Source organism: Rutidosis leptorrhynchoides, chromosome 4, assembly GCF_046630445.1.
Source record: "Rutidosis leptorrhynchoides isolate AG116_Rl617_1_P2 chromosome 4, CSIRO_AGI_Rlap_v1, whole genome shotgun sequence".
Classification (NCBI taxonomy): domain Eukaryota; kingdom Viridiplantae; phylum Streptophyta; class Magnoliopsida; order Asterales; family Asteraceae; genus Rutidosis; species Rutidosis leptorrhynchoides.
In genome coordinates, this window is record NC_092336.1 from 456,572,694 (window position 1) to 456,644,782 (window position 72,089).

Sequence of the window (72,089 nt, forward strand, 5' to 3'; positions counted from 1 at the left end):
TTCCTAGTAAAATATAAGCTATTTTATATACACCTCGCATAACATCAAGTATTTTTGGCACCGCTGCCGGGGAAATATCTAAACGCCGGAAGCGCAACGCTAATATAAAAAAAAAAAAGATTTTTAGCTTACTTCTATTAAAAATTCGTCTTTGTAAAAATACGTTTTAAATATTCGAAAATATAAAAAGAAAAACAAAAATATAAGCATTTTTAAGATTTTGTTAAATATTTAAGTTTTATAAGTTTCTTTATTTTTATTTTAGTTTATAAAAATATAAGTTTTATTAACTATCTTTTATTTATAGAAAAAAAATTAAAAACAGAAAATAAAAAAAATAAAAAATAAAGAAAAAACGCGTCGAATTTAAAGCTGTCATCTGAATTTTTAAACCCCGCGACTCGCGGGGTATTCTGCATTAATTGCCGCGACTCGCGGAGACCATCTGACACGCCGACAGAAGCCCTAATTCAGCATTAATTACGGTAATTATTAATTAATTATTATTAAACCCTAATTATTATTATTATTATAATTACTTTTACTTTTTATTTTATTTATATATATTTAGTATTAATTAGTTTAATTAAAATATTAAATTAATAGTTTAATAAAATAAATAATATAAAAATAATATTTTTATAAAAATTGTACTTTTTACAACTTTTTGTATATTTTTATATTTTGTCCCTTTTTAATCGTTGTAGCATAACTTTTGTATTTTTAGCTCATATTTAATTTTAAACTTAGTTTTTGCTATAGTCATTTTTACTCCTAGATTTTTAGGCTTTGCCGTAGAATTCCTTAAGTACTTTTTCTTAGACTAAGATTTAGGTACTTTAGAATTTTGCGACGCCTTTTTAAGTTTTAGTTTCTTTTTAAGTTATTTCCATTTGGGATTTAGTTTTTCCTGTAAGCTTTAATATTTTTAGACGGCCTTTTACTATGTATCAATTATCATTCCAATTAGTAATATCAATTTGAGATTATAATTTTAAGTTAGTTGTAGTAATAAGGTTAGGTTAGTCAAGTATTTTTAAGTTTTTATAAGTTTCTTTTATTTTTCCGTCACCTTTTATTTTTCAACCATTTTTTTTCTTTTTCGACCTTTTTCGACGAACTCTTTTTCTTTCTTATTTCTCGCTATTCTAGTTTTAGGACATAGATTTTTATTCTACTTCTTATCTAAATTTCTTAAAATTACGAAAATTTATTTTAAGTGGTTAAATTGATAGACATCAAAATTTTCTGGTTCGTAGTAATAGTTGGATTTGTACGTGGACCGGGTTATTGGAGCCAAACAGTCCTCAATTATATTGAGACCAAACGAATCCTGCCCCTCTGCTGCATCTTTTGGCTATTCGAAACGTGGGCAAAATCAGAAAAGTCTATTAATTGGATAACTTATTATAATTTTTCTTTCCTTTTTAAAACTAATAGGATATTTAGTGAATGCACCGAGCAAGACGTTCATCACCTTTTGTACGTTCACCACCTGTAACTAGATCAAGACATTTAGCAAATATAACCGCCGTTGATTTTTCTTTAGAATCGTCATCCAGTCGACCAAGTACTTCAGTTCAAATTTCCGATAATCCATTTTTTGAACCCGACCTCACAATTGAGAATCCGGAGAATATTCAGGAACGGTTCGTAGATCCTGAACCATTAAACTTTCCTCCGGAACCACCAATCATTCAAACAGAGATTGTTGAGGAACGAACCATTAAATCAGAATCATCTAGTGATACCGATTCAACAAATTCAATTATGGAGAATCTGGAACCTCTAAGTATGGAAGACCGAATGAGAGCTAAACGCACTGGCCAAGGTCACGCAATTACTCATCCAGACATTAATGCGCCAGATTATGAAATCAAAGGACAAATTCTACACATGGTGACTAATCAATGCCAATTTAGTGGTGCGCCGAAGGAAGATCCAAATGAACATTTACGTACCTTTAATAGGATCTGCACACTATTTAAAATCCGAGAAGTGGAGGATGAACAGATATATCTCATGTTATTTCCCTGGACTTTAAAGGGAGAAGCCAAAGATTGGTTGGAATCGTTACCTGAAGGGGCGATCGATACATGGGATGTTTTAATTGACAAATTTCTTAAACAATTCTTTCCTGCATCTAAAGCCGTAAGACTTCAAGCAGAAATTGTTACGTTCACACAGAAACCAAATGAAACTCTATATGAGGCGTGGACAAGATATGGAAAGTTATTAAGAGGATGTCCGCAACATGGTTTAGACACCTGTCAAATAGTACAAATATTCTACCAAGGATGCGACATCACTACAAGGAAAGACATAGATATAGCAGCTGGTGGTTCTATTATGAAGAAAACCGAAACTGATGCTTACAAAATTATTGATAACACTGCTTCCCACTCACATGAGTGGCACCAAGAAAAAGATATAGTTAGATCATCTAAAGCAGCTAGAGCCGATTCTAGCCATGACTTAGATTCCATTTCCGCAAAGATCGATGCTGTGGAGAGACGAATGGAAAAGATGACTAAAGATATTCACTCAATACGAATTAGTTGTGAGCAGTGTGGAGGACCACATTTGACAAAAGATTGTCTCAGTATTGAATTAACAATGGAACAAAGAGAGAATATTTCATACATAAACCAAAGGCCTGGAAATAATTATCAGAATAATTATCAACCGCCAAGACCGATTTACAATCAAAACCAGAATTATAACCGAAATATTCCATACAACAACCAACAAGGTCCTAGCAATCAACAAGTATCCAATAATACTTATAATCAGCAAAGACCAAATTTTCAAAACAAACCACCATAACAAACCGATGATAAAAAGCCGAATTTAGAAGATATGATGACGAAGCTAGTTGAAACTCAAACGCAGTTTTTCACATCTCAGAAACAAACTAATGAACAAAATGCTCAAGCATTTAGAAATCAACAAGCTTCTATTCAAAATCTGGAACAAGAAGTAAGTAACCTAGCAAGGTTAATAGGTGAAAGAAAACCGGGAAGTCTACCTAGTGATACAAATGTTAACCCCCGGAATGAAACAGCTAAAGCCATTACCACAAGAAGTGGTATAACACTTAAACCACCGGAAATACCTGTAACTTCTGATGAAGCTATTCCTACTCCACAAGAACCACAACCTGATCAAGATAAGGAAAAAGAACCGGTAGTTGAGAAGGTTAATGAAGATAACAAAGTTAAGGATAAACCTTATGTTAAACCATACCAACCACCACTTCCTTACCCGAGTAAAATGAAGAAAGAGAAACTTGAAGCCGAGCAATCCAAATTCTTGGATATGTTTAAACAGATAAATGTAAATCTTCCTTTCATTGATGTGATTTCAGGAATGCCAAGATATGCTAAATTCTTGAAAGATCTAATCTCAAATAGAAAGAAAATGGAAGAACTCTCGGCTGTTACTATGAATGCTAATTGTTCAGCAGTGCTGTTGAATAAGATACCAGAAAAACTATCTGATCCAGGAAGTTTCACAATTCCATATTTTCTGGGTAGTCTTAGTTCAATAGAAGCATTAGCATACTTAGGTGCTAGTATAAATCTAATGCCATATTCACTATACACTAAACTAGACCTTGGAGAATTGAAACCAACCAGAATAAGCATACAACTAGCCGATAGATCAATAAAATATCCTAGAGGGATAATGGAGAACATGCTAGTTAAAGTTGGTACTTTAGTATTTCCAGTAGATTTTGTTGTTTTGGACATGGAAGAAGATTCTCAAGTTCCTCTCATATTAGGAAGACCATTTTTAAACACGGCTAAAGCAATGATAGACGTGTTCGGTAAGAAACTGACCCTAAGTATAGAGGATGAGAGTGTTACCTTTTCAGTTGATAGAGCAATGCAACAACCACAATCTGCAGATGATACATGTTATTATATTCAAACTATAGATGCACATGCAGAATTATTAGAAGAATTTCCAGAATTACAAGGAACAGGAGAATGCTCTTTAGGAGAAGGTAATGAACCAATTGATGAAGCTGAAATGTTAGCTACACTTATAGCTAATGGATATGAACCAACAACAGAAGAAATTCAAATGCTAAAAGAAGAAGACAGATATCGATATAAATCATCGATAGAAGAACCTCCGAAATTAGAGTTAAAGCCACTTCCAAACCATTTGGAATACGCTTATTTACATGGTGAATCTGAATTACCTGTAATAATATCGTCTTCTCTTACTGAAAACGAGAAATCACAACTCATTTCTGTGTTGAAAGCTCATAAACCAGCCATTGCATGGAAGATTCATGATATTAAAGGAATAAGTCCTTCGTATTGCACACATAAAATCCTTATGGAAGAAGGTCATAAAACGTATGTGCAACGCCAACGAAGACTAAATCCTAATATGCAAGATGTAGTTAAGAAGGAGATTATTAAACTGCTAGATGCAGGTTTGATATATCCAATTTCTGATAGTCCATGGGTAAGCCCAGTTCAATGCGTGCCGAAGAAGGGTGGCATGACTGTCATTACAAATGAGAAAAATGAGCTTATTCCTACTAGGACTGTAACAGGGTGGCGTGTATGTATTGATTATAGAAAATTAAATGACGCCACCAGAAAAGATCACTTTCCCTTACCTTTCATTGATCAAATGTTGGAAAGATTAGCCGGAAATTGTTACTATTGTTTTCTAGATGGATTTTCCGGATATTTTCAAATTCCAATAGCACCCGAGGACCAAGAGAAAACCACATTCACGTGCCCTTATGGTACTTTTGCTTACAAACGCATGCCATTTGGACTTTGTAACGCCCCTGCAACCTTTCAAAGGTGCATGATGGCGATTTTTCACGACATGATAGAAGAATGCATGGAAGTATTCATGGATGACTTTTCAGTCTTCGGTGATACATTTAAATCATGTCTAGTTAATCTGGGACGAATGCTAATTAGATGCAAAAAATCAAATCTAGTACTTAATTGGGAGAAATGCCATTTCATGGTTAAAGAAGGCATCGTTCTTGGACATAAAATTTCAAAAGAAGGAATTGAAGTGGATAGAGCTAAAGTAGATGTAATTGCTAAACTTCCACATCCCACCAATGTTAGAGGAGTTAGGAGTTTTCTAGGGCATGCCAGTTTTTACCGACGTTTCATAAAAGATTTTTCAAAAATTGCCACTCCTATGAATAAACTCCTAGAAAAGGATGCGCCATTCATCTTTTAGGATGAATGTATCAAATCTTTTAATATTATTAAAGAAAAACTCACTAATGCACCGATCATGATAACACCAAATTGGAATCTACCATTTGAACTAATGTGCGATGCAAGTGATTTTGCAATGGGAGCCGTTTTAGGACAAAGGATTGAAAAACGATTTCAACCTATATATTATGCTAGTAAGACGTTACAAGGAGCACAAATGAACTATACAACTACTGAAAAAGAACTCCTTGCTATTGTCTTTGCTTTTGACAAATTTCGATCATATCTCGTTCTAGCAAAAACGGTGGTCTATACCGACCATTCTGCTCTTATATACCTATTTTCAAAACAAGATGCTAAACCAAGATTAATCCGTTGGATCTTACTCTTACAAGAGTTTGATATTGAAATCCGAGATAAAAGAGGAGCAGAAAATCTCGCCGCTGATCATCTTTCTCGTCTTGAAAATCCCGAATTAGAAGTTCTAAATGAATCGGCCATACAAGACAACTTTCCTGATGAATATCTATTGAAGATAGATTATAAAGAAATCCCATGGTTTGCAGACTATGCAAACTACTTAGTTTGTGGATTCCTTGAAAAAGGATTATCGTACCAAAGACGAAAGAAATTCTTCAGTGATATAAAACACTATTTCTGGGAAGATCCACACCTGTTTAAAAGTTGTCCCGATGGAATAATACGCCGATGTATATTTGGAGATGAAGCTAGTAAAATTTTAAACCATTGTCACACAGGACCAACAGGAGGGCATTATGGGCCTCAACTAACAGCAAGAAAAGTTTATGAAGCTGGATTCTATTGGCCTACAATTTACAAAGACGCACACCTCCTTTGCAAATCCTGTGATGCATGTCAAAGGGCCGGAAAAATAAGTCAACGTGATGAAATGCCACAAAATGTCATCCAAGTATGTGAAGTATTTGACATTTGGGGTATTGACTTTATGGGTCCATTTCCAAAATCTCATAATAATCTATATATACTCGTAGCCATTGATTATGTATCTAAATGGGCGGAAGCACAAGCTCTCCCAACTAACGATGCACGAGTTGTAGTCAACTTTTTAAAACGTCTTTTTGCAAGGTTTGGAACACCGAAAGCTTTAATAAGTGATCGGGGTACTCATTTCTGTAATAATCAACTTGAGAAAGTTCTTAAAAGATATGGAGTAACTCATAAAATCTCCACCGCATATCATCCACAAACAAGTGGACAAGTTGAAAATACCAACCGAGCTTTAAAACGTATTCTAGAGAAAACCGTAGGATCAAATCCGAAGGAATGGTCCATTAAATTGGAGGATGCACTCTGGGCTTTTAGAACAGCCTACAAAACTCCAATTGGAACCACACCTTTTAGACTTGTTTATGGAAAAACATGTCATCTTCCAGTAGAAATTGAACACAAAGCATTTTGGGCTTTGAAGACATGTAATCTTGATTTACATGAAGCCGGACGTCTACGATTAAGTCAACTAAACGAATTAGAAGAATTAAGACATGAAGCATACGAAAATTCGTTAATCTATAAAGAAAGAACGAAGAAATGGCATGATAAAAGAATCAGAAGTTCAAAAAAATTTAAAGAAGGAGACAGAGTTCTTCTTTTCAATTCACGATTCAAGCTATTTCCTGGAAAATTGAAATCAAGATGGTCTGGACCATTCATAGTCAAAAGAGTTTTCCCATACGGAACGATAGAATTGATAAATTCAAATGGGATTGAATTTAAAGTTAATGGTCACAGAGTTAAACATTACATACATGGTCCGATGGAAGTCGACAACGAAGTTAATCACAATTTCGACACCACAGCTAACTAAGTGTGGGGAGAATCAAGTCTTTAAAGAATAATATGTATTTCTGTTAGAGTTAGATTGTCTGTTTTCGTGTAGTTCTCGAAAATGGAACACGTATGGTCTTTCCCTAGCAGACCCTAAAGAACTAGTCTTCTCCCCCCATTCTGAATTTTTATTTTTTTTAGGTTTTTACAAAATGAAGATTGCTTGTGAACTAAACCATGGTCTAATGCTACACGCTTTGATCACTAAACGTAATAATGACATACTACCGAGTGAATTAGTATCAGTAATCAGAGAAAGAATGGACGGAGTTAGAAAAGAATCCAGATGCGAAGATAATAAGTTACAATTTGGTAAAGGAAAATCAAAATCCACAGCGAAAAGAAGAGCACGACACCTAGAAAGATGTCACAAATGCGGAAAATGGTCACATGGAGGTAAATGTTCAAATAATCAAACTTATTCAAATACCGAATTTGTTACTTTATGCAGAGACGGACCGTTCATATGTTTAAAAGAAAAGACACTGAATGCTCGAGGTTACGCCTATGTAGCCATGGAAAACCAATTAAACCGACTATCTTATGAATGGGATAGATCATATAACTAAGAAATTTATCTCACAGGTATGTCTGTACAGTTTTTATTTTTATTTTTTTTATTTTTTAACCTTTTGATAATAAACGCTAATTTGTTCGCTAAAAAGTATTAAATTGGTATTAAATAAAATTAGGTTTGGCGACCGAAATTATTGATATCATTCAAAAATTTATTACATCACTGCGAAATTTAACGTTTATTCTTAAGGTATAAATATCTTTAATCAATCAACCCAAAATATTTCAAAAATTCGTCATGAGTTAAATTAGGTCTTGGAACCGAAATTACTTTACCGAAAAGAGGGGCGCATATTTTTGATAATATTTGATTGATTAAAGTGGGATAAAAAGACAAAAAGATTTTTAATTTTATTTTTACCATGTTTTTAAAAAAAAAAATATTTAAATCTTAAATTAATATTGCAAACTTTGTAAAAACAATATATTTAAAATTGTAAATATTTGAAAAATTAATATAAGTTTGGTATGAATTTATAATATGAATTTTTAAATTAAGTTTGGTGTGAATTTTTTAATTTTTAAAATATAAATTTTTAATTTTATGCATTTCAAATTTTAAAGTTTGGTGTGAATTTTTAATATAAATTTTGAATTGTATATTTAAGTTGTGTGAATTTAAAAACAAAAATTTACTCTATCTCATTAAGTTAAAAATATGATTTTTAAAATTCGTCGTAAGTTGAAGACTAGGTCTTTTAACCGAAATTGCTTTACCCAAGGAAGGGACGAGAACTTTTAATATCATTATTTTTAATCTTATTGAATTAAAGTATGCCAAAAACATTGAAAAAACCCAAAAATCTTAGCTTTTAAAACAATCGCTACAAAAAGACAAATTTTAAAATTTTGTCGAGGGACGGACTAGGACATCGATCCGAAACGACCTCGTCCTAAATAACAAGGGAAACAAAATTTTAAAATTAAGTACTTAATTGTTTCAAAAGTTAATGATTATAAAAAAAAAAAAAAAAAAAACAAACAAACTCCGCGAGTCGCGGAGTTTGAAGTGTATTTAGCCGCGACTCGCGGAGAGGCCGGATTACAGAAAAAAAATAAAAGGAGCTGAACGATCAGTTTCAATCCCCAACCCAAAAACTCAGAAACTGCACGCGAAAAACCCCGAAAATACACCCAAAAACACCCCAAAAATCCCAATTTTTAACCGTTAATCACCAAATCTTTTGCTAAAATCATGTTGAGAAGGATGCTATCTAAGAATTACTCAAGAAAAACGGTAAATTTCTACACCTAAACACCATTTAATCCGAAATTTGGTGTTCTTGAGCTATTTTTTCCCCAATTTGATTTTGATGCTTTTTAGTGTAATTATGCTTAAATTGTTTATGTATTATGCTTGTATAACCTAGATTGATGCTGTTTAACATGATTAGAAGCCTTAAACTTCAAATTTTGAATAATCTAGGGTTTGTGTTCTTGAGCAATTTGGGGCTTTTTGATATAAACAGGTTATGGCCGATTTTTGTCATGAATTGTTGCTAAATTAAGTAGTGTAACATGTTTAGGTAGTTAAAAAGATCCAAACTTTGAGCCTAAACATGATTTTGAGAATTAAAGTGGACTTTTTCAAGTCTAAAATTCATGAACTTGATTTTTGAAAGATAATGCCATTTGAGACTTGTTTAATTGCTAGTAATGATTATTTTGACATGTTATTTGAGTTGAATGCTTATGAACTTGGCGAACATTTTCGTATATGCTTATTTGAAAAAGTGTAGATTTGATAAAAATGGGAAAATGAGCTTAAGTTTGATATAAATTGATAATGTCATTGTAATTATTTTGATTGATGATTTTGCTGACACTAATGCATATTTGGATGCACAAAAAAATTGTGTTTGATGTGTTTTGCAGAATGAAAGGGGTGAATCTTCATCCCAAGCCCGCAATGCTCCTGCTGAGAATTTGGAACAACAGGAGGTGGATAACTACTACAAGCAGGATATACCTCATCCAGTCATGACCTTTTTCGATATGCACTTGGAAGAGTTGCACCCGAACCTGAGATTTGACAGACTTTGGATAGATTATCCAAAATATCAAAGGGGTTTGCATACTCTTCACTCTAAGGTTGTTGAGGTACCGAGGGTCATAGAATGGGGACCCTTAGAAGCTGTAGAATTGGCTGGGCCAATTAGGGAATTACTTGTACAGAGGTATGGTAATTCTACATTTAATGACTGGGTATGTTTATTCACCATACGTAGACCTGTATATAAAGTATGGTGTGAAGAATTGTTATGTAGTATAGAGTTGAATGATCGGGTAGCTAGTTTAACCGATCGTTCTTTTATTAGATTTTTGTTAGGCGGTTCGATGCGCCACATGTCTTTACTGGACATGGCTCAGGCTTTACGTATATATACGCCTGAGGAGTTAGCGTCTGCCGATTGTAGAGGATTGATACTAAACGGTAGAAAGATAGATGAAAATTTTGATACACACGGTGTGTGGAGTCAAATGACAAGCCATCATCGTTTCAAAGGGGGAAATTACTCTTATTTGGATATAGATAGAGCCGAATTAAGAGTGATACATAGGTTTTTAGCTAATTCGATTACACAAAGGGGTAAAAACAAAGAAAAGGTAAATGAACAAGATTTGTTTTACCATATGTGTATTCGAGACCCACAAGGCGCTGTAAGTATACCATATTGTGTGGGTTATTATTTATCAGCTATGGTTCGGGGGATGCGACCACATAGCATAATAGGAGGTGGTATTTTTATTACTTTGATTGGTGAATATCTCGGTGTGGATATAAGTCGGGGGGGATTATTAGTAGAAGAACTAGAACCCCGCGATACTATAGGTTTAAATGTATACCATGGTGCGAAAGTTTTGAAAAGGCGAAATAACGCCGCAGTACGATACCATGGTAGACATCCACAGGTGGAGAGAAACCAGCAGCAAGGTAATGTAGGAGGGGGGAATGAGATGCAAGAAATGCATAGGTTTATAGCTTCTCAGGAATACGAAAATGCTAGACAGAGAGCATTTGAAGATTGGCAAGTTCATCAGAACCAAATCATAGCGCATTGCCAACATATAGGTAGAAACTATATTCCTACACCGAAACCCATCTTCCCTCCTTGGTCTATAGAGATGCAGCCACCATATCCTACGTATGACCCTGCCGAAGCATTCTATAGCACTTATGGTTATGCCTGGAACCCCTATTGGTACCAATATCATCCTTAGTTTACTTATTATTTTTTTTTTTTGTAATTTGTAATTATTGATACGTTTAATACTTTTGTTCATATTGTAATCATTTTTATAATTGTCTAACTTTTATTCTTAGATTTTAATAATTTTCGAATGTGGGGTAATATACCAAACTTCAAAAATATGTATATATGTTTGCAGTTTATCTTATGTACACAACATGGTAAAACAACGCATTTTCAAAGACTGGCATTAAGTTCAGCAAAAGCAACTAATTTTGACGACAAGATGCAAAATATATGTGAAATAACAACAAGACGGAATGAACAAATGATGTGCACCATTTATCATTCAGCAAACAAACGACAATATATTTGGAAACTTTGGTAAAATTTAATCATTTTCACACAAATCACCCTCAATAATTTAAATTGTTACTGATTTCTTGCAAATGAGGGCATTGCAAGATCTTAAGTGTGGGAAGGGGTTAAATTCTTTCGGATTTTAAAATTTTTATCTTAAACACTTGGTTATCATTAAAAATACTAGTAAAGCAGTAGTTGTATTAGAATCTAGTGCTCTCTGAAAAAAAGAACAGCCCTAGTCTTATATACTAACTACCCAATTCTAGTAAAATTTTTAAAAATTTTCAATTAAATGAACTCAAATTCATGTTTATATATATTTATGAACGATAAAACTAGGTTTTAACACCGAATTTATTGTTACCTCGGAAAGGACATAAATTGAGAAACAAACCAAAATGTTAAAATTCATTTAAAATGGAATAGAGGACGATAAAAAAGAAAAATAAAAGCCAAGTGTGGGAAAATTTACCAAGTTATCTTAAACATATGTCACATATATCTGTAACAAATAACTGAAAATACTTTTGCTTTGGACTAAACTAAACTGTTTTACCCGATGAAAGAAAAGAAGAGATGGATCTACACGATGAATCAATTCCATCATTAAAAGGAAGTAAAGTCTTCCGAAAAAGAACCGCGCTTCTTGATTTAGGTCAAGAAGTTGTCGTCCAGACCAGCTGTAGGTTGACGAAAAATCTAGAAAAGTCATCACTAAAATCAGCAGGAAATCCACGGACCTCAGCATTAAACAGGGTCGCCAAGTGGTCAGATTTATCCTAACCATGAGAAGGATTTATCTCGTACAATGGGGGGCACCATGCAAATTAGCTGGATAAGACTAATGAATCAGATCCCCAGAAAGGATAATCTCCTTAAAGATTAAAAATCAGCTTTTAAGACTGATATTACTCAATCCTAGAGATTAACCTTAAAGATTGAGAATTCAAACTCATGGAATTCAATGATATCTAAACTCGAGCTTGAACGAGAAAATATTTTGATCAAAATTATAAACCGATTTGTTTTCTGAAAACCCTATTTTCAATGCGTTCATTACCATTGAACGTAAAATCCTAGGAATTCACCTGGAATTCATTAGGTCACCTGAACCAAATCGGGTGTCAACCGTAAGAACGGTGGTTGCATAGTGGTCAAAGACAGGACCTTGTGCCATACCGAAATTATAAGGGTGAGCTTTACTATTGCTCCTACAAAGGATAGTATTAGCATCCGACACGTTTATAGACCATAATCAAAAGCATGTCACGGGACATTGCCTTAACAGTTGCTTGTTCAACGCTTTCCTTTACAACCGGACGGTAGTTTACCGAAAGGTAATATACGGGACAAGTAAACTGGACGTGTTGCTTTCCAAATACAGGGTTAGCAAGTGGGTGACACAAAACCGCAAGTTTTGAGCTAAAATTTTCAAATCTGAAACCCACCAAACCCACAAAAATATTTTGCAAACACCGGTAAAGGGTTATCCCGGAAAACTTATCTAGGGTAAAAACTAGATTTAATTTTCAAAAGATCAAATGTTTTCATAAAGATCCAATTTCCTTAATGGATCTAAATTTTTATAGTCATGTGGGACTGTAAACCATATCGTTACTACCATTGTTTATACCGCCGTATAGAAATCACTGATGTACAAAGTGTGAAGAATAAAGAAGTGATTCTAGTATTTCAAGACAATATTGCTTGAGGACAAGCAACGCTCAAGTGTGGGAATATTTGATAATGCTAAAAACGAACATATATTTCATAGCATTATTCCTCAAGAAAGACAAGCTTTTAGTTGCAATTGTTCTATTTACAAGTGATATTCGTTTAAATAATAAAAGGTGAAGACAAAAGACAGATTCGACGAATTGAAGACGCAAACGACCAAAAAGCTCAAAAGTACAAAAGACAATCAAAAAGGTTCCAATTATTGATAAGAAACGTCTCGAAATTACAAGAGTACAAGATTCAAAACGCAAAGTACAAGATATTAAATTGTACGCAAGGACGTTCGAAAATCCGGAACCGGGACCAGAGTCAACTCTCAACGCTCGACGCAACGGACTAAAAATTACAAATTAACTATGCATATAAATATAATATAATATATAATTAATTATATTAATTATATATATATTATATTTATAAATAAAAAACCGTCGGCAGAGAAAACTCCAAGGACTGAGCTGTAAATACATTCTCCGGGACTCGCGGAATTTGAAGAGGATTTTGCCGCGAGTCACGGAGCCCCAAAAAGAAAAACTGCCTATAAAGCCAACCGAATTTTGATCGCATTTTCATCCATCTTTTTCTCTCTTCTCTCATATATACGTAAACGATATATATATATATATATAATTTATATTTTAATTTTAATTTTAATTCTAATAATAAGGGTATGTTAGCGAATGTTGTAAGGGTGTAAGTCGAAATTCTGTCCGTGTAACGCTACGCTATTTTTAATCATTGTAAGTTATGTTCAACCTTTTTATATTAATGTCTCGTAGCTAAGTTATTATTATGCTTATTTAAAACGAAGTAATCATGATGTTGGGCTAATTACTAAAATTGGGTAATTGGGCTTTGTACCATAATTGGGGTTTGGACAAAAGAACGACACTTGTGGAAATTAGACTATGGGCTGTTAATGGGCTTTATATTTGTTTAACTAAATGAAAGTTTGTTAATGTTAATATAAAGATTTACAATTGGGCGTCCCTATAAATTATCATATACACTCGATCGGACACGATGGGCGGGGTATTTATATGTACGAATAATCGTTCATTTAACCGGACACGGGAATGGATTAATAGCCACTAGAATAATTAAAACAGGGGTGAAATTACATTCAAGGGTAATTGGTGTAATTGTTAACAAAGTAGTAAAACCTTGGTTTACACGCAGTCGATAACCTGGTGTATTCATTAAACAAAGTATTAAAATCTTGTTACAATTCGAATCCCCAATTAGTTGGAATATTTAACTTCGGGTATAATAATAATTTGATGAGGACACTCGCATTTTATATTTATGACTGATGGACTGTTATGGACAAAAACCAGACGGACATATTAAATAATCCAGGACAAAGGACAATTAACCCATGGGCATAAAACTAAAATCAACACGTCAAACATCATGATTACTTCGTTTTAAATAAGCATAATTCTTTTATTTCATATTTAATTTCCTTTATTTTATATTTAATTGCACTTCTAATTATCGTACTTTTTAATTATCGCAAGTTTATCGCACTTTTATTATTCGCAATTTTATTATCGTTATTTACTTTACGCTTAAAATTAAGTCTTGTATTTAGTTATTATTTTACATTTGGTTTTAACTGCGACTAAAGTCTTAAAATCGACAAACCGGTCATTAAACGGTAAAAACCCCCCTTTATAATAATAATATTACTTATATATATATTTGTATTTTTATAAAAGTAAACTAATATAGCGTTGAGCTTTGTTTAAAGATTTCCCTGTGGAACGAACCGGACTTACTAAAAACTACACTACTGTACGATTAGGTACACTGCCTATAAGTGTTGTAGCAAGGTTTAAGTATATCCATTCTATAAATAAATAAATATCTTGTGTAAAATTGTATCGTATTTAATAGTTTTTCCTAGTAAAATATAAGCTATTTTATATACACCTCGCATAACATCAGTATACTTTCAAGGATAATCGAGGTTTCACTCGAGAACACTGGTGGAAAACCCCTTCCAACTGGAAAGAGATGTTCTTCTTTGTTGATGATACTTTCATCCCTTCCTCTTATGCCAGTATAAAATGATGGCAGTATCATTTTAATGCTGATTTGAATCGCGCACCCGCGTTAAGTTAAGTGGAGCGCGACATGTTAGAGAAATGCGTGGATCAATCTGTGTATATGCATGTGCACTAGAACATCGCTCTGTATGCCGGTGGTATCTCTAAATATTGGCCTTATCCCAATTGTCGCCCTTGTTTTACGCATCACTTCAAAGGTTAGTGAACTTCTTTATAATTCAGTTGTGTACTACACGACTTATTACTTGATGTGCCATTGCTTTTTGGGTTTTTCTTGTTTTTTAGAGATATCATTTGCGACATACCTCAAAGCGGAGAGATTAGCGCATGTGGCAGCCTCCTATGTGCCTTTACACAAGACCACGGGACGCGGTCGCGCTTCCGGAGTTTCTCGTAGCTTTTTGCCTACGCGTGAGCCTTTCGAAGCGGGGTCGTCTAGTCGTCATCCATTTTATATTGATAAGCGAAAACTGACACCCAAGGAATTCAACGACATGTTTGCGCCTTTTGTTCCTCATTTTGTTTATAACCCATCTTCTTCAAAACGCGAAAAACCGGGTAAAATTCTATTTGCGTTTTCCCTATTGCGCTCTGCTGATTTAATATGCTTTTGTCTTTTTCAGATGACGATGATGATGTGGAGGGCTAAAAGACGGTCCCATCGGGTTTTACAGATTCCTTCCCCCAGGGCGAGCGTCAAACTCACGAAAGTTCAGGTAACGATGCAGGCGTGGATGAGAGGAGGAGGTGCGAGCCTTACGAAAGGAGAATCAGTGCCTTCATGAGTTGCTAGAGAAATCTAATTCTGAAAGAGATGATTTGCAGCTTAAGTTAGGGGTCGCTCTATCGGAGAAAACACAGGGAGACGCGGATATGAGCAAGTTAATGAGTCGTTATTAAGATCTTGCTAAGCGGGAAGGCAAATATGAGCGTGAGTTCACACGCTTAAAAGCTGGCCTTCCCCATATTGTCAATAAAGCGCTCAACTGCGAAGCGGTCAATTATGCCTATACTTCGTTAGTGTTAGCGGTCCAGGATCGGAAGCGCGTTCGATTTTGGAACTTCATCAAAGAGAATGTGTCGTTAGTGTTAGCGAACATCGAGATTATTCGCCTGAAGAGATATTCGCGCGATCCGAGGATAACAGTGTATGATTTGCTAAACGCTGAATTGTGATTAGTATATACCTTTATTTGTCAATTGTACATGTAACTTTTGCGCTTTTTATGTAACTTATGAAATTATGATGTTTATAAGCCTTTTCACCATTTGTTCATGATATTGTCATTTTCTAGCGCGCGTAAAGTTCTACCAGTTATTTTGTTTAATAGTTCGATATTTAAACTTGTATAACGCGTAAAGTCGCAGTATTGTGGGCTTGTGAATACACCCGATTTTATACTCAAGGCTTATTAGTGTTGATTTCTATGTATATTGTTGTGCACACAATATACATATTGATACAATACTTCGCTGCGTGTGTTCGAGAGTCTTCTAAGTGCGCCAACACTTAGGATTGAGGTCAAGGGCGACCAACCCTTGCGTTTATAGTCATGACTTACATATCTCTAGTTCTGTTCGGGTGAGGCTAGGACAAACCAATGTCTGTCGCCCTCCGGTAACTAAAGCTAGCATGTCGCCAAACAGGCTTCTGCCGCGCGGGAGCTAGAGAAGACATCCCTTACGTAGGCAGGACCAACGCAGATAACTTCTGTACGTGGACAGTTTAAGTCAAATAGCTATTGTTGCTTTATACAGGTACATGAAATTGTAGACTGAAAATGACTTGATGTATAAAAAGAGAGTACTACTGTAAAGACATTGTTCAATAATGAAATTAGCTAGGAAACTATCTTTGCGCGTAATAACAGTAACGTTACATGTAGATTAAGACAAATTAGGGGAATGATCAGTTCCTCTACTTTCTTCGTCACATATAACATCGTTTAAGCGCGGTAGCGTGCCAAGTGCGTTTAATCGTTTTACCATTGAGCTCTGCCAGTTTGTAGGTTCCGGTCTTGGTAATTCCAACGATCCTGTAGGAACCTTCCCAATTTGGTCCCAACTTCCTGGTATCCTCGATTATGCTTTTTTGGTTGTCTCGCCAAACGAGATCACCAACAGCGTACGTGATAAGCCTAACTCTCTTATCATAGTACCTTGCGATTTGTTGCTTGTGGATAGCTTCGTGCGCGGCTGCCATTTCGCTGAGTTCTTCGAGCAAATCAAGGTTAGTGCGCAGATCCCGAGCATTCCTATCCTGATTAAACAACAAAGTTCGCTCTGTGGGTACGGATATTTCTGTAGGCAAGACCGCTTCCGAACCATACACTAGGCTGAACGACGTATCTCCGGTGTTGTTCTTTAGTGTTGTGTGATGTCCCCAGAGGACATTAGGAAGTTGATCAACCCATCCTTTTCGTTGTTTTCCTAACCTCGCCTTGATCGCATGGACTATATATCTGTTAGTAACCTCGCACTGCCCATTTGCTTGAGGGTGTGCGACCGATGTGAAGCTTTGTTTTATGTTCAGTCCTTGACACCAACTGCGAAAAGGTTCTCCCTCGAATTGTGTCCCATTATCGCTTACTATCTCATTTGGGATACCAAACCCGCAAACAATGCTCTCCCAGAAAAATTCCCTTATCTTCTTGCTCGTGATTTTGTTCAGCGGCTTTGCTTCGACCCACTTGGTGAAAAAATCAATTGCAACAACTAAATAGTCAGCACTACCCGATTCCACAGGGAATGGTCCCACTATATCAATAGCCCATTTGCAGAAGGGCCATAGTGATTTTATGGGGATCATTGGGTGGCGCGGAGCCTTGCTGATCGGAGCGTGCAACTGGCATTCTTGGCATACCTGTATCCTCTCTGCTGCGTCAAACCAACCGCCAAGCCACGAACAAGAAAGACATTACAAAACACTACAAGCAACTAAACTAAGGATCGACCTTTTTTAACTTGCCATCTAAAATCTCTCAATAATTATTTTTGCCAGAACGATTTTCAATTTTAAAGGAAAGAACGTTTAATGATTTGTCGCCAATCAATGTACCTGACGATCAAGGAATAAAACCACCATCCGTCTTTTGGGAAAAACTTTTATTCGATGCTCCTTTGACTGTTCCCGATTTGTCACCATCTTAAAAAGACAAAAAAAAACTTAGGATTGCTTCTCCGTAATCCAAATCTTCATCATAATCTTTGAGCTTTAACGATCCCGATACAGAAGCCTCTTTCGCTTTCTTTTTCGACTTCAAATTTACGTCACTAAGTTGAATTCTTGAAATATGCCTATTCAAAACATACCAAGCTTTACAAAAACATTCGCATAAGGGCAATTCGCAATCACAATATTTTCGCCCGCTTCTACCAATCAAAATTGGAGTAGGCATTTCAACATTCTTGTTTTCATTACGATTGCCCAAAAAACCTTCCTTCTCAATCTTCTTCTCCGTTTTTAGCTTTTCCAATCTATCAACAAAAGAATAATTCGAAACACATGGGCCCGAGGCCCCTTCAACCAGTGTATTAACCTCACATCCGCAACACGCCCGTTAAATGACTTCAACTTATCCAATCAGTTAACTTCCATGGGCCTCCCAATAATGCATGTACTGTTTTTAAACCGTGGCCCACCAATTGGCCCATAAATGGGCCCGACATTTGATCCTACCAAACTATAATTGGGCTCTGCATCCGACTCAATCACAGACGAGGTTGTTTTATTTTTCCATTCGCCCTGCGCAACAGAAGGCGCACAAACAAGAGCAGTATAACCCTTAAAGTCTTCAAAATCATCTCCTACTTTATTAACAGAAAGCGCACAAACAGGAGTAGCAAAACCTTTTAACACTTCAATATCATCTCCATCATTAGTAGCGAGGAGATCACAAACGTCAATTGAACCGAACTTAATAGGAGAACAAAGAGGTTTAGAGGACGAAGCCTCTTCAACATTTACAGCTTTAGTACTAGTATACTCGTTGTGATTTTGTAAACTATTAACCGGTTGCGAATTGGCCTGATTAAGGTATAACTCCTCTTGGGAAGAATACCCTCTCTTTATCTAACACTGCCTTCATCTCATCACAGTTAGTTGTAAGAGCTAACCCATTCGAACCCGATGCAAAAATAAATCGATTCGTTATATCCATCAAATTCTTGTCAAACACGTCGTTAAAGACCCGAGACAACACATTGATGTCCAAAACCTGGGAGACACAAGAATCACACTTCAAACAAACCAAATCTTCACTTTCCAAATCCACTTCAACCAAATCATGGATATGTTTAACGCTCACCGATTTAATAAAAGCAAAAAAAATGAACCGACATTCCCCAAGGACGAGGAAGAGCTAGCGATCCAAACAATTCGGCAATAATCGAGGCACTCTCTTTCGAAGCACATGTGACCGGGTTCACCATAATTTCAATCCAAGCATACCGATGGAAAGAACTAGCCGAACCCGAAAAGGGTGCAATCACCACAAACTCACTCGAGTTAGAGTTGATGATATTATTGAAGCTTTCAATATGACCACATATACAAATACGCCTATATGGACCGAATTTACATAAGTGAGCAACGTGAGTTTTGCACGAAATAAGGAAACTAGAAACTTTCGTTTATAACAATGGGAGCACCATATTCAAAAAAATGGATTGATCAGTTTGATTCATGACTAAGTTGTTTTTTCTAACCTTACATCTCAATTTAGGAGACGTATTTTGGCAAAATCGACCCGAACCTCCATTCTTTCTAGCTTTCAGCCATCCCACATAGATAGGTTTGCCGAAAATGTTTGACCCATTCAAGTCCTTGACTGCGTTTTTTGCAGAAATTACATCACTATAAGTGAAAACGAGTACCTCCTTGACGGCCAAAACTTAATCTCAGTTAGAGTTCCGAGTTTCTCAAAGGTGGATTCAACCATATCTTGGGTTACCTACTTGTCTAGTCTCCCAATGAAGACCTTTTTGTTGACAGAATTCGAAGAATCGCCCCAGAACGAGTGCCTCTCCCAATGAAGACCATTTTTTTTTTTTGAATTTTCTGTCGGATCTTGATTACCTAGGTGGGGAATCGTCATCTGAACTAAGAGGAAGTGTAGATGGAAGTATGAAATCGCCGAAAGGGATGCAGGGACCGTAGAAACAAATGGAGAAAGGTTCGAAATGGAAATGGAGGGTGAATTTGGTGGGAAGGGATGGGTAAGGTATGCATTATGAATCGTATAGTCCATAAAGGCGAACATGAATTAAAGGCTAAAAATGGAGTAAATTTGGGGTGATTGGGTAACAAATGATGGGAAAGCGGTGGCATTGATGGGTGGATTATGGTGGTTAAGGGTAGTGAAAGGGTGGGAAGGAAAGCCTAATTTAAAATATCCGGCAGTGCGTGGTTCCCTAGGTTGAGAGGAAGAATGGTAACATTACTCAAATTCAAAAATAAAGCAATAGGATAATATATTTAAGAGTACCAATAGTTCCTTTATCATCAATTATATACTACTTCTGAACCGAAACCAAAATTAAGCTGGATTTTTTAAAAGGAAAATCGAACCAATGAACAGTGATAGTTGAAAATGATATTTTGGAAAGAAGCATAAATTGTGAAAACAATATTTTTCTAGTGCATATTTTGCACATTGTTGTATTTTACAGAGTTGTTAATGGGTTAGAGGCAACGACCAAGCTTAGTGAGGGAGGGAGGAGCTTTGCCTCCCCCAACAAAAATGAATTTGTATTCTTTTGAGTTACGAGCGTTTTGGTTTTTATATCAACTAAATCTAAGTCCGTATAAGAAGATATGATGAAAACAGTGACAACTCGTATATTCACCGAGCATTCGCCATTTTTGTCATATCTTTTTCATACGAACTCCGATTTAGTTGATTCAAAATTCAAAACGTTTGTAACTCAAAGAGCTTTCATATTCATATTCATATAATATTTTAAAAATAACTTCATTGAATATAATAGTGATTTTGGTTCCCTAATGAACAAGTTCAACCTCTAATTGATCCCCTCAAATGAACAAGTTCAAACTTCGTTACCGGTTAGAACAACGCACATATCCATCACTTTTAAGTATGTGAGGGGTTGATGTAATATTTGAAATATAAGAGCTATACGAAATTATAAGGAACGTCTGACAAATTACTATGATGAATGCTACAAAAATAATAAACAAAAAGGAGAAAGAGATCGAATAATCCTACCAAATTATCAAATGACACTTGGAATTCCAATGCCTCCTCGATTTCATGGACAATATGGTTTATATCTGGACGATGTACTCGCTCATTCTTTATGCAAGAATATGCTGCTTTCGAGAAACTGGTGAGTGATTTTTGGGACATATGATTCCATAGATCAGGATGGATTATATCTTTCAGTGTGTAGTTTTCATAATGAGATCTGGCCAATGATGATAAAAACCTCTGATCCTCATCTTCATTTGGAATAAATGCTTTCCTCCCACATAACACCTCCCATAAAACAATGCCAAATGAGTAGATGTCTGACTTCAACGTCACACCTCCATTTTTAGTAATTTCTGGGTCCATATACCCAGTTGTGCCAATAGCGTCTGAATGGAAAACCTGCTCCTTTCGGTCCACGACATGTTTGACAGAGTATTCGAAACCCGATAACCTAGGGACATAGTTATTATCCAATAATATGGTGGAGCTATTTATGTTACGATGTATGATAGAGTAACCGCGTTTGTCATCATCGTGCATGTAGTGTATTGCGCGCGCAACTCCAACACATAACCTATATCTTTGGATCCATGTGAGTCTCTCTTTGTTTATATGCATCAAGAGACTTCCCTTTTCACAATGCTGGTTTATAATGATCTTCTCATTTTGTTCGTCACAGAACCCGATAATAGAGACAATATTTTCATGATTGAGAATCGAAAGCATAGAGATCTCCCTCCAAAACTCAGTGACTCCTTGTTGGTCCTTACGATGTAATCTATGAGCAGCAATTTTCACCAAATTACCACACCGAAAGAGCCGTCCCTTGTACACTTTTCCAAAATCACCTGCCCCGATGATATTGCTATCATCAAAGTTGTTGGTGGCCTTAAGTACCTCTTCAAGTGGAATTTGTAAGTGAGTCAACTCCCTGATTGTAGATGCCATATTTCTGTTAATAAATTGATAGAGATTTGAGTACAAACTAATGGATTAGAAATGGGAGTAAAAGTTAAGGGAATTGAAGAAATATATATAAGAAACCACACACAGATATGCAGGCTACTTGTAGAACTCCTCGTGCAGGACTTTTTTTTATATAATAATCTTAGCTATTAAAATAAAATAAGTTGTACTTTGGAATATAATGGTTACGATGTTACAGTTAATGAGAGCCTATCTGAGGCCATCTGTTATATACGGAGTAATTAGTGGATCAGTGTTACAAAGTCTGAATCATAATATTAAAAATATATGTATGCTGATCTTTTTTTACTGTCAAGTTGATCTTAGTTTCATATAAAATTAAAAATAAACCGGTATGGTATGAATGCAATGAGATTGAATGTAGGACTAAGAATTATAACATGTGAATTAACATCTAATAATGAATGCAATGAGCTGGAATGAATAAGATGCATCAACTACAACTTGACTATTACATTTTTTTATTAATTAATCAAGTCTTCTACTATGAAAAATTAATAATTGATTTATTTAATTCATTCGAAGTAAACAAGATATTAAAAAATTTAGCATGATTAATATACATGGTATCAATTAGAAGATATCACTCATTATTTAATTCTAATTGATACCAATGAAAATTAATATACCACGTTACCAAATTGAGTTAACCAGTCCGAGTCCCAAACTTCTCTTTAATTAATAAAGCGTATTCGCTACCATAGTCAGTCCACATTCCCAAATTTAACAAACGCCAGATTATTTTTCGTGAGCTAATACAACTCAATTCGCTCTTAAGGCGATGATTCAGCATCAACATGAACAACATAATGGTTATTCGAATCATAAGAAATATCATGTTTTGAAACGGAAATTAAGTATGCAAATAGCAGAGGTGGAGGCAAAGTTGAAACCAGAATTGTACGGAGCTTGAATTCCTTATTATTTTACGTATGAATCACATTTAGAATGAAATTAGGTCGTTGGGCGAATAAGGTTTATTGTTACATTGTACACCTAGATGTATTACACGCGTGAAACTGATCAGTTACAGGAGCATATGTGACTGTTGGGCCGACTGTTGAGCTGTTCATATTGATAGGCCCATTAGGGTTACCTAAGTCTAAGTCGTCTATATATATCAGTTTTACATGTGTTTTAGGGTCAAGAGTAGAACCCTAATTGGGGTCAGGCGTAGAACCCTAATTTAGGAGAGCCGTTTTGGCGATCTTGTGCATAAGGGAGATCATGCTTGATCTCCCCTGGCCAACCACTGTTTCTCTGTTTAAATCATGTAATTTTGACGTTTATTCTATAATATTGATTTAACTTTGATTCATTATGTTTACTCTTCCATCTTCATTACTTTTGTTCATAATGTTCAATCGATGCTTTGTTTATGATCTAAAGATCCGTATTAGCGAATCAAAGGACCAACAGAATAAACATAATATGAAAACAATGCAAGACTTATATCTGTTGGACACACTAAAGTGTTACCTGTTGGGTTTTGTTATTGGGTTTCCAAATATGAGTAAGTATTAACAAGCCCAAGCCCAACAAAATTAGGCCCATTGCTTGGTTGACTTGGTCAAGCATAGGAGGGCATCTTAAAACATCAAGTTGCAGCTGTTTTCATTATCAAGAGTGCAAGAGAGATCAAGAAAAAGAGTCAAAACCCCAATTCCCGTCTACAGTGACAGCAGGCCAGAAAACCTTCGATCCCCGGAGATCCGACCGTTGAATCTTCACAATTTTTGGACTGTGTCTTCCTGACATCAGTGCCAACATTTTTAACCGTTGAATTCATCTAATAAGGTCTGTAGGTCGTGTTCTTGCTGCTGGAACAGAGAGCAGATTTTTGGGTGAGATAATTCCTCTTTTGTCTTTTTAGGTTGTTCATATACTTGTTGATTGTTGTAGTTCAAGAGTATGATGATGTTGTATACCTCTATATGATCTAGAGAAGACCTATTGTATTGTTCTCTTTGTTGATGATAGTGGAATTTAAGTGGCTTACGAGTCCCGTGGTTTTTACTCTCGATTTTGAGAGGTTTTCCACGTAAAAATTCTCGTGTGTATTGTGTGTGCTCAATTATTGTTATTAGCTGATTTGGTACTAAATTGGGACTGATTTAGGTTGGTTTTGATATAGCTTGTTTGTTAGTTTCCTCACGGGTTCATACGGGTCGGGAAATGCTTGTCAAACGGGTTTGTTTCCGCTTTGTAGATTGCCCGTTGTGACCATTTTCCCATCAAATTGGTATCTAGAGCTAGGTTATTTGATTTGACTTGTGTGAAAGATGGAAGCTAATACAAGTAAAATGATTAGTTTAAATGGTTCAAATTATCATGTTTGGAAAGGTAAAATGGAGGATCTTCTTTATGTGAAAGATTATTATTTGCCTGTTTTTACTGAGGATAAACCTGAGAAAAAATCTGATGCTCAATGGAAAATTTTGCATAGACAAGTATGTGGGTATATTCGGCAGTGGGTTGATGATAATGTTGTGAATCATATTACTGGGGAGACTGATGCTAAAGCCTTATGGAAAAAGCTTGAGCAGTTATATGAACGAAAGACTGGGAATAACAAGTTGTTCTTAATTAAGCAGATGATGACTTTGAAGTATCATGATGGGACTCCTATTACAGATCACCTAAATGCATATCAGGGTATTATAAATCAGCTTGCAGGTATGGGTATCAAGTTTGAGGATGAGATTCAGGGTCTCTGGTTACTTGGTACATTACCGGACTCTTGGGAGACTTTTAGGACATCTTTGTCCAACTCTGCACCGAATGGTACTATCACCATGGAATTGGCTAAGGGTAGTATTTTGAATGAAGAGATGAGAAGAAAGTCACAAGGTTCCTCTTCACAGTCAGATATCTTGGTCACAGAAACGCGGGGGAGAAGTCATAGTAGAGGTCAGGGTAAAAGAGGCAATCATCGTAGCAGCTCACGCAAAGGCAAATTTGCTAATGTTGAGTGTTATAATTGTCATGAAAAGGGGCACACAAAGTGGTATTGTCCAAAGTTGAAGAATGAGAAGAAAAAGGCATATGACAAGAATAAACAAAAGAAAAGTGATGGTGGTGATGATGATAAGGTTGAAGTTAACGCTATCACAGATGAGTTCTTTGTTTGTATTGATTATGATATGATCAATCTTACTCATGATGACACGAGTTGGATTGTTGATAGTGGTGCTACATGTCATGTTGCAATTTGTAGAGATCACTTCTCATCTTACACTCCAGGTGACTATGGATTTGCTAGGATGGGTAATGCCGGGTTATCAAAGATCGTTGGTATTGGAGATGTTTGTTTGAAATTTGACACGGGAATGGAGTTAGTTTTGCATAATGTAAAACATGTTCCGGATATGAGACTTAATGTTATTTCAACAGGCATTCTTGATGATGATGGTTATTATAACGGTTTTGGTAATGGTATTTGGAAACTAACTCTTGGTTCTATGATAGTGGGAAGAGGCAAGAAAGACTCAAGATTATACATCACGCGTCCGAAGATCATCCAGAACATTGTTAACGCAGTGGACAATGTTGATTCTAATGAGTTGTGGCATAAAAGACTTGGCCACATGAGTGAAAAGGGGATGTCTATCTTGTTCAAGAAGAATGTGTTGTCGGGTGTTAGTGGTATTGATTTGAGTAAGTGTTCTCACTGTTTGGCAGGGAAACAGACCAGAGTTGCGTTTAAGAGTCATTCTCCTTTTCGAATGGAGAACATACTTGATCTAGTTCATTCGGATGTTTGTGGGCCTATGAAGACTAGGACACTTGGTGGATGTTCCTACTTTGTTACATTCATCGATGATCATTCCAGGAAGGTGTGGGTTTATACCTTAAAGTCAAAGGATCAAGTATTTGAAAAGTTTAAGGAATTTCATACACTAGTTGAAAGGCAAACGGGGAAGAAACTCAAGTGTATTCGGACTGATAATGGCGGTGAATACATTGGCAGATTTGATGCTTATTGTAAGGAGAATGGTATTCGGCATCAAAAGACTCCACCAAAGACACCTCAGTTGAATGGCTTAGCAGAGAGGATGAACAGAACTTTGGTTGAGAGAGTTAGATGTTTGCTTTCACATGCAGGGTTGTCCGATTCCTTTTGGGGTGAGGCTTTAAATACGGCAGTTCATATTATTAATCTAACCCCTTGTGTTCCTTTGCGTTTTGATGTTCCTAACAGGGTTTGGAGCGGCAAAGATGTTTCTTACCGCCATTTACGAGTTTTTGGATGTAAAGCTTTTGTTCATGTTCCCAAAGATGAGAGGTCAAAGCTTGATATGAAGACTAAGCCATGTGTATTCCTCGGCTATGGTGAAGATGATTTTGGGTACAGGTTATATGATCCAGTTCAGAAGAAACTCGTACGAAGCCGAGATGTTGTATTTACAGAAGATCAGATGTTAAAAGATGTTGATAAGGCAGATTCAGTTCCTCAACCTAGTGCTGATCTTGTTGATTTGGATCCAGTTACTCCACAACATGTTGGAGATGATGTTCATAATGATGAACATGGTACTGATGATGATTATGCTCCGGAGCAGGTAGAGATTCCAGTACCAGATGTGCCCCCATTTGTCCCACTTAGGCGGTCTACCCGAGACCGTCATCCTTCTGTTAGATATTCTGCTGATGAGTATGTATTAGTTACTGATGGGGGAGAGCCAGAATGTTATTCAGAAGCAATGAAAGATGAGCATAAGAAAGAGTGGGGTGAAGCTATGCAAGATGAGATGAATTCCTTGCATGAGAACAATACTTATGAGCTGGTGAAGTTACCTAAAGGCAAGAGAGCTTTGAGAAACAAATGGGTATTCAAAGTGAAGACAGATGAGCTTACTTCACAACCAAGGTACAAAGCTAGGTTAGTCGTTAAAGGATTCAGCCTGAAAAAGGGTATTGATTTTGATGAGATTTTCTCACCGGTTGTGAAGATGGGATCTATTCGAGTAGTTCTTGGATTAGCTGCTAGTCTTGATCTTGAGGTTGAACAGATGGATGTCAAGACTGCTTTTCTTCACGGTGATTTGGATAAGGAAATCTACATGATGCAACCTGAAGGTTTTCGGGTTAAGGGTAAAGAAAATTATGTTTGTAGACTTCAGAAAAGTTTATATGGGTTGAAGCAAGCACCGAGACAGTGGTATAAGAAGTTTGAGTCGGTTATAGGAAAGCAAGGCTACCGAAAGACAACTTCAGATCATTGTGTTTTCTTTCAGAGGTTTGGTGATGATGATTTCATCATATTGTTGTTATACGTTGATGATATGTTGATTGTTGGTAAAAATATTAAAAGAATTGCGCAGTTGAAGCGAGAATTGAGCAAGTCTTTTGCTATGAAAGACTTGGGGCCAGCAAAACAGATTCTTGGCATTCGGATTTCTAGAGATAGAGGTGCTAAGACGTTACATATATCACAAGAGCAATACATTGAAAAGGTGCTAAGTAGATTCAACATGAAGAATGCTAAAGTGGTTAGTTCCCCTCTTACAAACAACTTTAAGCTAACAGAAAGAGATAGTCCTACTTCAAAGGAGGATGTTAAGGAGATGGATATAGTTCCATATGCGTCAGCAGTTGGTAGCTTGATGTATGCTATGGTGTGTACTAGGCCTGATATAGCTCATGCGGTAGGTGTTGTTAGTCGGTTTATGTCAAATCCGGGTAAGAAGCATTGGGAAGCGGTTAAATGGATTATGAGATACTTACGAGGTACTTCAAAGTTAGGTATCACATTCGGAAATGGAGAGCCGATGCTTGTTGGTTATACAGACTCAGATATGGCAGGAAACAAAGATAACATGAAATCCACTTCTGGATATTTGATGACTTTCGCAGGGGGAGCAGTTTCATGGCAATCAAGGTTACAAAAGTGTGTTGCATTGTCTACGACCGAGGCTGAATATATGGCAGCAACAGAAGCGTGCAAAGAACTATTGTGGATGAAAAGGTTTCTACAAGACCTTGGGTTTAAGCAATCACGATATGTGATTCTTTGTGATAATGAGAGTGCGATTCATTTGGCTAGAAATTCTATGTATCATAAGCGGACAAAACATATAGATGTGCGGTATCATTGGATTAGAGAACGTCTTGAAGATGGTTCGTTTGAACTTGATAAATTTCACACCGATGATAATGGTTCCGACATGTTCACAAAGGCTTTAGCAAGTGATAAGCTCAAGGTATGTTGCTCGATTGCCGGGATGGCGATTCCTTCCTCATAATTGGAAAGGGGGAGATTTGTTGGGTTTTGTTATTGGGTTTCCAAATATGAGTAAGTATTAACAAGCCCAAGCCCAACAAAATTAGGCCCATTGCTTGGTTGACTTGGTCAAGCATAGGAGGGCATCTTAAAACATCAAGTTGAAGCTGTTTTCATTATCAAGACTGCAAGAGAGATCAAGAAAAAGAGTCAAAACCCCAATTCCCGTCTACAGTGACAGCAGGCCAGAAAACCTTCGATCCCCGGAGATCCGACCGTTGAATCTTCACAATTTTTGGACTGTGTCTTCCTGACATCAGTGCCAACATTTTCAACCGTTGAATTCGTCTAATAAGGTCTGTAGGTCGTGTTCTTGCTGCTGGAACAGAGAGCAGATTTTTGGGTGAGATAATTCCTCTTTTGTCTTTTTAGGTTGTTCATATACTTGTTGATTGTTGTAGTTCAAGAGTATGATGATGTTGTATACCTCTATATGATCTAGAGAAGACCTATTGTATTGTTTTCTTTGTTGATGATAGTGGAATTTAAGTGGCTTACGAGTCCCGTGGTTTTTACTCTCGATTTTGAGAGGTTTTTCACGTAAAAATTCTCGTGTGTATTGTGTGTGCTCGATTATTGTTATTAGCTGATTTGGTACTAAATTGGGACTGATTTAGGTTGGTTTTGATATAGCTTGTTTGTTAGTTTCCTCACGGGTTCATACGGGTCGGGAAATGCTTGTCAAACGGGTTTGTTTTCGCTTTGTAGATTGCCCGTTGTGACCATTTTCCCATCATTACCGTCTCCCAAAGTAACAGAATAAAAATAATATGAAAACAATGCAAGACTTATATCTGTTGGACACACTAAAGTGTTACCGTCTCCCAAAGTACGGAGTAATAGCCAAGTACAACAAGATTCTCCAACAACCATTTACCATAAATAGAAGTATTTAAATACCATAAATAGAAGTATTTAAATAGTGTCATTGTTTAGCAATAGTATCCTTTGTATATAATATACTCCGTAACTGTTAGAGAAACCTCTATAAATCGACATTCCAAATCAAGAGTAATCAAGTCAAAATGTAATCAATTAAAACTATATAGCGTACCATGATAAATCAATTAAGTATTCAGTATCAAGTTAAAAAAATCAATACAAATCAGTTTATTCAAAGCAATACATCGTTTCTTGATAAGTTAACCGCCTCACATTCAAACAAATGCATTTTAAGCTCATGACATATGTCACATGATAATAACTTCTTCCATTCATAGTCTACTTTTCTGAAGCTTGAATACCAGTAGTAAACAGATTGTACCCGATGAAAGCATTTGACTTTAACGAGGCCTACTCTTGATATGAAATGGTAGAAACTCAATCGCCTTTTGAAATCTGCATATAGAAGTCATTAATTAGTACGTAGCTATGCTCATGAGAGGAAATTTTGATTATCAATTTACGTAACTTTAGTAATTTGGACATTTGATAATATAAAAACAAAGCTATTCATGAGAAATTATGAAAACAATGTAATGATGAAGTGGTACAAAGATATGCATATCAACCTCCTACTTTACTAAGGGCTGGGATTGATGAAAGTTGTAAAAGTATATGTCTCCAAAAGCACTATGAGTCTATGAAATAATTTAAATTCTTTACAAAAGATAAGTTTATTTATATGAAGTGAACTATGTCTTATTATGTTATACACTTGGAGGCAGAGTTCACTTGCAAGTTAATAATTAATTTTATTTGGTAAATATAAATATGCATGCAACTAAAGGAATTCTGACTTTGTAAAAAGCCTATGATAACTTACTTGTAATTCCAATGTCTTCTTAAGTTGTTCCAAAACTTCTTTAGCTGTTGGTCGATTTTCTCTATCGTCATTTAAGCACCGGTAGGAAATTTCTTGAAAAGCACTCAGCGCCTTTGGCACAATCTGCTCCTTTATAGCCTCAAAAACCACCTCGTTGTGTCTTCCTTCTTCGAATCGCTGTTTAATGAAGCTAGGCAAAAACTGACCTTCATGTTTGCGGAACCAAAATGTTGATTTTCCATATAAGATCTCAAATAAAACAACACCGAATGAATAAATATCTGATTCCATGGTTAAGAAGCCAAATTTTCGGTAAAGTGGGTCCACGTAGCCCTCTGTGCCACACTCATTAGCGATGACATATTCTGTTTTCTGATTTATTGCACTAATCAAAGAAAGCCCAAAATCAGCTAATTTTGCTTTCCACTCGTAATTCAATAAAATGTTTTCAGTTTTGATGTCTCTATGTATCACATGTGTTGTAACTCCTCCATGAAGGAACTCCAATGTAGCTGCAACATCAATGCATATGTTAAGCCGTTTAATCCAAGTAAGATTAGTAGTATCATTCAAGTAGTTATTAAGGCTTCCTCTTGATGCGTACTCATAAACGATGACTTTTTCATCTTTTTCATCACAATAGCCAACAAGACGGATGACATTATCATGCTTATAGTTGAAAAGAACTTGGAGTTCGTTCTGAAATTGTTGTTCTTCTTGACCACTAGTTTTATCCAATCGCTTTGCAACAATGGTATCAAATTCATCACCTTTTTGAATTTCTCCTTTATAAACTTTCCCAAAGCCTCCTTTTCCAATCAAGTTGCTAACATGGAAGTTTCCAGTCGCCTGTGTTATTTCTTCAAGTGAAACTCTGGGATTATTCTCAATATTTTCCTGTCAACCATGATGCAGAAAATAAAAATATAAAATAAATAACTTTACAAAAACCTCAAATTTAGAAGTAAAATACTCATAATCGTTACTCCAAAACAAGGTTGGAGAAGTCGGATCTCGGGGAGATCTCGTTTGGACTTTTTTAGGGAGATCTCGGCATCTCGGAATAATCTCGGGGAGATCTCGGACGTTGACTTACGTTGACTTTATAGTTTCTTTTAATAAAAATATACATAAAAACATAAATATATGTATATTTATATACGTTTTTACGAGATTTTACAAAAATATCCGAGAAATGAGCGAGAAAATCTTAGAAATTACGAATTTTACAAGAAAATCTTACAAATTGGCAAGAAAATCCGAGAAACCGTGGCTTTGACTAAGTTTATCCCCGTTGACCGAGAAATCTCGGGAGATGAACATCTCATCTCGGTTGCCTTCTAAAAACGAGATCTCGGGAGATTTACTGCTCCAAAAGTACATACATGTTTTTACATACACCTCAAGTGAAAAACTTAATGAATTTTATATGTATGATACCTATGCCTTATGCATTAAATATGCACCTTGTAATATAAAAGTGCATGAGAAGACTAATTAAATGATACATTATTTTTTTTCCATTTGATAACATGATACTGTATATTAAGAGAAAGAAATGTCAAGTTATTAAAGCTTCAACTTACTTGAAATAGTAAGGCTTTCTCAAGCCCCTCGACCACCACCTTCATTGTTGGACGTTGGTCCACAGTTTCTGCCAAACATTCATATGCAATTTTTATAAATGTTTCCAAAGAATCCTTATTGGCTCCTCTACTTAGGGTAAACTTATAATCACCAGTACTTCCTTCCTTGATGATAGGATCTATCATTTCCATTACCGTTTTCTCGGTAAAACGTCGCCGCCGTGCCACATATGCTAGCGCTCTGTCGTAATCTTCTTTGCGGAAAACTGGGTCATAGGCTACCCTCCCACAAAGAAGTTCAAACAAAATTACTCCGAAACTATATACATCTCCTCCTCTTGAAACTATACGATTCTTCACAAATTCTGGATCAGTGTATACAGTCTCAGTAATCCCTCTAGCTTTGAAAACACCCTCATCTTGATTCCGAGACACGATCATTGAGTTCTCAAAAAAATAAATCTTCGCCCCCCAGTTCTCGTCCAACCCAATGATGCTGCTCGCCAAAGAACGGATTAGTATCACCTTTTGATCATCCATCTCATGGTGAAGATATTTCAGCCCATTTGCAACATCAAGGCTAATTTTCAAACGCTTAACCCAAGTAAGATTGATTGGGTTGTTTTTTATGGTCTCAAGATGATTATGTAGAAACCCATTAGGAGCATGCTCAATGACAAGGTAATCAAAATCATCATTAGCAAAAATTCCAAGTAGAGTGACTATGTTCCGATGATTACAGTTACTAAGCACTTTCACTTCTGTGAGAAACGCGACTCTTTCTTTTCGTGACGATAATCGTTTCATAAATACCACTTTCACTCTCTTGGGTAGTTCACCTTCCTTATTCTTCCCTTCTACAGAGGAAATATCATGTCTAATAAAATGTCGGACTTCAACATCGAGTATGTCGTAGTTTTTTCTGTAACTTGTGGTCGTATGTATTATGGCATCTCCTAATTCATCTACTGGAAACTTCAAATGCTTCAGTTTGTTTCCCTGTGTCATTGTGATTACAGATAAGGGGAAAAGGGTGTTACAGCTTATACTAGCTTAGTTTAAACATAAATTAAACACTTGATATATATATATATATATATATATATATATATATATATATATATATATATATATATATATATATATATATATATATATATACTGTGTCATTGGTATAATCCTTCCGCCTGCTTTAGAAAACTACGTTAACTTTACTCTCTATTAATAAAATATCATGTATCTCCACAGATATCTCTCTATTAAACATAAATTTAACTCTTGATTTAGGTCAGTATATCCAAAATAACATTATTAAGGTATGAGGTAGCAATAAAATAAGACAATTTGAGTTTATTTATTTAAGTGGATTGAAAATTCAAGTTGGGTGTGTAAGGTTGTCTTCAAAATATTTATAATCAACCGCTTTTGCAAGGGTAGAATATGACCTGATATGTGAAGACAATTTTGTTAAAGGGCTCAAATGTTTACAGAAGGAGTTATGTACTTAATTTAATGTTTGATTGCGTATGAAACTATACTATTATTAATTAATTAATAGATGTAAAATAAACGTCCCGGTACATGGTCCTTGTGGATCGGATAATCCCTATCCATCCATCCATATTCCTATAATATACAAACAGAAACTCCAGATATTTGAGATATAGCTAAAGTAGCAGTACGTAGAGTGTACGTACAAATGTTATTTCATCTTCATTATCTTCTTCTTCCGAATCAACATATTCCTTTTTCATCAAATAAGGAGATCTAAAGTCACGAATTTCCACATGTGGAAATTGAAGATTTCCCGCCTACAATCTAGAAGCCCACCTTCTAGATATTCAAAGTAGGCAACCTTGACAACTCATATGGAGGTAGGAAAGTTGATGACGATGACGGCCGCCAACCTTCTCCGTTCACACCATTCCACCGCCATAGAATTTTTACTATAAATAGAGGTGCAAACCTCAGTTGTAAATCATCCAAAATCACTCAGAGAAGTGTAATCACAACCTAGAGAATGTGTGTGAGTTTGAGAGTTTTTTTGTAAGAGTTTTGTAATACTCTGTAAATCTATTCTTGTGAGTAATAGAGTTGTTTTTCTCTCAAATTTATATCTCCCAACGTCCAGGCGATCCCCTCTTCCTAACAAGTGGTATCAAGAGCTTGGTTAGAGACGTTGGTCGAGTTTTGGGTTTTCTGAAGTTTTCTCAAAATCCAATTTTGAGTGTACCATTGGATTTGTCTCGTCGAACCGAGTCCAACGCAAAAAACGGTGACTTAAATGGAGTAATAACGAGCCCAGAAAACGCGGTCAAAGTTTGGTCAACTCGCCGGAATCTCGCCGAAGAAGACGACCGGTGCCAGAATTTTCGCCGGAGAAGACGATCACTGTAGCAACTCACTGTAGCAGCTGGTGGCACTGTAGCAAGTCACTGTAGCGGTACTGTAGCGATACTGTAGCAATTCTGAAATTTTACAATTTGGTCCCTGAAATTTTCAGAATTTCATTTTTGGTCCCTGAAGTTTATAAAAATTATAATTTTGCCTCGTAAGTGGAATTTAAGCCGCGAAGTGTCTATTCCACCATTTTCAACCGTTCCGGACGTAACGGTGATCTCTGTTTTCTACAATTCAACCCCGTTTGTGTTAAAAAATTATTTGTAAGGTGATAATGTCCACAAAAGAGTCAACATCATCTTCCGGAGCTATGATTATGCTCACAGCCACAAACTACACGCTGTGGAAACCTCGGATGGAAGATCTCCTCAACTGTAAGGATTTGTTCGATCCTATTGAATTGAAGGGTATAAACCCTGATTCTGCCAAAGAGAAAGAGTGGAAGAAATCAAACCGAAAAACTATTGGTCAGATCCGTCAATGGATTGATCATAGTGTCTTCCACCATGTTGCACAAGAGACAGACGCATATGTCCTCTGGAAAAAGTTGGAGGACATGTACCAGGCCAAGACTGCTCGGAATAAAGCCCTGCTGATGAGGCGTTTAGTCAACATAAAGCTCAAAAGTGGAACTTCAGTTGCTGAGCATACCAGTGAGTTCCAGAACTTGGTCAACCAGTTATCGTCTGTAGAGATGCCGCTTGGCAATGAAGTTCAGGCGCTACTGCTACTTAGTTCCCTTCCCGATAGTTGGGAAACGCTGGTAGTAACACTCAGCAACTCAGCCCCAAATGGCAAACTTACCGTGTCAATGGTCAAGGATGCCCTATTCAGTGAAGAGGCAAGGAGAAAAGACATGGGCACAGATCAGACCCATGCCTTTGTCACAGAGAATCGGGGGAGACAGCGAATGAGTAGCAAAAATAAATGGAGAGGCAGAAGCAAGATCAGGGGCAGGTCAGCTGATGGCAGAAAACCAACATATAAATGCCATTATTGTGGATTAGAGGGACATATGAAGAAGAACTGCTATAGATTAAAAGAGGAACAAAGTCAAAGCAGTTCACAGCCGAAGAATAAGGGTGGAGAAACATTAGTGACTATCCCTGGTGATGTAGCTTATTGTTCAACCCATGATGAGACATGCCTTCACGTCTCACGAGAAGACACAGAATGGGTGGTAGATACTGCAGCTTCCTACCACGTGACTCCATACAAGGAATACTTCACAACATACAAAGCTGGAGACTTTGGAGCTGTGAAGATGGGAAATTCCAGTTCCGCTGAGATTGTCGGAATTGGTGATGTCAAGATAAAGACAAGTTCCGGAAGCACAATCACTCTGAAGGATGTCCGCCATGTGCCAGATCTTCGGCTGAATCTACTTTCTGGGGTAGCTCTCGATAAACAGGGCTATGATAGTCATTTCAGTAAAGGCACATGGAAATTGTCAAGAGGCGCTATGATAGTCGCTCGAGGACACATTTGTGGCACACTATACAAAACTCATGTGAAGATCTGCACAGACAGCCTTAATGTTGCAGAAAAGGAGGCTTCACAAAATTTATGGCACCAGAGACTCGGTCACATGAGTGAGAAAGGGTTGTCTACCCTAATAAAGAAGGAGCTTATCAATGTAGACAAGGATGAAGCACTAGATCCTTGCAATCATTGTCTGTTTGGTAAGCAGCATAGAGTCTCGTTTAATTCCTCTTCGATGAAAAAATCAGAGTTACTCAGTCTGGTACACTCTGATGTTTGCGGTCCCTTGGAGGTTGAATCAATTGGCGAAAATCGATACTTTCTGACGTTTATCGATGATACTTCTCGAAAGGTGTGGGTATATTTCTTACAGATGAAGGACCAGGTGTTCGATTACTTCAAACAGTTCCATGTCATGGTAGAACGTGAGACAGGAAAGAAGTTAAAGTGTCTTCGATCTGATAACGGTGGTGAATACTCTTCCAGGCAGTTCGATGCCTATTGCAGATCAAATGGCATCCGACATGAGAAGACGGTCCCACGTACCCCTCAACATAATTGTATAGCAGAAAGAATGAACCGAACAATCATGGAACGTGTTCGGAGCATGCTCAGTATGGCTAAGCTGCCAAAGCTATTCTGGGGAGAAGCAGTCAGAGCCGCTTGTTATTTGATCAACCGATCTCCATCAGTACCACTGAATTTTGAAGTTCCGGAGAAACTTTGGTCTGGAAAGGATCCATCATACTCTCACTTAAGAGTATTTGGATGTTTGGCGTACGCACATGTATCCAAGGAGCTCAGGCAGAAGCTGGATGCAAGGACCACTCCATGCATATTCATAGGCTATGGAGATGAAGAATTTGGATACAGATTATGGGATCCAAAGGAGAAAAAGGTGATCAGAAGTAGGGACGTAGTGTTCCATGAAAGCCAGACAATAGAAGATATTGAAAAGCCCACAATATCTCAGAAGACAAATGTTGCTGCTCAGGTGCCAGAGGCAACAACGGAATCATTCATAAGAAATGAATTTTCAGTGCAGGAAGAAATTCCAGAAGTAGAAGATTGTAACACCCCACTTTTCCGTACACGCTTAAAGGTACACACCTAATCAATTATACGTCTATAACTTGCTCGTTATGTGGCTAAGTTAGCTAACATGTTAGTTACTTGAGAATGTGTATATTATAAATGTTGAATGCATGCGCGAACGTGTTTACCTACGTGTCACGATGGCATTGAGTCGTGTGAGACTCAAGGTTGGGGTTAGTATGTGTATTAAAGTGAGCGTTTGGGTTATTAGTTATGGAAACCTTGGAAAATTGATTAGCTAGTCGAGGGCACCAGTTCCAGGCAATTGTCGCGCCGCGATACAGGGCTCCGCGACGCGACACATCAAGCAAAGATTTGATCAGAACTTGGATTAAAGGGTGCTGTTTTTCATGTGTTTCGTCGCGCCGCGACGTTTAGTGCCGCGCCGCGGCAGGCCTGCTGGCCAGGTTCCGGTTTTAGGTTAAATTAAGAGATTTTGAGGGGCAAAATGGTAAATGGACGTATAGATCAGATGAGTGCATTAAACCTGGTCCACTAGTTCATTTATTTCATTTTCCTTTTTCATTTTCTTTCAATTTCTCTCCCAAAACTCTAACACCCATTTGGATTCAAAGTGAGATTGAGAGAGGAAGGATTTAGGGTTGATCTTTGGAGCAAGTATTAAAGTTGTTCCTTGTGACTCTAGCTACGTGGTGATAGTCTCGGTAAGTTCTAACTCTAAGTTTCGAGTTTTAATTGATTATGGCTAGGGTTTTGGTTAATAGAAGCTTGTATGACCCATTTGGGAGTAAAATGGGTGAATTTGGGTTAGGTTGTTGTAATGAAACCCTAATGGCCATAATCTAGGGTTTTGGTCTTGTAATTGTGAGTTTGAAAGTGTTAATGGTATTGTAAGCATTAAACACTTGTTAGAATTGAAAGAGATGTCATTTGGGTCAAGAATGTACTAGTTGACCTAGTTTGGGTAAAATGGGTGTAAATTACCCTAGGTGGATGTCAATTGAGGCTAGTAGACTTTAATGCACTAATGTTGGTAATTAAAGTCGAGTCTTGGCCATTAAGAGGGCGGTTGTGGTGTGGTTGGGTCATTTAATGCGAAATTGAGTCATTAAATGCCCAAGTAAATGTAATGTGGTTAATTCCACTAGTTTATGTATTGAATTGGTACTTAATGTATTAGGTACTTGGCTTTGAAGTTTGGAAGCGATTATTCATCATCCTTGCGTCAAGGTGAGTGGAATAATTATGCGTGAACGTATATAATGTATTTATTTGTGTGGTATGAATGTGGAAGTGTCGCGGTGTTCAAGACACCACATTCTAGGTAACGAGTAGTATTGTCGCGGTGCTTAAGACACTACTCCTTGTGTAATTGACTTGTGGGATTGTCGCGGTGTTTAAGACACCACAATGTCGTGAGAGTGGAAGTGTCGTGGTGTTCAAGCCACCACTCATTGTATTGAATGAAGTGTGGATTCGTCGCGGTGTTTAAGACGCCACATTGTTGTAAGGGTGAGTTAGTCGCGGTGTTTAAGACATCACCCGGGGGACTAGTGATTACGCGGTGTATAAGTAACACTAGTGGATGTTATGAACTCCAACGGACTTACATGTACCGTTCTCTTGTATACTTGGTTAACCATGGTTGTGCGAATTGTACTTAGCATATTATATTGTGAACTATATGCTATTATTGTTGCTAGCGTAATGTGGAACGTGGATAGTAGTTTATGCATGATGGATTGCATGTTTGTTGAATTGCTAGCTCGTATGTGGTATTGTGTAAGTGTATGCAAGTAAGTAGGTTATATATGATCATGTATAATTATTGCATTCACTAAGCGTTAGCTTACCCCTCTCGTTGTTTATCTTTTAGTTGCAGGTGAGGATAAAGGGAAGGGGATTGTCGGGCACTAGATGCCCTTGATGATGTGCTTGTAGGAGCTTTTGGAAGTTGGCCACCTTTTGGGTAGTTTAGTCCCAAACCATGCTCGTCGGGTCGTTTGGTTAATAAACTACCATTGTATTCGGTCAAACTTGTATTAACTTAATTAACGGCCATTGTGCCTTTTGTAAACATTGGTAATGGTTGTACGGTTTAATGAAACTTGTGAGTTGGTCTACATATTTAATTGGCGCATAAATGTGTATATTATAAAAAAAAAAAATTTTATAGCGTACGGAGTACGGGTTGGGTTGTTTCAAGTGGTATCAGAGAATGGTCTAAGGGATTTAGGCGACTTGAGATAGGTGCCTAGACTTAGACTTTTATGTGTATGCGCTTTTAGGCAGGACTTGTACGACTTCGGGTCGAATCGGGAATTGTAGTGCGTAGGTTTATATGAACTAACCATGCACTAATTGATTTGTGTTGTAGATGGAATCATCGAGCGAGACAGACGTTGTACTAGCAAGTTAATGCGACGTGCTCGCGTAGTAATGACTAGCTACCCTTACTACGGGTGCAAATCGTGTCAAACAAGCGATGTACGACGATTGTCGAGCGAGATGGGGTGGTATGGTGTATATATATATATGTGTCATGTCTCTGGGTTCGTCGTTTAATCTTTTCCGTTTTATAGAATGAAGATGAGAAACGGACACGACACCGATAATGGGGGCACGAGCGAGGACCCCGAGTTCACGGCCAAGGTTGAGGCCATCTTTCAATGCCAAAAGGCGGAGTTTCGCGAAGATGTTAAGAAGATATTTCTAGACACGATTGACGAGCACATCGTCACTATGGTTAAGGAACAAATTAAGATTGCTCTCCAAGAAGAAAATGTGGGGAGACGAGACTTTTTCTTCAAGAACTTTAAGGATGCTCAACCTCCTACTTTTGAAGGCGATAGGGACCCACTTAAGAGTGCCCGGTTTATCTCCGATATGGAGGGGGCTTTTCGTACATGTGAGTGCCCTAACGATAAAAAGACAAGGTATGGTTGTAGCATGCTAAGAGGTGATGCCAAGCTATGGTGGGATGCAAAGATTCAAGTCTATGGCGAAGAACAATGCATGGACTTTTCTTGGGATGAGTTTAAGGAAGAATTTTTCGAAGAATACCGAACTTCGGCCGATCTCACTAGGCTTAAGGACGAGCTACGTTCTTTGAGGCAAGGGTCAATAGATTTGAACACTCTCAAATCCGTGTTTTTGTCTAAGACTCAATTTTGCCCGGAGTATGTCGGGAATGATAAGATGTTAAAGGAAGATTTTTATCGGATCTTGAATGATAGTTATCAAGAGAAGATAAGTGTGAATGTGGTGAAAAGCTTTGATGAATTGTTTAACATGGCCAAGGGCTTCGAGGCGCTTGTGATGAGGAAGAATAGCCTTACCTTGGGCAAGAAAAAGTTTGAAGCTACTAGTCAATCTAATTTTTCTAGCAAGAAGTTTAAGAAAGGCTCCGAGAGTGTGGGGAGTGTGAAGAAAGGTGCTTCGGGGGATTTCCCCTATTCTTGTCATAATTGTGGGCGAAGGGGACATATGGCCCGTGATTGCACCAAACCATCCTCTACTACAAAATTCACTTATTACAATTGTGGGAAAGAAGGACACAAGAAGACCGAGTGTCCCGAGTTGGTTAATGATCATGTCAAGCGGTTAGAGAAGGCGGCGGGTACGGGCCGGGATCGAAATTATTTGATGACTAATGATGAAGCTAAGCAATCGAACGAGGTTGTCTCAGGTACTTTCTTGGTTAACTCTAAACCGGCCAAGATATTATTTGATAGCGGTGCTAATTTGTCTTTTGTGTCGCCTCGATTTGTATCTAAGTTAAATAAACCGCTAGTTAAGTTGAGTCATCGGTTGAAGTCGAAATAGCGGATGGCAAGACGGCGCTAGTGGTTGATGTTTGTAAGAATTGTGATGTTGTGTTTGGTACCGAAACCTTTAAAAATTGACCTCATTCCGATGACCTTGGGTGAGTTCGATATTGTTGTTGGTATGGATTGGCTCGATCGTTATAGAGCCGATATTGCATGCCATGATAAGTTCATTCGTGTTAGGACCCCAAGTGGGGGAGAGTTGATTATTCATGGCGATAGACGGAGGAGACTCGTACCATTGTGCACGTATGCAAGGGCACGACGTTTTCTCAAGAGCGGTGCCTTGTTTTATCTTGCTCACGTAGTTGATACTTGTGATGAGCCACCACCTATTCGTAAGATTCCGGTGGTTAATGAATTTGAAGATGTCTTTTCGGATGAATTACCGGGTGTTCCGGAGGAAAGACAAGTCGAATTTCGCATCGAGTTGGTTCCGGGAGCTACTCCCATTGCTAAAACCCCTTATCGTTTAGCGCCGACGGAGATGCAAGAATTGCTTAATCAAACCCAAGAGTTTCTTGAGAAGGGTTTCATTCGACCGAGCTCCTCGCCGTGGGGTGCTCCGATTTTGTTTGTGAAAAAGAAATATGGAAGCATGCGAATGTGCATCGACTATAGGGAGTTGAATAAAGTGACGATCAAGAATCGTTATCCATTACCTCGGATCGACGATTTATTTGATCAACTCCAAGGTGCTACGTATTTTTCTAAGATCGATTTACGGTCCGGCTATCATCAAGTGCGGGTCCGTGAGGAAGACATCGAGAAAACGGCCTTTCGGATGCGTTACGGGCATTATGAGTTTGTGGTTATGCCTTTTGGTCTCACGAATGCACCGGCGGCATTCATGGATTTAATGAACCGAGTGTGCCAACCTATGTTGGACAAGTCGGTAATCGTGTTCATTGATGACATACTCGTTTATTCCAAGAGTATGAAGGAACATGAACACCATTTACGTGAAGTGTTGAAGACGTTGCGAAGGGAGAAATTGTATGCTAAGTTCTCCAAATGTGAATTTTGGCTAAGGGAAGTTCAATTCCTTGGTCATATTGTGAATCAAGAAGGTATTATGGTAGACCCGGGGAAGATCAAAACGGTGAAAAGTTGGAGTCGACCGACTACGCCTACGGAAATCCGAAGTTTTCTCGGATTGGCCGGTTATTATCGTCGGTTTATTCAAGACTTTTCTAAGATTGCTTCTCCTTTGACGAAGTTGACGAGGAAGAATGTTAAATTTAATTGGGAAAATGAACAAGAAGTCGCCTTTCAATTGTTAAAAGAGAAGTTATGTCAAGCTCCGGTGTTGGTGTTACAGGAAGGGATTGAAGACATGGTGGTTTATTGTGATTCGTTGAATGGACTCGGGTGTGTTCTGATGCAAAGAGGTAAAGTCATCGCTTATGCCTCTCGACAATTAAAAGAACACGAGACGAGGTACCCGACTCATGATTTAGAGATGGCGGTGGTTGTGCATGCGTTGAAAATTTGGCGCCATTACTTGTATGGTGTCAAGTGTACGATATATTCGGATCACAAGAATTTGAAACATCTCTTTACTCAACGAGATTTGAATTATCGTCAACGTAGGTGGATGGATGTAGTGAAAGATTATGATTGCGTGATACTTTATCATCCGGGTAAGGCGAACGTTGTTGCGGACGCCTTGAGTCGAAAGAGTACACATCCGGCGATAAAGGTGGGATCGTTACGTTTGATTATCACTAATGACTTTCTTGAAAAGATGGGTGAAGATCAAATAGAGGCTTATGTTCACAATAAGCACACGGAACGAATCGTTGGCCAATCGGAGTTCATTACAATGGGCTCGCGTGGCCTGTTGTCCTTTCAAGGAAGGGTGTGGGTACCCAAGATGGGGGATTACCGGCGAATGCTACTTGATGAAGCACATAAGTCCAAGTATTCCATTCATCCGGGTGCAACGAAAATGTACTATGATTTGAAGAAAGATTATTGGTGGCCCGGCATGAAACGTGATGTGGTTAAGTATGTTGAACAATGCGTCACGTGCTTGCAAGTCAAAGCCGAACACCAAAAGCCTTACGGTAAGTTACAACCATTGGAAGTCCCGAAATGGAAATGGGAGCACATTACCATGGACTTTATTACCAAGTTACCGAAGACGGCGCGAACCCAATACGATACGATTTGGGTGATTATTGATAGATTGACGAAGAGTGCCTTGTTTCTTCCCATTCGGGAAATGATATCATCGGAGACATTAGCTAAGTTGTTTATAAAGGAGGTGATATCAAGACATGGGGTTCCGGTATCTATTGTTTCGGATCGAGATACTCGCTTTACATCTCGGTTTTGGAACAAGTTTCATGAAGATATGGGTACTCAATTGAAAATGAGCACGGCGTATCATCCTCAAACGGACGGTCAAACCGAGCGTACTAACCAAACGCTAGAGGATATGTTAAGGGCGTGTATTATTGATTTTGGTGGAAGTTGGGACGAGCACTTACCCTTGGTGGAATTCTCATACAATAATAGTTACCACACTAGTATTGGGATGCCACCATACGAGATGCTCTATGGGCGTAGATGTCGAACTCCCATTTGTTGGGGAGAAGTGGGTCAACGAGAAATCGGAAGTTCCGATTTGGTTTTGGAGACGAATAGTAAAATTGAAATTATTCGGGCTCGACTTAAAGCGGCGCAAGATAGACAAAAGTCTTATGCCGATAAAGGTAGAAGAACGATTGAGTTTCAAGAAGGTGATATGGTGATGCTTAAGGTTTCTCCATGGAAGGGTGTGATTCGGTTTAGGAAGCGAGGAAAGTTAGCTCCTCGGTTTATTGGTCCTTTCAAGGTATTGGCACGTGTTGGTGAGGTTGCTTATCGATTAGAGTTACCCGAAGAACTTGCGGGAATTCATAATACGTTCCATGTTTCCCATCTTCGCAAGTGTCTTGTGGATGACTCGACTTGGGTGCCATTGGATGAGATTACTTTGAATAACAAGTTAGAGTATGCGGAAGAACCGGTTGCAATCCTTGATGAAAAGGTTAAGATGTTGCGGAACAAGGAAGTTAGAACCTTCAAAGTGCAATGGCGACATCGAAAGGGTTCCGAGTTTACATGGGAATCCGAAGAGTTTGTTTTGGCTTATCTTCCGGCTTGTCATGCGGCTTGGATCGCGAGGACGTGCTCCGATCTAAGTGGGGGAGAGTTGTAACACCCCGCTTTTCCGTACACGCTTAAAGGTACACACCTAATCAATTATACGTCTATAACTTGCTCGTTATGTGGCTAAGTTAGCTAACATGTTAGTTACTTGAGAATGTGTATATTATAAATGTTGAATGCATGCGCGAACGTGTTTACCTACGTGTCACGATGGCATTGAGTCGTGTGAGACTCAAGGTTGGGGTTAGTATGTGTATTAAAGTGAGCGTTTGGGTTATTAGTTATGGAAACCTTGGAAAATTGATTAGCTAGTCGAGGGCACCAGTTCCAGGCAATTGTCGCGCCGCGATACAGGGCTCCGCGACGCGACACATCAAGCAAAGATTTGATCAGAACTTGGATTAAAGGGTGCTGTTTTTCATGTGTTTCGTCGCGCCGCGACGTTTAGTGCCGCGCCGCGGCAGGCCTGCTGGCCAGGTTCCGGTTTTAGGTTAAATTAAGAGATTTTGAGGTGCAAAATGGTAAATGGACGTATAGATCAGATGGGTGCATTAAATCTGGTCCACTAGTTCATTTATTTCATTTTCCTTTTTCATTTTCTTTCAATTTCTCTCCCAAAACTCTAACACCCATTTGGATTCAAAGTGAGATTGAGAGAGGAAGGATTTAGGGTTGATCTTTGGAGCAAGTATTAAAGTTGTTCCTTGTGACTCTAGCTACGTAGTGATAGTCTCGGTAAGTTCTAACTCTAAGTTTCGAGTTTTAATTGATTATGGCTAGGGTTTTGGTTAATAGAAGCTTGTATGACCCATTTGGGAGTAAAATGGGTGAATTTGGGTTAGGTTGTTGTAATGAAACCCTAATGGCCATAATCTAGGGTTTTGGTCTTGTAATTGTGAGTTTGAAAGTGTTAATGGTATTGTAAGCATTAAACACTTGTTAGAATTGAAAGAGATGTCATTTGGGTCAAGAATGTACTAGTTGACCTAGTTTGGGTAAAATGGGTGTAAATTACCCTAGGTGGATGTCAATTGAGGCTAGTAGACTTTAATGCACTAATGTTGGTAATTAAAGTCGAGTCTTGGCCATTAAGAGGGCGGTTGTGGTGTGGTTGGGTCATTTAATGCGAAATTGAGTCATTAAATGCCCAAGTAAATGTAATGTGGTTAATTCCACTAGTTTATTTATTGAATTGGTACTTAATGTATTAGGTACTTGGCTTTGAAGTTTGGAAGCGATTATTCATCATCCTTGCGTCAAGGTGAGTGGAATAATTATGCGTGAACGTATATAATGTATTTATTTGTGTGGTATGAATGTGGAAGTGTCGCGGTGTTCAAGACACCACATTCTAGGTAACGAGTAGTATTGTCGCGGTGCTTAAGACACTACTCCTTGTGTAATTGACTTGTGGGATTGTCGCGGTGTTTAAGACACCACAATGTCATGAGAGTGGAAGTGTCGCGGTGTTCAAGACACCACTCATTGTATTGAATGAAGTGTGGATTCGTCGCGGTGTTTAAGACGCCACATTGTTGTAAGGGTGAGTTAGTCGCGGTGTTTAAGACATCACCCGGGGGACTAGTGATTACGCGGTGTATAAGTAACACTAGTGGATGTTATGAACTCCAACGGACTTACATGTACCGTTCTCTTGTATACTTGGTTAACCATGGTTGTGCGAATTGTACTTAGCATATTATATTGTGAACTATATGCTATTATTGTTGCTAGCGTAATGTGGAACGTGGATAGTAGTTTATGCATGATGGATTGCATGTTTGTTGAATTGCTAGCTCGTATGTGGTATTGTGTAAGTGTATGCAAGTAAGTAGGTTATATATGATCATCTATAATTATTGCATTCACTAAGCGTTAGCTTACCCCTCTCGTTGTTTATCTTTTAGTTGCAGGTGAGGATAAAGGGAAGGGGATTGTCGGGCACTAGATGCCCTTGATGATGTGCTTGTAGGAGCTTTTGGAAGTTGGCCACCTTTTGGGTAGTTTAGTCCCAAACCATGCTCGTCGGGTCGTTTGGTTAATAAACTACCATTGTATTCGGTCAAACTTGTATTAACTTAATTAACGGCCATTGTGCCTTTTGTAAACATTGGTAATGGTTGTACGGTTTAATGAAACTTGTGAGTTGGTCTACATATTTAATTGGCGCATAAATGTGTATATTATAAAAAAAAAAAAAATTATAGCGTACGGAGTACGGGTTGGGTTGTTTCAAAGATAATGAGAAAAATGACGGTGCTGAGCAGGGGGAGCCACAACCCCATCTGCCAGATGTTTCAGAACCATCACAAGGTCAAGATGATGGTGGATCTCCTCAGAATGTTCCAGAAGTTCGTAGATCTGAACGAGGTCGGATTCCATCGAGTAGATATCCAGAATCTGAGTACCTTCTACTTACTGAAGATGGAGAACCGGAGAGTTTTCATGAAGCAGTAACTCATAAGGATAAAGAAAAATGGTTGCTCGCAATGCAGGATGAGATGGATTCTCTGCAAAAAAATCAAACTTATGAGATTGTAGAACTTCCACGCGGGAAGAAGGCACTGAAAAATAAATGGGTGTTCAAGCTGAAAAAGGATGGTAGTGGAAAAGTGGTGAAATACAAAGCACGACTTGTAGTCAAAGGATTCCAACAGAAGAAAGGGATTGATTTTGACGAGATATTTTCACCAGTAGTCAAGATGACTTCAATTAGAGTCATACTTGGATTGGTCGCAAGTATGAACTTGGAGCTTGAACAGATGGATGTAAAGACAGCTTTTCTTAATGGAGATTTACATGAAGAAATTTACATGGAGCAGCCAGAAGGTTTTGAGGTTTCAGGAGATAACCTCGTATGCAAGCTGAAGAAAAGTTTGTACGGTTTGAAGCAGGTACCTAGGCAGTGGTACAAGAAGTTTGACTCGTGCATGGTGAGTCACGAGTACAAGAAAACTGCAGCAGATGAGTGTGTCTACATTCAGAAGTTTTCTGAAGGAGATTTCGTTGCTCTTCTACTTTATGTAGACGATATTTTGATTGTAGGGAAAGACGTAACGAAGATCAACCAGCTGAAGAAGGAACTCTCTAAGTCTTTTGACATGAAAGACTTAGGACAGGCTCAACAGATTTTGGGAATGCAGATAACCCGAGATAGGAAGAATAAAAGGTTATGGCTATCTCAGGAGAAGTATATTGAACGAGTGCTTTCACGTTTCAATATGAACAATGCCAAACCTGTTAGCATTCCATTAGCTAACCATTTCAAGTTGAGCAAGAGTTCTTGTCCCTCATCCAAGGAAGAGATCGGGGAGATGTCTTCAGTACCATATTCTTCAGCAGTTGGAAGTTTGATGTATGCGATGGTGTGTACAAGGCCCGATATTGCTCATGCAGTGGGAACGTGATGTTATGCGAGGTGTATATAAAATAGTTATTAATTTTAGCAGAAAACACTATTAAATACGATACAATTTTACACAAGATATTTATTTATTTATAGAATGGATATACTTAAACCTTGCTACAACACTTATAGGCAGTGTACCTAATCGTACAGTAGTGTAGTTTTTAGTAAGTCCGGTTCGTTCCACAGGGAAATCTTTAAACAAAGCTCAACGCTATATTAGTTTACTTTTATAAAAATACAAATATATATATAAGTAATATTATTATTATAAAGGGGGGTTTTTACCGTTTAATGACCGGTTTGTCGATTTTAAGACTTTAGTCGCAGTTAAAACCTAATGTAAAATATAAAATAAATACAAGACTTAAATTAAAGCGTAAAGTAAATAACGATAATGAAATTGCGAATAATAAAAGTGCGATAAAATAAACTTACGATAAATAAAAAGTACGATAATTAAAAGTGCGATTAAATAACAATAAATAAAAGTACGATAATTAGAAGTGCAATTAAATATAAAATAAAGGAAATTAAATATGAAATAAAAGAATTATGCTTATTTAAACTTCCGTAATCATGATGTTTGACGTGTTGATTTTAGTTTTATGCCCATGGGTTAATTGTCCTTTGTCCTGGATTATTTAATATGTCCGTCTGGTTTTTGTCCATAACAGTCCATCAGTCATAAATATAAAGTGCAAGTGTCCTTATCAAATTATTATTATACCCGAAGTTAAATATTCCAACTAATTGGGGATTCGAATTGTAACAAGGTTTTAATACTTTGTTTAATGAATACACCAGGTTATCGACTGCGTGTAAACCAAGGTTTTACTACTTTGTTAACAATTACACCAATTACCCTTGAATGTAATTTCACCCCTGTTTTAATTATTCTAGTGGCTATTAATCCATTCCCGTGTCCGGTTAAATGAACGATTATTCGTACATATAAATACCCCGCCCATCGTGTCCGATTGAGTGTATATGGTAATTTATAGGGATGCCCAATTGTAAATCTTTATATTAACATTAACAAACTTTCATTTAGTTAAACAAATATAAAGCCCATTAATAGCCCATAGTCTAATTTCCACAAGTGTCGTTCTTTTATCCAAACCCCAATTATGGTACAAAGCCCAATTACCCAATTTTAGTAATTAGCCCAACATCATGATTACTTCGTTTTAAATAAGCATAATAATAACTTAGCTACGAGACATTAATATAAAAAGGTTGAACATAACTTACAATGATTAAAAATAGCGTAGCGTTACACGGACAGAATTTCGACTTACACCCTTACAACATTTGCTAACATACCCTTATTATTAGAATTATAATTAAAATTAAAATTAAAATATAAATTATATATATATATATATATCGTATATATGAGAGAAGAGAGAAAATAGATTATGAAATTTTGATCAGAATTCGGTTTGCTTTATAGCCAGAGTTGAAATTTGGGGCTCCGCGACTCGCGGCAAAATCCTCTTCAAACTCCGCGAGTCGCGGAGAATGTATTTACAGCTCACACCCTTGGAGTTTCTCTGCCGACGGTTTTATAATATATATATATAATATATATATAATTAATATAATTAATTATATATTATATTATATTTATATGCATAGTTAACTTGTAATTTTTAGTCCGTTGCGTCGAGCGTTAAGAGTTGACTCTGGTCCCGGTTCCGGATTTTTGAACGTCCTCGCGTACAATTTAATATCTTGTACTTTTGCGTTTTGAATCTTGTACTCTTGTAATTTCGAGACGTTTCTTATCAATAATTGGAACCTCTTTGATTGTCTTTTGTACTTTTGAGCTTTTTGGTCGTTTGCGTCTTCAATTCGTCGAATCTGTCTTTTGTCTTCACCTTTTATTATTTAAACGAATATCACTTGTAAATAGAACAATTGCAACTAAAAGCTTGTCTTTCTTGAGGAATAATGCTATGAAATATATGTTCGTTTTTAGCATTATCAGAACGGTGAGTCGTTTTCTCTCGAACCCCGGGAAAGAGCATTGGGAGGCGGTAAAATGGATTCTCAGATATCTTAAAGGTACAAAGAATCTATGTCTTTGTTACGGGGGAGCTGATCCAATCTTGGAAGGCTATACAGATGCGGATATGGCCGGAGATCCTGATAGTAGGAAATCTACTTCAGGATTCATTTACACTTTTGCAGGGGGAGCTGTTTCATGGCAGTCAAGACTACAGAGGTGTGTTGCATTATCCACAACTGAAGGAGAGTATATTGCTGCCGCAGAAGCTGGAAAAGAAATGTTGTGGTTAAAGCGTTATCTTCAAGAATTTGGAATCAAGCAAAAGGAGTACAAGGTATATTGTGACAGTCAATGTGCTATAGATTTGAGCAAGAACTCCATGTACCATTCTCGTACAAAACATATTGATATTCGCTATCATTGGATACGCGAGGTAATTGATCGACAACTGTTGAGACTAGTGAAGATCCATACAAAGGAGAATCCTGCGGATATGTTAACAAAGGTGGTGACTCGAGAGAAGTTGGAGTTATGCAGAGACATAACTGGAATGTTTGTGGATTCGGCTGGAGGGGGAGAATTGAAGATTTCCAGCCTACAATCTAGAAGCCCACCTTCTAGATATTCAAAGTAGGCAGCCTTGACAACTCATATGGAGGTAGCAAAGTTGATGACGATGACGGCCGCCAACCTTCTCCGTTCATACCATTCCACCGCCATAGAATTTTTACTATAAATAGAGGTGCAAACCTCAGTTGTAAATCATCCAAAATCACTCAGAGAAGTGTAATCACAACCTAGAGAGTGTGTGTGAGTTTGAGAGTTTTTTTGTAAGAGTTTTGTAATACTCTGTAAATCTATTCTTGTGAGTAATAGAGTTGTTTTTCTCTTAAATTTATATCTCCCAACGTCCAGGCGATCCCCTCTTCCTAACAGAAATTCATCGAAGGATATCTGCTTCTCTTCCTTTATCAAATAATGATTAAAACAAATGGAAGTAAAGAAACACGCAAAGAGAATTAATAACAAATATGTGATTTTTAACTACTCGTAATCTTAATTTGTGCGACACATTCACTTGTGCTATAGACGTTTGTTGTTGATTATGGTAATTAATTTGTGTACTCCTATTTTATTAGCATTCTTAATATGTGATGCAATGTTGTTCACGATGTAAATGTTAGGATATTAGGACCCAAACAACGCTAGTAATTCTACAAGACTACTAGTCGAGTAGTGATTCTATCAAGATCACTCAAACCCACTTAATGAACGAAAGATAATAAATGCGTAAATGTAAGAACGACACAAGATATAATGTGGTTATATGCAATCGGTGTGATTGCTTTAGTCCACGGACCAACTAGAGAGTGTTTATTACCGAGAATCTGTATTTGGTATGTTACAATTGCATACAATGAGTTCTATATATAGGAGAAAACAAGAACACCATGACAACTAGCTAGGAATCTTCATCATGACAAGTAATCATCTTGTTTACCAACTAGCCATGCTTTCCACCTTGTAATGGCATGATCACAGCCCTAATTTTAGGTGTAAAGTGATTAACTTTGCACCTAAAGTGAAAGGAGGCCAAAGCATGCTCGGATGTAAAGGTTGCAACTTGCCAAATTGCTGACAGAGAGGCGATGTGCCGCATCTGAGAGGTGATGCGCCGCATCCCTTCAATTCCACGTTCCAGATTCATGTACCAGCACTCGATGCGCCGCATCGAGATGGTGATGTGCCGCATCTGACCCCTGATGCGCCATATCAGCTCAATGCTCCGCATCAATAACTCTCGGACTATTTTGCTCTATGAATGCGCCGCATCCATGTCAAGATGTGCCGCATTTGACTGCTTCACGCTTCCTGAAATCTGCAAAATCCGTACAAGTGTTGGAACAGTTTTTTTTTTTTCTCGTTTTGTATAAATGTCTCCATAATCTAACAAATCTCCCACTTGGAGACTTTGAACAAAACTCCAATCATATCAATGAATTAACCAAGAACATTAAACCACCTTCGATTACCGCCAAATACCATTTGGGACACACACGCTCAACACATTCTTCGGATGAGTAGACTTTCGATAAAAGGTCTTTAATATTACTTGTTAAACTTGTAACACCATTCACATCTCTAGCTGGGGTCTTCTCTCATCAATTCATGAGAAGGCCAATTGAGGTAATGCAAAACCTCAATTTCTCCGTCGTAACCACCTTAGTAAACATATCGGCAGGATTCTTCGTACCAAGGATTTTCTCCAAGAATAAAGTGCGATCATTTATATGTTGTCGAATAAAATGATACCTTATCTTGATGTGTTTCGTTCGACTATGAAACACTGGATTCTTCCCAAGATGAACCGCACTTTGATTATCACAATACAAGACGCAATAGTCTTGTCTTTTACCCAACTCACATAAGAAGTTCTTCAACCACACTAGCTCTTTAGAAGCTTCCGCAATAGCCATGTATTCGGCTTCGGTGGTTGACAAAGCAACACTCTTTTGCAATCGAGATAACCAACTAATCGCCGTCTTCCCCATTGTGAAAACATAACCCGTAGTGCTTTTCCCCGAATCATCACATCCACCCAAATTAGCATCCGCATAACCTCTAAGTATGAGATTGTTTTTGGAGAATCACAATCCCATATTAGAAGTACCTTTCAAATAACGAAGCAACCATTTGACCGCTTCCCAATGCTCTTTCCCCGAATTAGACATATAACGACTTACAACTCCCACTGCTTGAGCAATATCGGGTCTTGTACAAACCATGGCATACATAATACTACCCACGGCCGATGCATATGGAACCTTTTCCATATCCTTCTTGTCTCTTTCCGTCTTTGGTGATTGACTTTTCGATAACTTTAAGGTGCTTCCCAAAGGCATAGAACGAGCCTTTGAATCTTCCATGTTGAACCTCTCTACTACTTTCTCAATATATTTGGATTGAGACAAGTATAGAGTACCCTTCAAACGATCACACACAATACTCATGCCAAGTATTTGCCTAGCACCGCCAAGATCTTTCATCTCGAATTCTCGGGAAAGTAATCCCTTCAACTTGTTAATTTCGGACATGTTTGAACCTGCAAGTAACATGTCATCAACATACAACAATAAGATTATGTAAGAAGACTTGAATTTCTTCAAGTAGCAACAGTGATCTGCTTCACATCTTAAGAAACCAATCTTCTTCATAAACTCGTCAAACTTCAAGTACCATTGCCGAGGTGCTTGCTTCAACCCATACAAACTTTTCTTTAGCTTACAAACCCACTTCTCTTTACCCTTTACCTCAAAGCCCTCGGGTTACCTCATGTAGATCTCTTCAACAAGATCACCATGTAAGAATGCAGTTTTTACATCTAGTTGCTCAAGATGTAAGTCTTCGGATGCAACCATAGAAAGTACCAAACGGATAGTAGTCATTTTAACTACCGGTGAAAATATCTCTTTGTAGTCAACCCCTTCCTTTTGTTGAAAGCCTTTGACTACCAAACGAGCCTTGTACCTTTTCTTGCTATCCATTTCATTCTTGATTCTATATACCCATTTGCTTTGCAATGCCCTTTTATCATGAGGTAACTTCACTAGTGACCAAGTCTTGTTCTTCTCAAGTGATCCCATCTCTTCTTTCATGGCAAGTTCCCATTGTATGGATTCTTTTGTTTTTCTTGCCTCAAAGTAACTTTCGGGTTCACCATTCTCGGTATAGAGCAAGTAGTTTGCTGATAAAGAATACCTAGGATTAGGTTTGGGCACTCTAGTCGAGCGTCTTGGTGTAGGAGTAACCAGAATGGTTGGACCGGTTTCATTTGTGTCCTCCTCATCACTAGAGCTCGCACTATGTTCGGAATCATCACCGCTTTCCGAATCATCCCCATCATTAGCATTTTCCGACGCCTCACCGTTATTTGGCAATTCATTGTTCCCCGTACTCCCACTAGAACCTGCAAGATCATCAATAGAAACATCGTCAAAAGTAACTTGACTAGGTTTAGGACTCCCCGTTTCCGGTTTGCCATAGACCGAATCTTCATCAAAAGTAACATCTCGCGAACGAATTACTTTTCTAGCTTCGTTGTCCCAACAACGATAGCCCATTTCATCCGACCCGTAGCCTATGAAAATACACTTCTTTGACTTAGCTTCAAGCTTGTCTTTATCCGCATCTTTGGTCTTCACATATGCATTACACCCAAAGATCCTAAGGTGACCATAACTCACCTTCTTACCTTGCCATTCTTCCTCGGGAATTCGGAAACCCAACGGTGTTGAGGGTCCCCTATTTATCAAATAAGCCGCCGTGTTAACCGCATCAGCCCAAAACATTTTAGGCAAACCGACATGTAGTCTCATACTCTTAGCCCTTTCATTTAACGTACGATTCATACGTTCGGCGACCCCATTGTGTTGCGGTGTCTCCGGTACCGTTTTCAACATTCTAATACCGAGATTTGCACAATGGTCTTTAAACTCAAGACTACCATATTCCCCTCCATTATCCGACTTCAAGCTCTTGACTTTCAAGTTAGTTTCATTTTCTACCATAGCTTTCCACTTCACAAAAGTATTAAATACATCGGATTTAGCTTTAAGAAAATAAACCCATACCTTTCGAGTGAAGTTGTCAATGAAGGTGACATAATAGCGAGAACCTCCATGTGATTCTACATTGTTTGGACCAAACACATCCGTATGAACGAGCTCCAATTTCTCCAACTTAGGTGCATTCCCTGATTTCCCAAAGGTCACCTTCTTTTGCTTCCCATATACACATGGTTCGCAAAACCCAAGTTCTACCTTTTTCAAATCCGGAATTCTCCCACTCGAAACAAGCATCTTCATACCCTTCTCACTCATATGCCCGAGTCTTCGGTGCCATAGAGTTGATTCGGACACAACATTAATCGTAGCAACCACCGTGTCTTCATCAAACACTTCAACCATATAAAGTGTTCCCCTTTTATGTCCACGAGCCACAATACTACTACCCTTAACCACCTTCCATTGGCGGTTTTCAAAAGTAACCGTGTTACCTTCATCATCTAATTGACCAACCGAAATAAGTTTCCTTTTCAATTTAGGAATGTACCTTACGTTCTTCAAAGTCCAATTAGAACCAAGAGTAGTCTTCAAAACAACATGTCCAATGCCCTCTATGTTGAGTTGCTTGTTGTCCGCCAATCTCACCTTGCCTTGATATGAACGAAAATTCTTCATCATGCTTTTGATATGAGTAGCATGAAACGAAGCTCCCGAATCCAAGATCCAAGACTCCATTGAATTTTCAACACTACACAAAAGTGCATCATCACTTTCCCCTTCGGCCAAGTTTACACCTTTCGTGGAACCATTTTTGCAATTTCTTTGAAAGTGCCCTTTTGATTGCAACCCCAACAAGTAACTTCACTTTTATCTTTCGATGGATGCCTCTTCTTAGACTTCTTCCTACCCTTCTTCTCACCGCGTTCAAATTTTCTACCACGGTTGTCGGTACTTAACAAAGAACCGGATGTCGATTCTCCCGAGTTTCTTCTACGAGTATCTTCACCAAGAATCAAATCCCTTATAGCTTCAAACGCTAGCTTAGTAGTTCCCGTAGAGCTACTAACCGCGGTAACCGTACCCGACCAACTTTCCGGTAATGATGAAAGCAAGATAAGTGCTTTTAGTTCATCATCAAACTTAATCTCTACCGATTCAAGTCTTGAAACGATATTATTAAATTCATTGATATGATCCGTTGCACTCGTACCTTCCTTCATCTTAGTATTAAACAATTGACGCATGAGAAATACCTTATTTGCAGCTGTAGGTTTCTCATACATGTTAGAGAGTGCTTTCAAGCAAGCAAACGTCGTCTTCTCATTCACAACGTTGTATGCAACGTTCTTAGCAAGTGAAAGACGAATAACACCCAAAGCTTGACGATCCAAAAGCGTCCAATCGGCATCGTCCATGCTTTCGGGCTTGGTCTCTAACAAGGGTTGGTGTAGCTTCTTTTGATACAAGTAATCTTTAATTTGCATCTTCCAAAAGCCAAAGTCTCTTCCATCGAATCGGTCGATTCTAAACTTCCCATCTTCCGCCATCGTTCCCTTAACGAAACCTTGTGCTCTAGATACCAGTTGTTAGGATATTAGGACCCAAACAACGCTAGTAATTCTACAAGACTACTAGCCGAGTAGTGATTCTATCAAGATCACTCAAACCCACTTAATGAACGAAAGATAATAAATGCGTAAATGTAAGAACGACACAAGATATAACGTGGTTATATGCAATCGGTGTGATTGCTTTAGTCCACGGACCAACTAGAGAGTGTTTATTACTGAAAATCTGTATTTGGTATGTTACAATTGCATACAATGAGTTCTATATATAGGAGAAAACAAGAACACCATGACAACTAGCTAGGAATCTTCATCATGACAAGTAATCATCTTGTTTACCAACTAGCCATGCTTTCCACCTTGTAATGGCATGATCACAGCCCTAATTTTAGGTGTAAAGTGATTAACTTTGCACCTAAAGTGAAAGGAGGCCAAAGCATGCTCGGATGTAAAGGTTGCAACTTGCCAAATTGCTGACAGAGAGGCGATGCGCCGCATCTGAGAGGTGATGCGTCGCATCCCTTCAATTCCACGTTCCAGATTCATGTACCAGCACTCGATGCGCCGCATCGAGATGGTGATGCGCCGCATCTGACCCCTGATGCGCCATATCAGCTCAATGCTCCGCATCAATAACTCTCGGACTATTTTGCTCTATGAATGCGCCGCATCCATGTCAAGATGCGCCGCATTTGACTGCTTCACGCTTCCCGAAATCTGCAAAATCCGTGCAAGTGTTGGAACAGTTTTTTTTTCTTCTCGTTTTGTATAAATGTCTCCATAATCTAACAGTAAAATACATTAACTTACTTGTAAGAGTAACGCCTGCTGGAGCTCATTGACAACGACATTCATTGTTGGCTTTTGGTCATCAGGTTTCACGACACATTCAGATGCAATTTCAACAAATTTCTTCAAAGAAGCTATGTGAGCTCCACTTTCGTTCTCGATTGTCGAATCTAGCATCATATATATATTTCCTTGGCTGATGTATGTTGGTAAATTAGTGGCTATTTTTCTGTCAAACGTCTTCTGAAAAAAAGGGGAATACCATCCTATCCCGAATAGAACCTCTAACAAAACTACTCCTAAACCACCTACATCTACTTCTCTTTTGAACTTACGCGTAATCATAATTACATCATCGAATACAATCTTTGCCCCCCAATTCTCGTCCAACGCAATATTTCTGCTACGTATATTAAAGTCTTCTATCATCATTCGGTCTGCCACTTCATGGTGAATATATTTCAACGCATATGCAACATCAAGGCAGATTTTCAATCGTTTTACCCAAGTAAGAACAGACTTGTCTTTGACCTTGTTCCAACAATCCTCAAGGTACCCATTACAACACGCGTGCTCACTGACAAGGATCTTTTTAAAGCCTTCATCATAAAATCCTACTAAAGGAACTATGTTGCGGTGCTTGCAAGTAGTAAGCAATTCAAGTTGCCTATGGAACTTTTCTACTATACTATCGTCCTTAGGCAACAATAGTTTTATAACTACGGTGGACGAATTTACTTTATTCAAATGGTCGAGTGTACTTTTGTATGAATTGAAAGAAAGTCCACTCCTAATCTTGCATTCATCAGAAAAGTTATTTGTGGCCGATATTATATCACTCAGTGGAATCTTCAAGTGACTCAGTTGAGTAGTCAATTGTTTCAGTTTATTTTTCTACAACACGGGAGGGGAAAGGGTGTTGCGGTCAGAAATTGAACACAGAAAGTCGAAAACAATGTAAAAACCATTTTAATTACAGAAATCATTTGATCACTCTAAAAATTGTCCAGTTTGAAACTTAGTTGGATTTAAGAGAGTGGATTCTCTAATTTGCCCTTTATTTAATGAATTATTTTTCGTTTTTATTATAGATTACTTGTATTAACTAGTTGCCATATTTAACTGTATCTCTCCAATAATAGATAGTATATAATTGGAACGTTAAGGGATTTTTTATTGTTATTGTTGAGAGAGAGATGATTTTTGCATGACGAACAAAAATAATAATAAATAATGTAGACAGTTATTTTGGGACGGATGGAGTATTATCAATTGTAATAGTAGTAACTAGTCAACCCAAACAACGCAACCTGAGTAATCGCATATAATAACAAACAAAATAATAATTACTAACATAGTAATTAATCAAACTATCAAAGCAAACAATATAACTAATGAACATGAACAAATACGACACAAGCAACATCCATATAATTTACTCTAACAAATTACTATGATGAATGCTACAAAAATAAAAAACACAAAAGGAAAGAGATGAAAGGATCTTACCGAATTATCAAACGACACCTGAAATTCCAATGCCTTCTGAAGTTCATGGATAATACTCTGCATATATGGACGGTGTACTCGCTCATTCTTTATGCAATAATATGCCACGTTTGAGAAGCTGGAGAGTGATCTCTGAGACAGATGATTCCATAGATCAGGATGGATTATATATTTCAGTGTATAGTTTTCAAAATGTGATCCAACCAACGATGCTAAAAACCTCTTATCCTCATCTTCATTTGGAATAAATGCTTTCCTCCCACTTAACACTTCCCATAAAACAATGCCAAATGAGTATATGTCTGACTTCAGAGTCACACCTCCATTTTTAGTAATTTCTGGGTCCATATACACTTTTGTGCCGATAGCGTTTGAAAGGAGAACATGTTCCTTTTGGTCTACAACATGTTTGACAGAGTATTCAAACCCCGACAACCTAGGGACAAAGTTATTATCCAATAATATGGTGGAGCTATTTATGTTACGATGTATGACAGAGTAACTGCGTTCGTCATCGTCGTGCATGTAGTGTAATGCTCGCGCAACACCAACACATATCCTAAATCTTTGGATCCATGTGAGTCTCTCTTTATTTATATGCATCAAGAGACTTCCCTTTGCACAACGCTTGTTTATAACGATCTTCTCATTTTGTTCGTCACAAAACCCAATAATAGAGACAATATTTTCATGATTGAGAATCGAAAGCATAGAGATCTCCCTCCAGAACTCAGTGAATCCTTGTTGGTCTTTACGCTTTAATCTCCGAGCAACAATTTTCACCAACTTGCCGGACCGCAAGAGCCGTCCCCTGTACACTTTTCCGAACTCACCTTCCCCGATGATATTACTATTATCAAAGTTGTTGGTGGTGGCCTCACGTACGTCTTCGAGTGGGATTTGTAAGTGACCCAACTCCCTGATTGTAGATGCCATATTTCTGTTAATCAATCAGATGATAGAGACTTAAATACAAACCAATAGATTACAAATGGGAGAAAAAGTTAAGGGAATTGAAGAAAATATATAAGAAACCACACACATATATGCAGGCTACTTGTAGAACTGATTGTGCAGGACTTTCTTTTATATAATAATCTTAGCTATTGAAATAAAATAAGTTGTACTTTCGAATATAATGGTTACGATGTTACAGTTAATGAGAGCGGATAGCCTATCTGAGACCATCTGTTATATATGGAGTAATTAGTGGATCAGTGTTACAAAGTCTGAATCTTAATATTAAAAAGATATGTATGCTAATCTTTTTATACTGTCAAGTTGATCTTAGTTTCATATATAAAATTAAAAATAAACCGGTATGGTATGAATGCAATGAGATTGAATGTAGGACTAAGAATTATAACATGTGAATTAACATCTAATAATGAATGCAATGAGCTGGAATGAATAAGATGCATCAACTACAACTTGACTATTACATTTTTTTATTAATTAATCAAGTCTTCTACTATGAAAAATTAATAATTGATTTATTTAATTCATTCGAAGTAAACAAGATATTAAAAAATTGAGCATGATTAATATACATGCATGGTATCAATTAGAAGATATCACTCATTATTTATTTCTAATTGATACCAATGAAAATTAATATACCACGTTACCAAATTGAGTTAACCAGTCCGAGTCCCAAACTTCTCTTTAATTAATAAAGCGTATTCGCTACCATAGTCAGTCCACATTCCCAAATTTAACAAACGCCAGATTATTTTTCGTAAGCTAATACAACTCAATTCGCTCTTAAGGCGATGATTCAACATCAACATGAACAACATAATGGTTATTCGAATAATAAGGAATATCATGTTTTGAAATGGAAATTAAGTATGCAAATAGCAGAGGTGGAGGCAAAGTTGAAACCAGAATTCTACGGAGCTTGAATTCCTAATTATTTTACGTATGAATTACATTAAGTTTATTATACATAAAATAATACACATTTAGAATGAAATTAGGTCATCGGAGACATTCTGAGTGTGAAAAAAACTGGTGATTGTGAGATTTGGGGGCAATCTAATGACGATCGTGATTTTAATTGAAGCCGAAGGTACTTGTCATGTAATTCTTGAATTCAAGATGAATCGAAGAACTACTCAATCTCAATCTGGAAACTTTGAATAAGAACAAGCTTCGAGAATTGAAATTAGGGTTTTATTGATAACGAAAATTTGAGTACAATTGGGGAAAGAAAAATACAATTGAATGCCTAACTAATCAATTGAACATACTAACTATATAACATCAACAAACTACAAATCAGTTGGACGATTCTGTTGACGATTCTGTTATCAACAAGTTCTCCCGCTCATTTGATGATTTGAACTATGCTGCACATTGCACATGTTCTGCACATGACTTGAGTGTGCACATGAGCAGCACGTGAGCTTCATAACTATCTCCTCCCCTTCAGATAATTCTTGTCCACAAGAATTAAAATCAAATTCTGGAAATCGATCCATCACTTCATCAGCTGATCCATTCTCCCATTGAACTAAAAACTGCACATCTGGCTTGTTGCCCCTTTTAAACATTTTTATGTCCAAAATTTTGTGAGGTTTAGCAATAATAAGTCCTGTAGTATCCAATTGAGGTAATGGTCCCATCTGTACAGGAGTGGGTCCTTTATAGATCTTGAGCTGAGAAACATGGAATACAAGATGAACCAAGGTTGATGGTGGCAATTGCAGTTTGTATGCAACCTCTCCTATCTTCTGTAATACTTGAAATGGTCCATAGAATTTAGGAGAAAACTTGTGTTGAGCTGCACCCCTCAAAGAGATTTGCCTATAGGGTTGCAATTTAACATAAACCCAATCACTAACCTGCAGCACTCTTTCTGTTCTCTTACGATCTGCATAATGTCTCATCCTATCGTGTGCTCTCTTAATATGAAACTTGAGCAAAGCAATAGCATTTTCTCTGGCCACTAAACTCCTATCCACAGCTTCCACCTTACTATGACCAGGAACATATGTAGTAGCAGTCAATCAAGTTTGCCCATTGACTACTTCAAAAGGAGTGGTTTGTATGGCTGTATGGAAGTTAGAGTTAAACCAGAACTCAGCCAAAGATAACAATCTGAGCCATTGTTTTGGCTATTCACCTATCATGTACCTTAAGTAGCATTCAATGCTTCTATTTACCACTTTAGTCTGCCCATCTGTTTATGGGTGATAGGCAGTGGATAAATGCTGACTAACATTGAGAAACTTGAAAAACTCCTTCCAAAATAGACTTGTAAAAACGTTGTCTCTATCACTCACTATGACTAATGGTAAACCATGGAGCTTGTACACATTATCCACAAAGGCCATGGCCACTTGAGATGCTGTAAATGGGTGAGCTAGAGGTAAAAAATGGGCATACTTACTTAATCTGTCTACTACCACAAAGATAACATCCTTGCCTCTAGATTTTGTCAACCCTTCAATAAAATCCATAGAGATTTCTGACCAAATCCTATTGGGTATTGGAAGTGGTTGAAGCAGACCTGGATTTTGTGTCAGGTCTGGTTTACACCTTTGACATACATCACAATTTCTAACAAAATCCTTGACATGCCTTCTCATGTGATTCCAATAAAAACAAGCAGCCAATCTTTTAAAAGTGGCTTGAGAACCTGAGTGTCCCCCCATGGAATCACTGTGGAAATGTTTGAGTAATGACAACCTCAATACATTATCTGCACCAATTACAACCTTATTTTTTATGTGCAAAATTCCATTATGCCAAGAATAGTGCTTGGCCTGAGCTGGATCCACACTTAGTTTAGCAATTAATTGTTGTAGGTCAACATCTTCAGCCACACTCTTAGCTATCTGATCCTGTAAATTGTGACTTATGGAGGTCAACTGAATTTGAAATAGTTGACCAATAACTTGAACCCGGGATAAAGCATCTGCAGCTGCATTTTCACAACCCTTTTTGTAAACTATCTTATAGTCAAACCCCATAAGTTTGGGCAACCATTTCATTTGTGTTGGTGTAGATATTCTTTGATCAAAAAGGTACTTAAGGCTGATATTGTCACGACCCTACTTTTTCCGTTATCTTTTACCGTTTATTATTTAACGTCCGTTAATTGTTATTCGTGTCACGTCATTTCTATGATCTATATTATTATTTTAGTAATAATATATTAAATATTATGTGTTAAATGAATATTAGTATTCATAATTTAATTTGTACGTTTATACGAATCGTGGATTTCTATCCGGCGAATCTTTTCGGTTTTCAAACCAACGGTCAAACTTTTGGGATTTTTAAATCCTAATTATTTTAAATATGATATTTTAATGTCATATATTTATATATAGTGTTTATATATATTTTTCGTCGCGTATTTGTTATCTCTCCGAATATTTAATCGCGTAGTCGTGTTTTCGCGTTTCGGGTTTCGTTCGAGCGTTCGGGCCACAAGGATTTTACCAAAACATCAAAGTGAGCCATGGGGCCCACCCCACACCCACCAATTAGCCGAACAAGGGAGGGGTATACCCCTTTGCTTTTTCATTTTTCATTTCATGTTTTCATTTCCTCATTTCACCTAAACCTAAACTAACTTTAATTTTTCTCCTTCTCCTCTCTTCTCCCATATTGGCCGTCGCCCAAACCCACCATCATCATCATTTCATCAACAATTTTTTCTTGGATCATTCTATTGTTTGCATAAACGCGTTCCTCTCGTTCTCCTCTACACGTTCATATCATTCGATTCTCGATTAGGGTATAAACCCTAACCCTAGCTTTTTAATTTTTCATTTATTTTTCTGTATTTACATGTTATTATGATAGTATGATGATAGTATGTTCTTGTATTGTTGATTGTATGCGTAGAAATGCTCGATTATATATGTTTTCGGTTTGATTGTTTTGGGACAGCGGTTTGTTTGATCTTTTCTGTAAAAATAACTAATATAAAAGTTAAATTAAAGGGTCTAGATGTGTTCCTCTGATCGAGACATTAATTTTAGACTCCAGATTCATGTTATTTCGATTCCCGGAACATCAGTTGTGATTAAAATGGTGTTTTATTGAAATTAAAATGTAAAAACGAATTGATTCAGGTATGGTCCGACTTTGTGACCATTTTTAGAGTCTTTAGGGTGTAATAGTATGTTAGTATTGATGATTGGATGAACTTTCATGTTCGGTTCATCGAAATCCGAGCCACGGATCACCCGTTATGACTAAAACATGATTTTGAACGGATTAAAGCTACAAGTTGAATAATGGCTGTAGGTCACGACTTGGTAGCTTTTCTTGGGGTGTTCTTGAGTGCACTAATGTGTCGGGTGATTTGGTTAGGTAGAGATATATATAAGAGTCGCCGAAAACCGACTCCCGGGGCTCAAGTTATGACCCGATGAACTTTTAATTAAAACTTATGGTTATAACATCTAACTTATGGTATAAATAATGATTTTCATTATCATTAAATTAAATTACTTATGATATAAATGTGATTAATTCAATTTAAGACTTATGATATACATATTTATTATATCATTTATTAATTACATTTTGATTAATGAAACTTTAATTAAACTTATGATTAATAATACTTTTATTATTAATGAAAAATACGTATGGTAAGTATTAAACTTATGTTATGAGATTATTATAATAAGACTTATAATAAGGATTAATTAATTATTTAATTATTATAAGGCTTAGTTATTATTTAATTAAAATTCAATTATTGAATACTTATGATTTAATTTAATAATTTTTATTAAAACTTATGATATGATTAATAATTCTTTATTAATTAATGATACTTATGATATGATTAAAAATTTATTATTAATTAATAATACTTATATTATGATTAATATTTAATTAATTAATTAAATACTTATGTTATATTAATTATATCATTTAAACTTACGCTAACTTTATAATTCAATTTAATTTAATTAAACTTATGATATGACATGATTATACATATATAACTTTAAATAACATTATAACTTATATTATTAATATAATTTATACTTTAAATTCAATGTTGACTATGTTTGACCAAGGTTGACTTTTAAGTTGACTTTCGGTTGACTTTGACTTTCAGTTGACTTTTGTTGACTTTCTAATTGAGGAAACTTTCCTAACTTATAAACTTTCCAAAAATAGCAACTTTCTAAATATGGAAACTTTCCAAAAATAGAAACTTTCCTAAAATAGAAACTTTCCTAAAATAGAAACTTTCCAAAAATGCAAACCTGCTAAAAATAGAAACTTTTTAAAAATAGAAAGTACGTGTCCTTACGCTATTCTGATCAAACCGAAGCATACTGAATGTTGTCCTATGTTTACTTGCAACAAGTACTATAGCTATCATACTAAGACTTGACCTACATTAGTTATTTATATCGACCTGCATTATTTATTGGTCGGCGTTGTGATCATTCTTGATCACTTTACTTCATTTACTGTTCGCTTTTCATGTGGCTACTTCATTTGCTTTAAGGTGAGTTATAGTCCCATTTTTCTATTTTATATCTTTTGGGATGAGAATACATGCATTTTATTTTTCATATTGGACACAAGTGGAAGTTGGTTTAAGTTATTCATTGTGAGTTGAACGTAAATATTCCCTAGTCTGGTAACTGTATGTAAAGACCCGTCCTAATCCATAAGAATGAATACAATAACATATGATTACATCGCGAGGTATTTGACCTCTATATAATACATTTTACAAACATTGCATTTGTTTTTTTTTAAATACAAACTTTCTTTACATCGACAATTGACAAGCATGCCTACCATTTCATAATATCCACTATCCAACGATAAATTGACTTAATAATAATTTTTGATGAACCCAATGACTCGAATGCAATGTTCTTCGAAATATGCCAAGAATGACTTCAAGTAATATCCTTAAAATGAACAAATGCACAGCGGAAGATTTCTTTCATACTTGAGAATAAACATGCTTTAAAGTGTCAACCAAACAGTTGGTGAGTTCATTAGTTTATCATAATCATTCATTTCTATCATTTTAATAGACCACAAGAATTTCATTTTCATTTCTCATAAATATACGTCCCATGCATAGAGACAAAAATCATTCATATGGATTGAACACCTGGTAACCGACATTAACAAGATGCATATAAGAATATCCCCTAACATTCCGGGAAATCCATCGGACATAATAAAAACGAATTCGAAGTACTAAAGCATCCGGTACTTTGGATGGGGTTCGTTAGGCCCAATATATCTATCTTTAGGATACGCGTCAATTACTAGATCGGTTTACTAATTCTTAGGCTACCAAGCAAAAGGGGCATATTCGGCTTCAATCATTCAACCATATAATGTAGTTTCGATTACTTGTGTCTATTTCGTAAAACATTTATAAAAATTTCGCATGTATTCTCAGCCCAAAAATATAAAGGGTAAAAAGGCAAATGAAACTCACCATACTGTATTTCGTAGTAAAAATACATATAACGTCATTGAACAAGTGCAAGGTTGGCCTCGGATTCACGAACCTAAATTAAGTATATATATTTATATGTTGGTCAATATTTGTCTAACAAATTAGGTTATGTCATAGTGTACCACAATCCTAATGCTCGAGACTAATATGCAAAAGTCAACAAAAGTCAATTTGACTCAAAATGATTTCCAAAATTTATACATGATTATTATATAGTTTAAATATCGTCGTTTTGTATTTTTAAATATTTTTTAAAAGATTTATTAAAGTAAATAATATAATTCATTTATTAATAAATAAAATTTTATATAAAAATATACTTTTATATATCTTAAGTAATAAAATTTATAAAGTTCATTTAACATCATAAAATACTAGTTAAAGACCCGCGAATTCGCGGGTTTCTTTTAAAAAAAATGTATAATCAATGTATCATTAGAGCTATTATGATAGGATCGATTACTATACGCGTTGATTAATTAAGAAGAGCTTACGTTCGCTTCCTTTTTTAAGGAATTTTGTTATAGAAAGTAGAAATTGGTTTTTTATTTTTTGAGTATGTGAGGACCATTATGACTCCGTTAACGGACGTAAGTTGTAAAAGTACATTTTTGCAAATGTCAAATATATAACAATGGCATATAGAGTTGTAATTACTTACATCCATTAATTTGCTTGAAAACAAAGGAACCAATGAGAGCGCGACGTGGCGCGAAATCACATGTGATTGAAAAAAATAATAATAAAAAAATATTTTCGGAAATTTTTTTTTTTCGAATTTTTTTTCAAATTTTTTTTTTTTTACAATCACATGTGATTCTACATGTGATTACAATCACATGTGATTGTAAACCCAATCACATATAATTATGCATGTCAAATCCAATCACATGTGATTGTATAATTCAATCACATATGATTATGCAGGTAATCACATGTGTTTGTAAAGAAAGATTCGAAAAAAAAAAAATCGTAAAAAAAAAACATTTCGAAATTTTTTTTTTAAAAAATGAAATTTCGGGAAAAAAAAATTTTGAATTTTTTTCCAATCACATGTGATTTTCGTGCCACATGTCACGCTCTCATTGGTCTCTTGAATCTCAACTTAATTTATGGATTCAAATGAATATTCCTCATGACATATAATACATATTAAGGTGAAGTTTATTGCAGATAAATACTGATTTTGATGCATTTATAAAATAAAAATAAGCTCAAGAGACCAAAAAACATGTACCAATAGGTTCTCAAAAACTGATGACACAAGTATCTTTGTAAGACAAACAAATAATCTGCCTATTGCATAAACATAAACGCAAAAGGTTTGCATGACAATTCAAATTATTACTCCGTACCATATAATGTTGCATAAACCTATATGCATACCAATTATCTGTAGTCATCTGCAGTCTGTAGCAAGTGCCAACAAATAGATTGTGACACAAATAGTTGAAGTTGAGCTCGTAGCCACAGCTGCTCAAAAATGGTTAAAATAATTAGTATATTCGGAGTTGCGCTAATTGAAAAAATTTATATTACTTTAAAATTAGTCGTCTAACATTTTAAATGAGTTGTTGATGGTCATCAATTGTTGCTCAGTTACAAGCTCCAATTGAATTATAAGTAGTTACAAATGGATTTACAATAAAATAAAATATGAAACATATACAATATGATAACACTAAAGAGGTATTAAAAATATAAAACATATACTTGGTTATGATACCTGATCAAATGTCATGTTGGCATAATCAGCGATCGAGATATTATAGGAACACCGATTTGATAACACCAATGAACCAGAACCAAGATATATAAGATAACAAAACTAAGGATCCAAGAGACGTTATAAAGTCTGCTATCGAGGATATCGCACTCTAAATGCAAAGGATACTTTACTCCATAGTGAACTTATTGTTGGGCTTTGCTTACATTTGTTGTCAAGTTTCATCTACAAAGGCATGAAAATGTAAATATAGGGTGTAATGAGTTATTGCAAGTACCTTTGGTTTTGTAGAGTTTATCTGATGGTCCTCGCCTGCTTCATTGACAAGTGAAGCTGACAAGTAAGTCATCATCACAAAACATTTTCGATGACACTTATTTGTGCATTTAAGTATGTTAATCAAATTGTACATGAGATACGAAGGTAATTTATATAGATAGTCACACCCATATTGCCACCTACTTTAGTAAATCAAAATCAAAGTTTTCGATTAAAAGGAATGGTCAAATAGTAATTCCTTCTTTATTAAGACTAACCTCTTAGTGAGAACCATTTTCCCATGAGATGCGATGTATGGAAGTTACTTGAGGCTTCATTCAGTTCACCCACAACACCAGTGTGCTCCCAGCTTCTGTCACTGACATGTATCCTGCATACATTTATAGTCAATTAGTTAGACAGATTTTTTTTTTCTTATTTTGACCAACTGATACAAATAAATTTTGGTACTTATTCAAGAATCACTTGAAATGTGACTATAGCTAAGAATTAGTAAAACACCTAGCAACTTCTTATAAAAATTCAACCTTGTAACCGATGTATCAGTTCAACCTACAGAAGAGTCATAATTCCCAACAATATATAGTTATTAGTTATTTTCCACAAAAGGAAACATAAAAGAACAGATACAAAATGAAAAACATCTTGTATCTGTGAGCCAGTTAAATACTATAAGCAGAACCCTTTTCAAGTTAAATTCTAATTTTTGGTGTTATAGCACATCCATCATTAAAAATGTTACTTCGAATTGAAATTTGGGCTAAAACTGACAATAAGAATTAGATTTAATTCCCCAACAAAAACAGGTAGCTTCCAGTATCTACGCATAACACAACATATCATATATGATTGAAATAATTTATACGGAGTACATCAATGTAAAGTCCAACTTACCAACATGCCGAGACTTAATTCCTTCACATAACACATGGATGAAAAGATCCTCATAAATGAGTAAAGCTTAAAAAAAATTAACATTCAATCTAATTTGATGTGGAAGATTACTTTACACGAAAGCAATTCAAAACCAATAAGACATATAACACATTTATACATACATCGAAAGTGAAACGTGAATATGTATTCGAAAAAGGGTTTAGTCAAAATACACCGATCGAAAAAACCCGGTGACTGTCATAAAGCGTATTGGCCCATTATGAAATATTAAAATTACACCTGGCAATTGAGAGCCATAGTCTCAAATTTGGGTCAATCGAAAACTGTTTTGACCCATTTGATCCATGACCAATTTCAACCCAAAACCGTTTTGACCCCTTTGACCCATATCCCATTTCAGCCCAAAACCATTTTGACCGTTACCCAACCCGGCCCATCCTGACCTATTTGCCAGGTTAAAATACAACGTTCGAGAAATTGCAGTCATTTAAGAAATTAATAGAAAAGATGACAAAAATAGTATTTTTTTTTTCCAACAAAGTAGAGTGATTAGTTAAAAAGTAATCACTTTTAAAAAACAAAATCATTATAGTAAAAGACTAAACTAACCTCACGAGTCACGACCACCACTAATGGTGTCATGTCTCACACATCTTATGATGTTTCTTCCAAATCTTCGTAAGAAACTCAATCTTAAAACGTCTATTTCAGTAGTTCTTTTGATATAGTCGCTTCCGGACAGCATCAGAATTCTGCTCAAAGTTGAATCGTCTCATATATTTCATTACTTGAGTTATGCCCCTTTGGCCTTTCAGATGGTTCGCCCTGTTATTTTAATAACGTTAGCTTAATCCATTACATTCTTAAAATCAAAATTTCAATGAGCACCATTAAATCTCATACTTTTATTATTCATATACATATACTACTAATCATATAAGCTCTAATCTCTACATATACATATATTTTATTATGTATTTGAGTTATTAGTAGTAAATATCAATGACTTTTGTCGTATAAGTTTAGGAAGATCAAATACAGGTCGAAGATGAGAAACAACGTACAATCTATTAAATTACCATCAGAGGACTCTGTTACCACATCAAAGAAAACAAACCCATATCGTCAAACCTCATAAATAAACAAAAAAAAAAAACATTGAGATAGCAAAAAGTCAACCTGTATGGTCTTGACTGAAGGTTTATTGATCTTCTTCAAATGAGTTCTAACTCTTCACATCTTTTTCAACTCTTCACAAATTCAACCGTCGAACTCCTTTTTGTTCTTCCACTTCAAACTGAGTAGATGGTATTATACTATCGCAAGACCATTTTTCAAGCTAAAAATCATAGAAAAGACTACAAATAACCAAATAAAAAAAGGAAAGCATGGCATATTTACTTTATTAATTGCAGTGTTATGTCCCCGCTCGGTAAGTAGTTACTTAAGCGAGCTAGCTACCCTTGCTTCAATCGCTTCACGCCTGTCACCAATTGTTAGTCTACAATTGAAGTTAATGTGCCATCCACAATCAATAACCGCAATAAAAACTAATTTGTAGATAGCAAATTGCACTATATGGTTACATGTTTGTATTACATTATATAGCAATTAATTTATACGTACTTACATATCACATGTTTTTATGCTAACATAGCATACTTATTTGTCTATGCCTACATAGTATACCATCTATTTTATACTGCATATTATACCTACATGCTTCTTACCAACATGTTTACGTATACTTATTGTACTTACATGACTTGTTATACTTGCATATTTGACACTCACATATTTTAATTATATGTTATATTACTCAATATTGTTATATGCTTTATTTACCTATATATATCGTATTGGAGTATACATTATTCATGGTAAAGCTTCTATTTTGCCAACTTTACTCGTATATTTTTACTTCACATATCGGATTTCATGGTTCTTTCTGGTCGGAGGTCCCTAGGAAGCAGCCTCTCTGCTCTACAGAATAGGGAGGGACGACTTCCTCTACCTGGGGACCGATAGGTATCCTGGGTAGAAGAATGACTTCCCTTTTACTTTAGGGTAGAGGAAAGGACTGCCTACATCTAACCTCCCCATCATGGTTGTAAAACTCGGATTAAATCGGCGAGAACTCGCCGAGTTATCGTTTTCAGTAGGTCACCGAGAACTCGATGGCTAACTCGGCCTAAAAATCGGTCAACCGCCGGTCAACGGCGGTGAACAGGCGGTCAACGGCGGTCAATTATTCAGATCTCGCCGGAAATGACAGGAGAAAGAAAAGAAGATGAGAGATGAAGGAAACAAGTTGAAACCGGTCACAAAGTAGGCCGTAAGTTGCTTAAATCTGCTGTGACTTTTTGAATTTTATTAAAGTTTTTTGTGGAGAAGAAGATAAGAGAGAGAGAGAGAGAGAGAGAGAGAGAAAAGTTACTCTGTACGTTGCTTAAATCTGTACTCCATCTATTTTCTAGGCATATTATATACCATTATTTATATTTATATATATATTATAATTATATTATATATATATTTATTTATATTTATATATTTTTATATATAATACCAGCCCTGTACTTACTGACTTACAGCTATAAGACTATAAGAGATTCACTTTAGATTAATTTCTTTTACTTTTGGCAAATGACAATAAAAGTCCCTAAAGTTTAACAAAATCAAAAATAACATGAACATACTTGATATATTATACACATATATTGAAAATAATTAGTTATATTAGAAAAGTCAACAAAAGTCAACATCCGAGTACTCCTCCGAGTTCTCCCCGAGTCGCCGATTACTCCTCAAAAACCTCCGGCCGAGTACTCCCCGAGTCGCGAGTTTTACAACCTTGCTCCCCATACTCCACTTTAGTGGAATTGGGTATTGTTATTGTTGTTGTTGTTGTAGATAGCAAAACAAACGGAAAAAGTAGAACCGTAAAATATAAGATTACCTTTCAGCAGAAAAATTTCAGAAGCAACCAAAAAGTTGGAGGTGCACCTAAGAAAACCATAATCAAACAATTAAACCCTTGAAAATCATGCAGTCAAATTCGCAGAACACTAATGCAATACACCACAAAAATAATAAACTGGATATGAACCAAATAGCTATCACCATGACCATGAAATATCAGAGGATAAAAAAAAAGATAGCAGAATACCAAACATCAATAGCATCAAATGATTAAAAAAAGTAAGGGACAATCTCAGTCGTTTTCATATATGATATGTAACTTTGTTTGCTTCAATCTCAATGATTTTTGAATTTAATCTGTATCTTGTTGCATCCTTTTTTTCATATCAATATACCAAACAAACAATATGAAGAAAAAAAGAAAAAAAATCTATTTCAATATCCTAACTTCCATTATTTACATGACGAACAAGTAAATATCAATTATCATTATTAATTATGAATCCTTAGGTCCTAATAAAAATTAACGATTGAGTAACACATAGAAATTAACATTTTATACTTACACCGAAAAATTCGACTGATGAATATTGTTCACTTCTGGATTACGGAATCTTGAGATCGTTTTCACAGCTGAAAATTGAATCTTCAAAACCCTAATTGCACCTACAACCAAATATTTAATCTTCTAGATTACCTGAAGTACAAATCGTAATGACACAAAGATGAAGCCGCCACATCTGATTCAAATAATTGATACACACATTTGTTTTGACGATTCTTATGTTAAACTAATATCAATCGTTAAAATCCGTTTATTGGTAGTCTCTGAAAACGGATCAGAGATGGAAATTTTGAGAGGATGATTCGGCAGTGTTTTTTTTTTTTTCATGCAGTGGGTGAAAGTTTGAAACCCTAGAAATTATTGAAGGTAAATGACTCCTGAGTCTTTTGATACTCCGTATGAGAAAAAATATATAAGGGTATAAATGACTTTTATTAAAGACTCCTAAAAATTATGAGAATTGATTAGTACACCACTTCAAATTTGCCATACACCACCAAATAAATTATTTGGACATTTATACCCTTCATTTGGTGGTGTATAACAAATTTAATAGTGTAAAAGAAAGGGTAAAAATGTCTAAATAATTAATTTAGTGGTGTA

The 72,089-nt window shown here is 36.6% G+C and overlaps 2 protein-coding genes and 1 long non-coding RNA gene across 5 annotated transcripts; all 3 read right to left on the reverse strand.

Moving 5' to 3' along the window:
* Window positions 1-21,149: 21,149 nt before the first annotated feature.
* LOC139842206 (receptor-like protein kinase HERK 1) lies at window positions 21,150-22,175 on the reverse strand. The gene has a single exon (XM_071832376.1). The coding sequence runs from the start codon at window positions 22,173-22,175 to the stop codon at window positions 21,150-21,152; it is 1,026 nt and encodes a 341-aa protein (XP_071688477.1).
* A 1,206-nt stretch (window positions 22,176-23,381) lies between these two features.
* LOC139842207 (uncharacterized) lies at window positions 23,382-58,334 on the reverse strand. The gene is made up of 4 exons (XM_071832377.1): window positions 57,624-58,334; window positions 31,849-32,847; window positions 30,263-31,159; window positions 23,382-23,474 (listed from the first exon to the last, which is right to left on the reverse strand). The coding sequence occupies exons 1-4, from the start codon at window positions 58,332-58,334 to the stop codon at window positions 23,382-23,384; spliced, it is 2,700 nt and encodes an 899-aa protein (XP_071688478.1).
* A 7,989-nt stretch (window positions 58,335-66,323) lies between these two features.
* LOC139844426 (uncharacterized) lies at window positions 66,324-71,810 on the reverse strand. 3 transcript variants are annotated; one of them, XR_011757943.1, is made up of 8 exons: window positions 71,488-71,810; window positions 70,959-71,005; window positions 69,401-69,482; window positions 69,179-69,296; window positions 68,609-68,824; window positions 67,604-67,654; window positions 66,824-67,472; window positions 66,324-66,570 (listed from the first exon to the last, which is right to left on the reverse strand). It is a non-coding gene; the product is annotated as an uncharacterized lncRNA (long non-coding RNA). The 3 variants fall into 3 exon arrangements; XR_011757942.1 differs by lacking the exon at window positions 67,604-67,654; XR_011757944.1 differs by lacking the exon at window positions 67,604-67,654 and having other exon boundaries at window positions 69,179-69,315.
* Window positions 71,811-72,089: the final 279 nt, after the last annotated feature.

Bases quoted from the DNA above. Each gene is read 5' to 3' on its own strand.
- LOC139842206 (XM_071832376.1), bottom strand. From the start codon at position 22,175: ATGGCATCTACAATCAGGGAGTTGACTCACTTACAAATTCCACTTGAA.
- LOC139842207 (XM_071832377.1), bottom strand. From the start codon at position 58,334: ATGCTTTCGATTCTCAATCATGAAAATATTGTCTCTATTATTGGGTTT. The intron at 32,848-57,623 runs GTAAGATCCTTT...ACAATGACACAG, and splicing joins AGGTGTCGTTTGATAATTCG to GGAAACAAACTGAAGCATTT. The intron at 23,475-30,262 runs GTAAGTTATCAT...TGATTTAAACAG, and splicing joins AGAAGACATTGGAATTACAA to AGAAACAGTGGTTGGCCAGG.